The following is a 72,089-nucleotide window of genomic DNA, read 5'->3' on the forward strand; positions in this document are numbered from 1 at the left end:
GTATGCCTCTGGGGATCCAAGCTAAGGTCATCCAGTAGACTGGAGTTGCTTCTAGAACAGCTTTTATCAGTACTAACCTGCCTGCTCTAGAGAGATACTTGTGGTACCAGACATTCAGGCGCTTTTCTACTTTGGATATGAGCCATATCCAGTCTGCTACCTTGTAGCCAAAAGGCTTCAGGCGGTAACCCAGGTATTTTAGTCCTTCCTCAATAGGGTGAGTTGTGAACGGGAACCTTCTTAGAGCATAGAATATTTCATTCTAAGAGCAGCCTGTTGCTGTCATGGTGGATTTAGATTCATTCAGCACCATCCCCGTGGCTTTTTGAAATGTGCCCATGACAAGGTGAAGGGCGGTGAGGTCGCCAAGGCTTCCATTGAGAAAAATGAGGACATCGTCCACAAAGAGCAAGTGTGTCAATATGACTGAATCAGATATTTTGATGCCTTTTATCCTTCCCTGTCTGTGTTCAGCTTTGATGATGCGACTAAGGCCCTCCATAATAAGAAGGAAGAGGAGAGGGGACAGGGGACATCCCTGTCTGAGCCCCCTCTCGGCATGAAAAAAGGGGGATGCCGACCCATTAATGAGAACACTTTAAGGTACATCGATTATGCAACTCATTATCCACTTAATAAAGGGAAAAGGAAAGCCCAAGTGAGTTAATAGGATGCGGAGGTAGAGCCAGTTAACCCTATCAAAGGCTTTCGATAGGTCGATCTTCAGAATCATTCCTTTCAATTTCCTGAGCTACACTGAGTGGAGGAGTTCCTGAGCTGTGCCTATCACCTCATGAATCTGCCTATTGTGCAGAAAGGCAAATTGTTCCCGAGATATGTGGAGGGATAGTATAGGCTTGATGTGATTGGCGATGATTTTGGCAATTATCTTGTATATGCAATTGCATAGGGAGATGGGTCTGAAGTCATCAAAGGATGAGGGCTTGTCGACTTTGGGGATGAGTGCAATGAAGGTAGACTTAAGCCCGCCCGGGATCCTCCCACTGGTTCTGCTCTCCTCAACAAGCCTAAGGAGGTCCTCTCCCAGAATCTCGAAGAAGGCTAAATAAAATTCCACTGACCATCCATCTGGCCCCAGGCTCTTATCTTTCTTTAGCCATTTTAGTGTATCTTCAAGCTCTTGTAGTGACACTTCTCTCAAGAGCTCTTGTTCCGTCTCTTGATCAACGAAACCAGGGAAAAGCTGAGTGACCTGCATGACTTCGGCTAGAGTGGCAGTAGCAGGAGCCTTGTATATGTTTTGAAAATGTGAACATGCCAAAGTAGCCAGTTCTCTAAATGATTGCACTGATCGACCCTGAGAGTCTTGTAGTTCCCATATTGTGTTAATGATTTTCCGGCCATTTGCATATTTGTGGTAGAATTTTGAGTTGTCATCCCCTTCTTTTAACTAGATGGCCCGGCTTCGGAGTCGCCAGCTTTCTTCTCTATTTCTTAGGATTTGGGTTCTCTTCAACAGTGCAGCAGAGTGTTTATCCTTTTGCTCCTGGGTCATCCCACCAACCCCAGACTCTTCCTCAATGGATATGATGTCGGCTTCTGTTGACCTCAGGGTCAGATCCTCCTCTTCCTTCTTCTTCTTGGCCCATGCCTTGGAGAGTTCCTTCAGCTCCTTCATGTTACGAGCGAAATCCAGGCAAAAGTTCCCAGATAAGCCCGGGGGTTTGGCCTTCCAAAACTCAGTCACCAGTTTAATATATTCCATGTCCCGGAGCCAGGTAGCATTGAATTTGAATGGGGCCTTTGGTTTGACATTTATGTCTTGTATCTCAAGATATACAAGTCGATGGTCCGATAGGCCGCCAGAACCCACCCATTGTCTGATTCTAGCTCCCCTGCTGATCATGTCTTCCTTAGTAATGAATCTATCAAGTCTTCTAGCCAAGCTTGCATCCCCAATTCTATTGTTCCTCCATGTGGGTTGCAGCTTGGCTGAGGGGATGTCAATGAACCTATGAGACTCCAGAAGGTTCCCAAAGTAATCAGACAGAGCATCTACTTGGGCTTGGTTCCCCCAAGATTCTGCATATCCCAGGGAGAAGTTGAGGTCACCACCCAGGATGATATTGTCCTGTTGTAAGAGGGCAGAGTTAAACAATGTTCTCCAGTAAGCAGCTCTATCCTGGTAGGGGCCGTAAACATTATAGATTTTGAATTCCAATTCAAGAGTAGGGGAATAGATATCTGCGGCCAAGAAACCCCGACCTCCCCAGACCCTCAGGGTCTTAATTGAGCAATTGTTTATGCCCAGGGTTAGTCCTCCAGATCTCCCAGAGGCATCTAGGGAATGGAATGTCCAGCCTGGGAGCCATGATTCAAGTAGATGAGAAATAGTGCTGGTGGGACCAAGGGTTTCTTGAAGAAAAATGATGTCTATCGGCTCGGATGCAAACAGACGTTTGAGGGCCAATTTCTTCTCTGGGCTATCCATCCCGCGACAATTAAAAGAGGGCAGCTTCATAGAGGGAGGAGGTGAGGGGCTAGCTCTGCTCTAAGGGCCCAATTGATAGTTTTTTGTTTGTCAGTGGCAATTTCCTCCCATGCCTAATGTTTGGCCTTGGATAGGTGGGAGGGGAGTCCCTGGGTCTTAGGAGGGGGAGGAGGGGATACCACCTCAAATCCAATGATGTCGAGGCCCTAGGAGTGCATTCGGGAGTGAAGGGGGTAGCAGGATTTCGGGGGAGGATGGGAAGGGACAGGGGCAGAAGAGCCGTCTGTGAGGGAAGGCTGAGGGAAAGAGTAATTTGGGGGAGGGGGAGCAATAGTACAGTGCTGAATCAGGGACGTCTGATATAGAAGCCAGGGGGGAGCGAGGAGGGAGGAGTAGGGACGATGCCCGAAGATTCCAAGGCCCAGGACTTAATTGATAGGGGTGGCAAAGTAGGAAATATAAAAGATGAAATAGCAGAAGTGAGAGGTGAATTTGACATACCCGTGGAGTGTGCATCCCTAATGGCCACCCTTGCTCTTGTTAATGGTGGGGAGGGAGGCCTGGGAGGAGCTTTCTCCCACTTCTTTCTTGAATCCTTTTGTGGTACCTGATCAGCTTCAACCGGGACTTGTGGAGGCTGCTCTTCCATTTCCACTGTGGGTGATGGATTGTCCCGAGGGCGCTCTTCCTGATCTTTGTTCTCCTCTAGGCTCCCTTTCTTGGTGATCAGGGGGCAATCCTTGTAAACGTGCCCTACCTTGTGGCACCGGCGGCATCTGTATGGTATGCCCTCATAATCCAGTGGTTTTTTCCTCGTGAATGATCTCCACTGTATAGTGATGTACTCCTGAAGCCTGCCCCGGGTATCCATATGCACCAGAAGTCTGGCGAAAGCCATCTTACCTGTGGATAGGTAGGATTTGTCCGATTCCATGTAAGTGCCAATAGAATTCCCGATTCGTCTGAAGATATCTTCAGACCAGAAGTGTAGCGGGAGTCCAGGGAGTCTTGCCCATATCGGCCTGACTCCGAGCTGCTCAGTGTCCGGCTCGAAAAGCGATGACCAGCATTTGAGAAGGACTGGGGCGTGCTCGAAATGCCAATAAGACGAGAGGACCCAATTCGTGTGGTCTGGTCAGGAGAAGCGGAGCGCGAACAAGCCTTTCACAAAAGTATGGACTGTGGGTAAGTCGGCGAGACGGTGTCCCCAGACCTCCATTGTCCATGTTTTGATGCAAGCCGCAATGTATTTTCGTCCTCGTACTCTACCCACCAGCACCTTGTCTGCAAAATCCATAGTATCTCCCAGCCAGATGTCCTCCTCGAGTCTGAGGAAGGTATTGACTGCCTTTGTGCGAAAGCACTTGGTCTTCTTGCTGGCCCTAGCTTCAACCTCAGTGGTACCACCGCAGTCAGGGGATCGCTCCGCTTCATGGGGAAACTCTTGGGGAGGGGGTAAGTCGCCAGGGAGTGCACAGGATACGGGGGGAGTAGTAGTATAGCTGCTAGTAGGGGGAGAGGTTGAAACCGACGTGATTTGGGGAGTTAGAATGGAAGAGTGAGCAGGCGGACCGAAGGGTAAAATGGACGGGGGTGAATGAGGGGCATGATTGGGGGAGGGGGATGGAGGGTTAGGGTTTAGGCAAAACCCTAAGGAATACGGAGAAGGAGGGAGGGAGGAGAGGGACGGCCAGGTAGGGAGGTCATCCGGTAGGATCAAACGATGGTCAGATGGGCCGGAGAAGGGAGGGAGCCCGGAGATAGCTTCTTGCAATTCATTCGCAAACAATTGCGTCCCATACTTATCTAAGTGCAGGGTGGTCTAGATAGAACCCTCCGCTAACGATTCCTCCGAATAATCCTCCAAGTCTAGGTCCATCGCTGTCTAGGGCAAGGTAATGCCAGCTGCCGGAGGTAACCGTCGGGAGGATGAGCAGTATGTCAACCAAACGGTTGGAGCCCTGGGTCAATGCCCTAAACCGTAATGCTGGTAAAAATGCCCGCTGTAAAAGACAAACAGTAAAAAAACCTCTATTATGGAGAAGGAGTATTTTAATCTGGGTGCACCTGTTCCAAGGTGTACGTGTGTGCAGCCAGTACAGCCAGCTGCGTCGACGGGCAGCAGCCATGCAGGGCCTACCCATAGCCTCCTTCCCGTAGCTCCATCAGCCGCTCCTCCATCACACAATCAAAGTGATTTCAGATAATAATCCTATGTAAATATTCTTTGTTTTGAAGTAAACTTTGTTTAATTGTGATTGATGGAAATCCATAGTGAACTTAATTTGAAATAAAGGATGATGATGTAATAAATAAATGCTATGGATAAAAAAAAAAAAAAAACTATGGAAAGAAACACTTGAGTTAAAGAGATCATTTTCAAATTTGGGAATCAATGTGAGAAGATAAAGATAAGATAAACTTCCCTAAAAATACTCCTAAAAATCCCTAGGGGTTGCTAAATGTGATTTACTATGATTGGAGAGAAAAATATATTAAATCACTCGGTGTGGAAATAACACTAAGTGAGGGTGAATAAAGCATCGTGGGAGAAAAAGGTGGGATTTAATTGAAAAAGGGGAAATACTTTTTTCGAGATAAAGGAAAAAATCCTATGCTATGGGGTTGGAAAAACCTAAAAAGCGGTACGTCGCTAAGGAAAATTCTGCTAGGGAACCAAGGCATAAAAATACCTGGACAAGAATCACAAGAGATTATTGATTCAAGGGTATGGAGATCTTAGCTCGGGGGAAACCACTAGAATAAGATTCATGGTTGGGTGGAAAGTGGTTTATCCCAAGAAGATCAAGTTAGTCAATGGTTAGAGATTCTGGCTATTGATTTCTTAATGTATAAGGTTTACATTCTATTATTTAACATGGAAACTTATGTGTGCATAGAATTATGTTCGCTAAATTACTGGATGTCTATGTCTTAATTTATTACTTTTATATGAAAGCAACTCTTGTTTGTTTACAACAGGAAAATGTCGTCGTTTGCAATTTGCATGAAAAGTTATATTTGTGATTCGCATATTTGACCTGAGTTATAATTAGTGCATGACTGAAGATTTTATGCATAAGGGTTTAGACCTATTAGGAGGAGGGCTCGCTAGGATTAAAAATGATTTCCAGGAAATGATCTTATGTTGGATCTATCATTTCGGGTAGTTGTATAGCGTAAACTTATAGTAACATTATGATTCAATCCTAGACAGTAAAAGATTTGTCGTGAACTAGATCAAATGTCTACATGCATCAAAGAGGGAATTTGATATCATAAGTAGATGAAATCCTGTAGATATTAGATATGAGAAGAGGCAAATTTAAGGTATATATTATTACCAGATAAAAAGATAAAAGAGTTTTAATAGTTAGATGTTGAATAAAAATCAAAATTACAATGTTCTTCATTAAGCTGGTACTCACACATTTTACTTTGTATAATCCTTAAATATGTTATTGATGGATCAACAAATCAGAACCATAATAATTCCACGTTATCTTACACCTGGGGGAATTGAACAATAGAATCAAAGAAGAAAGAATAATGTTGCACAATCTAAAAAAATTACTTTCATAAGATTCAATATAGTTATGGAAGAGATCATCTATTAATGTCTATGGAGGAAGAGAAATTATCATACACAACGTCTCTACACTCCTAGCTATTACTTTTGATTTTTATTCAATATCTGAAACCTAAGTCATAATCGCTAGAATCTTATAAATATAAATGATAGAGAAGAAACTAAGGTTCATAAGCAACCCATTATCTCAAATTAAAGAAAAAAATGACTATGTCAAGAGTATAGGTAGCCAGACCGGAATATAGAGTTTTATCTGTAATGACACAAGAAGAAAATATGCCCAAAAAATCTCGGTCGAAGATCAAACTGACCGTAGCAACAGTTTGGGTGTAATTTTTAGTCACCTAGAATCAAAGAATAAAATGAACAACTAAATAAGGGTTTCTGCATAGCGTAAAAGTAAGTAGAAATGGTAAGCACAACATAGGCATAAGTTCTTTTACCCGTGGCAGGTGGAGAAGAGAGTGCGCTGAAGAGGGAGTCACAATAACCACAAATGCGAACCTTGTTGCTACCTGTTCCTCCCCGTTCAAAGTGGCACTATTGAATGACAACACCGAGGACATTAAAGTAATTCCAGGTGAAAACATGGAACCTTTGCACTGAAGTAAGCAGTGTTATACATCCCAGACTTGCAGTTGTTCCATTTTCCCCCAAAGCACCCCACAGAGAACAGGTTCTCTCGTAAATGACGAAGAGAAAGTGACCATGGTGGTTTAGGATTTGTGAGCAATGTAGCAAACCATTGGATCTTCTCCAACCCATCTTCATCATTCACAAAAATTCATGCCTAACCCCCCATGTGACGAGCACATGGAGATCGATGCATTAGCACCTAGGAATAGGCCACTCAACTCCCTAAGTGTACTCCTCCGAGTGTTAATTGATTTAACAAGTATGGGTGCGATTAATTCATGGGAGGTGGAAATTAAATCTTAGGGATACTATAACAGCCCTAGTGAAAATTCCATGTAATATATATATATATACCACGGATGATGGGACACGTATTCCAAGCTGAATGGTGGGCATGACATCCTAGGGGGTGTTCATTTGGTTGTTTATGACTAAGGAAATTGGCAAAGGCATTAAAGAGGAAAAAAGATATTTTGGCACATTTATTTATGAAAATAAGGGAAATTAGGAGAAAAGGAAGGTGAAAGGTCACATTTTGCATGTGAGGAGGAAAATGAAGGAAAATAATGGAAATTAGGAGAAAAAGGAGGTGAAATGTCACAGGGTGCATGTGAGGAGGAAAATGAAGGAAAATAATGGAAAATAAATAAAACAGAGGCCTCATTCATAAAAGGGCTTCTGAGGATCAGTTGGCAAGCTTCTTCCTTTTAGAGTGAAGACTTGGTCAGTTCAGTTTTGGAGCTCTCTCATTATTCTCTCTCTCTCTCTCATACTCTTGGTTACTTAGAGTTTTCTTGGAGCACTCTTGGAGGGTCTCGCATACTTGGATTCTTGGAGCACTCTTGGAGGGTGTGGCATACTTTGATTCTTGGAGCAGGAAGGCAAAGGAAGAGCAAGAAAGCACAAGAAGGCATCGGCATCAGCAGCTACATCAGATTTTCTTGTAGATACCGAGTTGCATGTATGATTTCTTCACTAGTTTTGGCATGCATGGCACATGCATGTTGTTTCTTGGTTATGATCTGTCATTGGCATGGAGGATGGTTGGGATTGACAGTGGATTGCCTAGCCTTGCCATTTCCTGGATAGCCATGGTGATTGTGGGTTTACTTTCATTGCTTTGTTTTGGTTGGTTCTCATTTTTCCATAGCTTGGGTTGAGTTACCAGTCTTGGAAACCCTGGTTGAACAAATGCTCTAGAAGCCCTGTAACAGATTGGGTTGAGTTACTAGTCCTGGAAGCCCTAGTTTGACAAAATCTCTAGAAGCCCTTGGCGGGTTGAGTTACTAGTCCTAGAAGCCTTGGTTGGACAAACACTTTGGAAGCCTTGTATAAGCTATGGGTTGAGTTACTAGTTCTGGAAGCCTTGGTTGGACAAACGCTCTAGAAGCCCTCGAAGGTTTGGATGGAGACCAATCTGATGATGGTTTTTGGTGATGTCCGACCGTGAGGTGGAATCACTGTTTGATGGGTTGAGGTGGGTGGCCTCTGGAAGCCCTAGATGAGTTTTGATTTATGTGTTCTATGAGATCCCACATTCATGCTTGGAATATGGCATGGGGGTGATTGGCTGAAGAGAGACTTGACTCATCCAATCTATGGTCGGGTGGAATGTGGTAGTCCCATCTCCGGTTGGTTCATTGCATTTATTAATGAAAAAATAATCATTCCCTTGATTTTCATGTGCAAATGTACTGATGTATATATGGATTTTGATGGCTGATATGTTTATTGTATTTTTGTTCCTATTATTTTTTTCTATATGCACATTTACCCCGGAGGTTGTTACAGAGTGGTATCAAAGCATGGTTCTAACACTTGGATTGGATGGTCTCTATCATAGGTAAAATGAAGAACAAAGGTTAATTTTTAGACCTTTATGTCATATATGTTATAAATTTTCTTATGTGGAATATTAGAAGTAAAAAATTTGTCCATACTGAAGGTAAATCCCACTAATAATGTGGTGAAAATTTCAGATATTGGTTCACAATACTTTAGGAATTATGAGAAGATGACCTTCCTGAATGCACCTTTAAACAGGTCATGTTGGCATTTCTACAATAACTTTTCTTCTGTAGGCTTTCAGAAGATGAAAAATTGTCCACATTGAGGGGAAATAGCAATTATTATGTGGTAGAAATGTCAGATATTGGGTCGCAATATTTTAGGAGATATGAGCAGAGGGATTCGAGCCTTCTGAATGCTCCTAAAATCAGGTCTCAAATAGGTCACGCTGACATTTTTGTTATAACTTTTATTATGGGCACTCTCAGGAGCTGAAATTTTTTCCACAATGAGAGTAAATCCCACCTATATTGTGATAAACATTTCAGACATTTATTCGCTACAGTTTAGGAGATATGACCAGTGGAAGTCGAGCTTTCTGGACACTCCTAGAATTGTGCACCAAATATGATTGTGTTGGTATTTTTGTTATAACTTTTCATCTATGAAATCCCAAAAGTTGAAACTTGAACCATAGTGAGGGAAAATACCACTGATTATATGGTTCAGTTTTCGTAACTTGTACTACTACATTTTAGGATATATGCATTGAATCATTCTCTATATTAATTTGCATGCAAAGTGTTTGATGAAATGCTTAAATGGTTCAATGATTAATTGCATACAAATTGTTTGATAAAATGCCCCAATGAGTATGTTGTTTGTGGTTGGGGATAGTATTGATGTGTAATAGTATTCTCTTAGTTGATATATGCTTACTTGTATGCAAATAGTTTGCTATATTATTTTGCATGTAAAGTGTTTGAAGAAATGCTTACATGCAAATGTAATAATATAGTAGTTGTTTGAAGAAAATGTAAAAGTATGGTAATTGTTTGAAGAAAATGTTATTTTTAGATGGGGTAATATTGTAGTATGATAATATGGGTGCAGTTGATCTATGCCTATTTTCATGCAAAGAATTTGAAGAGTTGCATGTAGGGAATTTGAAAGGTTGCATGCAAAGAATTTGAAAAGTTACATGTAAGGAAATGGAAAAGTGGAATGTTTTTAGTTATTATGTTACAAGTGGAATAAGTGCAATGTTTTGACTTAATCTCATACAAAATGTATGAGAAATACAAAAAACCAATTTCTTTTCAAGTGTGGTTAAATTTAGTAGAGCTTTGGAGATCCCATTTCCATAATTGGACATTGGAGATTGGGCCATTATAGTAGCTTCCTCCTTCTACCTTAGTGTGGACCATGGATAGTAAGGGGGTATGCTTATAGGTTGTTAGTATTGGTGAATGCTGATTTCAAATTAATAAACACGGTGTCTTCTTTTTTGGAACATGTGACTGACTGTGTATGAATTATATGTCGCTTACATGTTGATTTCATGATACCTACTTACATCCTTATATGTTAGGTTACATTTTTGAATATTTTGATTACATGTATCAGTCTTGTAGGTTGATTACAAGAATTGATCACTTATGTTCGACTACATGTGTTTATGCGTAGGTGTAGTTGATTTGGCATTGCTTATGCATATTTTTGGTTGCATGTGGCAATGTGTACAATGGATTAATGGTTGTTGTCATGCATGAGGTCAAGGTTTGTGTACTTGATATGGTCATGCATTGATAACTGGACTCTAGCTAGAATGATGCGTATATGCTTTTGTACTCATTTGTTATGTGTGTATATGCAGTTCTTATGCATGTATGGTCGTGGCTATGATTATGCATGTATAGTAGTTCAAACATGCCTTGTGAAGTCATTGTATGCAATTAAGTCATCATGATGATATTGGTTGTTATGATGCTAATGTGTTGGCTGAGATAGAGCAGGGATGCAAATCATCATAATGAGGTTGCAACATTGTACTCTGGGTAAGAGCAGATCGTCATACAGGTATTGTATGTTCGACAGGTAGGTATGTAAGTTAAGGATTTTATATGCATTAGGTTTATATACATTAGGTTTATGTACATCCATGATAGATGTTGGTTGATTAGTGTAGTTATATGCACATGTGTCGGATAGTCAATAATGATAGTAACTTGTAGTTATATGCATTGCTATTGTTGTTTTCTATTAGATAACATGATGATTATGCTATAAGTTGTTGATGAGTATGTTATAGGTTAACTTGTTGATTGTTATATGATAGTTAGCTTGATGATTCATTTTTATGTTGTTGATGAGCATGATATATAGCTTATTGTTGTTATATGCTATTAACTTTATGATTAGGGTTATTTCATTGAGACATTGATGTTATAATTTGGATTGGTCATATGCGTGACGGTTATGTTCATTGCCTTGAAGATATTGATGTTATATGTATTGCGTTAACCTGGTTTGACCTATGCAGATGGTTATGGTTGCGATATTCAAGTATGAACTGACATATTTGTGATATGGTGTCATACTAATCTAGATTGATCATACATATGTGATTGTTATGCATGAACGACAAATGATTATGAGCTTATGACATGAACACTTTAGTTAGTTACTGTTAGGGATATCATGATTTATGTTTGAGTTGATATGTTGTGAAGTTGTATCATGCTAATCTAGCTTTATTGTGTAGACAAAATAACCTCCCCTTATATACATTAAGGTATCAGTTGATTTTGTCATATATTTGGTGCTTGACTGTTGATTATGTCATCTAGTTGACTTATTTAACATGGTATGAATGTTTGATGAACTGCATAATATGAGTATGTGTTCAAATGATCTTGTTTTAAGATGATTGTACTAAAATATATGTGTTGAGACAGTTGATATGTACATGAGTATAGTAGGTGATAGTTGTAGTATTATGATTGATGACTATGAGTTGACTATGGATTATGACATGATTATTAGTCTTGGTAACAGTTGATTTCAAATTAACATATATGATTGTCTTGATATTTGGAACATGTGGTTGACATGTGTGAGCAGTTGCAAGGTAACATGCTTGGTATTAGCATGACAAGGTAATAGTTGATGTGTCTATATAACTAACAGTTGGGTGGTGTGACATCATATAGTAAGCCTCGATTCCAACAAGGTAAAAAGGTAAAAGAAAGGAATTGGGAAAGAATTCCTTTGGCTATGTTTGGAAACCCTAATTTCGAACGAATGAGTGCTTTGCACACAAGAAGTCTTCTTAACCTTGATTTTGTTTGACATTATGTGGATATGTGCTATATTCATGAACATGTACTTGACAGGTATATTAGCTAGTCTTTAGCTACAGGTGGATCTGTTAAAGGATTGGAGTCCCTTGAGAGGTGGCGTGGATGTGTTCAGTTGCAAGCAACATGCTTGACACAACAAGATGAGGTAACTGGTGTATTGTTATGTTTATTTATGCACTAACAGTTATGTGTTAATGAAAGCATGATGCAGGGAATTGCATGGAAAGAGAGGTTGCCATGAAATCTTGAAGAAGGCTTGGGTTGAGCTTTCCCTGGGAATGATGGGGATTGAGTCATGGTGTTTGTTGTTAGTCATGTGCTTTTGGTCTTTTATGAATTGTTGAGCTTGATTTGCGGCTTTGCTTATTTCTAGTGTATGGCCATACCACTTTGTTTGCAGAGTCATGTTGTTATTGGTTTTTACGGTCTTATTCTTGTTTGTTTCTTGTCTTTCCTTTTATGTTTTGAGTCTTGGGAATTGGTTGGGAAAGAGGAAAGTTGATGGAGCTCAGGGAGAGCTGTGTGGTACCCAAAAGGTAATGTAAGATTCAAATGAAGATCTGAGTAAGCGCAGCGGAAGGTAAGACTATGATAGTTGATTGGACTAGTTGGGTCCATTGTGGTAAATGGACAGTAGCAGTGCATACACAAGAAAGGTAACCAAAAAAGGTAAAGTAAATGGATCTGAGGCGTCAAATGTCTTGGCTATGTTGGGAATTATTATTCTCAATATCGTGCATGTTGTGCATGAATAAAGGAAGTTCTCTTAACCTTGACCTTGATATCTAGTAATTATTTTATGATCATGATTATGTTGAAGTTTATATATGTATACATGTATGTATGTATGTCATTGTATGACAAGTTCGTGATTATTTTATGCTAACATTTATATATGTATGTATGTATCCATGTATCTATGTTACTGTCTGACAGGGTTGTCAGGGATCATTCTTATGGAGACATGATTGCTTATGCAGGAGAACGACATGAAGAGGTTCATGATCTTGCGAGGAATCAATTGGGAAGAGTAGTCACGACAAATATATGAGGTCAGTATCATGTGGATATCATTTGGTATTATATACTTGTATTATTCCTATGTTTATGTTATGACAGGTAATGTTGAAGGATACATCAGCAAAGTTAAAGCACTATGGTCTGTGGCATGTTAGGATAAGCATGGATGAGATACCGGAAGCAAGGTTTCTTGGTAAGGACAGTGTGGTTTTGGATGTGTGGTACTATTGTTGTGCATACGATGTATATGTTGTACATGTTGCATCTATGATGTGTGCACTTGTGGTGTTGTGTATACATAGCATGTGTACATGTTATTTATGCAATGTTATGTACAAGATGGTACAAATAGGGTTGTGCGAATAATGCATTTGGGGTGTTGTATACATATTGTATTGTCTTCATGATGTATATGTGGTGTGTGTGCATATGATGCTCTGTGCATGTTATATATGCAGTGTTGTGTATGGATGATGCTATGTGAATGTTGGATATGCAGTGCTATGTACACTTGGTGTTGTGTGCATGTTGTACATATGGTGTTGTGTGCATGATTGTACAAGTGGTGTTGTGAGCATGCGGTGTCATTTACATGTTGTACATAGGGTGCTATGAGCATGCGGTGTTGTGTACATGTCGTGCATGTGATGCTATGTACATATGGTGTCGCGTACACATTGTGCGTGTGGTACTGTGTACATGTGGTATTGTGTGCACATTGTATAATGGTGTAGCATACATGTGGCATTGTGTACACGTTGTGTAGGTGGTGTCATGTACATGTGATGTTGTGAACATGTTGTGCAGGTGGTGCAATGTATAGGTGGTACTGTGTACATGTTGTACATATGGTACTGGTGTACGCGTGGTATTGTGTACATGTCATACATGTTGTGTTGAGGGAATGTGGTATTATGTATGTGCATCATGTAGTCATGGTATTGCGGCATGTGTACTCGTTGTGTGGTACTCTGTGTAGGTACATGCATTGGGTGGTATTTCACATCGGGTATAGATGGATGCATTGTATTGTATACACTAGGTGTAGGTGTATGTGTTTTATGTTAGGTGTAGATGCATGCATTGCATGGTATGGTATGTCGTGTGGTTGTATGTGTGTGATGCACACAATGTGTCTATGCACATGGTTGAGGAGAAGGCACTGGGTGTTTGTTGAGTGTAGCAACCAATCCAGAGTGCGTATGGAACAAAGACAAAGGTAGAAGCTAAGGATTGAGGAAAGGATAAGTATCATCATTTTATTTCAATTTTATTATGCATGTGATTTATGACTATGGTATATGATGATTATATGTGATCTATGATTCTGGTTTATGATGGTTACATGTGATTTATGATTTTGATCTATGATGGTTGTGTTTTGAGCTAACCTGATGTGATATTTTTATACATGTTGATTTGGTCAAAGATGCTAGTTTGACTTCTTGTGACAGGAAGCAAACAGATTCCAAGTGTACCTTATTGACGAACTACCAATGAGGTATGATTTGAAGTTATTTCAAATTATTTTGAATCTAATGGTAGTTATGATCTTGGTACAAGAATAATGAACATGCCAAGTTGGGTGGTTGAAATCAACTGCAAGAATTAGTAGCAACAGTGAAAGAAATTAGAAATGCAGCAGTATGTTGGTAGAGCACTTCAGAAGCAGGGCCATTGTGGGATGCTTGTACCCAATTGTGTCCATTGATTTCCATGAACATGCTATGACAGGTATGATGGTTTAAGGCAGGGATATGCCTTGGTTTTTGAATCTTCCGATGCGAGGAAGCCTTTCCAAGCGATGGACTTCCCAGGATGGGGGTGCCAGCGGAACTTGGAAGGTGAGTGACTGCATGGAAGGGGTGATCGGATTCCGAGGGACTGTGTAGCAGAGAAGGGAAGGTCACGGATGGATTTTTTTTTGTCATTAGCATTGCCAAATGGAATCAGATGCACATTGGGAGTGTGCCCTGGAACAATGAGTCGGTAACTGTTCGCTGAGAGGACAAGTGGCGCAAGATTATAGTGCTGGACATTGGATGCATATTTGACTTTGCAGTGGATTCTGGACTTCCTGGGAAGGAGGTGAATCCTAGTATTACTTTGAGGGTGGAGGTGTGAGCCTCTAGATTCCCTTGTTGATTGATATGGGCATTGTATCATTTATTTCTTGGTTAAGAAAACGTGTATATGTGGTTATTGTAAATACCGTAATGAGTTGTGTTATAAAGCTCCAATATGTGGTATGGTTTTTATCTGGTCATGTTGTCATGATGTTTTTCTTTTGAGCGGGTCATTCATTGTAAATACTGCAACGAGTTGTGTTATAAAGCTCCATGGGCAGTATGTTTTGTTTTCAGTAGTCATGTTAGTTATAGGTGTCATTAAACACCGAGGACGATGTTCTACCAAGGGGGAGGGTTCTGTAACAGCCCTAGTGAAAATTCCATGTAAAATATATATATAAATACCACGGATGATCGGACATGTATTCTAAGTTGAATGGTGGGCAGGACATCCTAGGGGGTGTTCATTTGGTTGTTTATGGCTAAGGAAATTGGCAAAGGCATTAGCTAAGGCATTAAAGAGGAAAAAAGGTATTTTGGCACATTTATTTATGAAAATAATGGAAATTAGGAGAAAAGGAAGGTGAAAGGTCACATTTTTCATGTGAGGAGGAAAATGAAGGAAAATAATGGAAATTAGGAGAAAAAGGAGGTGAAGTGTCACAGGGTGCATGTGAGGAGGAAAATGAAGGAAAATGATAGTGGATTGCCTAGCCTTGCCATTTCCTGGATAGCCATGGTGATTGTGGGTTTACTTTCATTGCTTTGTTTTGGTTGGTTCTCATTTTTCCATAGCTTGGGTTGAGTTACTAGTCTTGGAAGCCCTAGTTCAACAAACACTCTGAAAGCCCTGTAACAGCTTGGGTTGAGCTACTAGTCTTGGAAGCCCTGGTTGGACAAATGCTCTGGAAGCCCTTGGCGGGTTTAATTACTAGTCCTGGAAGCCTTGGTTGGACAAACGCTCTGGAAGCCCTGTATAAGTTGTGGGTTGAGTTACTAGTTCTGGAAGCCTTTGTTGGAAAAATGCTCTGGAAGCCCTGGAAGGCTTGGATGGAGACCAATCTGATGATGGTTTTTGGTGATGTCTGACCGTGAGGTGGAATCACTATTTGATGGGTTGAGGTGGGTGGCCTCTGGAAGCCCTGGATGAGTTTTGATTGATGTGTTCTATGAGATCCCACATTCATGCTTGGAATATGGCACGGGGGTGATTGGCTGAAGAGAGACTTGGCTCAGCCAATCTATGGTCGGGTGGAATGTGGTAGTCCCATCTCCGGTTGGTTCATTGCATTTATTAATGAAAAAAAATTCATTCCCTTGATTTTCATGTGCAAATGTATTGATGTATATATGGATTTTGATGGTTGATATGTTTATTGTATTTATGTTCCTATTATGTTTTTCTATATGCACATTTACCCCAAAGGTTGTTACATATACGAATGAAATCATGCACTTACTAGCATAGTTACCAATACCATTGTATTAACATAAAAAATAAGCAACGCAAATGTTGGGTAGTTATGCACTCAACAGAATCATAACCCAGCAATGAAAATACCCTAAGGAAGATTAACAAGCCAAATGGTGAGGGAATAAATCAATATTATGCAAGAAATGGGGTAAGTAAAATAAAGGGTTACCCTTAGACATTTAGTACCAAGTTATGGATATGCATATACCTCATCACATGTGCATAAGTAAAACTTGTTGGTGCTAGAGAGAACGATGGAAATAGTGGTAAAACATAAGGTACAGGTAAATTCCCAACCAAGGTAACTAGGAGTTTGCACGCACATCATAAAATTTGGAGTAGTATGAGGGGAAGGGTTTGGTGATTTTAATTCCTTCGGGATATCAAACAAATAGACAATGGCCATCACCTTCACAATTGTTTAGTACAAGAATGTAATTATTCACAAATAAGTAGTAAACAGTATATGTTGTGGACAATGCAACTTAAGTATAAAAAAAAAAATATCTATATGTGTGTGTGTGTGTGTGTGTGTTGTTGTGTAGAGGTATGTGACATTAAGAAGTTTCATTTGGCGATCAATATCTAAACATAATCGAGAGCATAAAAATTAGAAAATTTCACCAAAATTAATAGTGATTTTAATCCCAACATATCATTATATAGTTCCATGTGAAACAAAAATAAACTATGCAATATCATTATCATGAGCTTAAGATTGCATATCAAAGTTATATTAAAGTATTAGTTATGTATTTTTTCTCATTATTTGTTATATTAGTAGAGATGTGGTGAATTACATACTAATTAGCTGAGAGACCCTATGTGTGAAATTAATAATCATAGTATATATCAAAGCTACAATCATGTTAGTAATTTTAATGGAAAAACACATAGTATTATAATTGCAATAATATAACTATGCATCAATTTGTTCCATACTATTAGAGAGATATAATATTCAAACATGAAAAAAAAACAGATGACTCAGTTTCCTTCGATATCCTTAGTGGCTATTCTTTTCAATACAAAATTGGCATTCAATGTCTCCTTTGCAACCAATCTTACTAATAAGCTCCCATCATCATAAAATTTTACATTAAAAACCTACCACTAATGGTTTTGTTCATTAATATAATCAAGAGCGAAGGTAAAGATAATAAACTAATGGAATTGTAGCAAGTTTTATAAGAAAAAATAACAAAGAAAATGACATTTATGATTATTGTGGAATTACAAAACATGAAGAATATAAACTAAATACAATAGAGTTCCCATATTGACAAGAATGAGCAATGCTCGTATGAAAACATATATGACAAGGTTTATAAGCGTTCATCAAATGAAACATAAAATTGTTCATATAGGAATATAGTGGTAAAATATTTATCTAAATCTTAGTTATATTTATAATGTTATGTGAGAGGAAAAGGTTAAATAAGAACTAATTAAAACATAAACTATTTTTGTTTTTAAATATGAAATTCAGGTATGGTGTGATCAACCAATATTCATTAACAATCCAATGTTAAAACTAAATACATTGATGAAATTATTAGAAATGTAATTTTAAAAGATATTTGTTATAAAGATTTCAATTTTTTTTTAAATTATCCTTATTGTCTCCAGAAGCCCTCTCCAACCTAGTATGGTAGAGATATTGTAATGTGATGTCTAGTTTAACATTTTGACTCACTCTAATTATATATATATATATATATATATATATATAGAGAGAGAGAGAGAGAGAGAGAGAGAGAGAGAGTGAGAGAGGCATAAGCTAACTTATAGACGAAATGGCATCTTTTACGGAACTTTTCTAGTTTAATTTTAACCAAAATCTGGCATCATTTTTTAAAAACTTCAGTTTAGGTTGTTTGATCTATAGATTTCGAGTGCCCCGAGAGTTTTTCAAGGTGTTGAATCCATTTATGCATTCAAATCACATAAAAAATAACATAATAAAACAATAAATTATTAAATTAAATTAATAATTATAATCATAATTATAATTATTGCCTCAAGAGGTGCTCTACAACCCAATGTGTGGTAAATGCCAAGTGTAAATGTTTAACATTTAACAAATTTAATCTAATGTCAATGTCGGCCCTAATTAAAAATACATATAATTATTGTGTATAAACAAAATATAAATTCAACATTAATTTTATGGAAAGCCAAGTGGAATTGGTTTCATCAGACATGGGAAGTGGAATCCGTTTGTGAGAAAAGGTGAAATAATTGAAGTAAGGAACCTGTTTGTGAGAAACGCTGAAATAACTAGTAATTGCACCACGTGTTGCAAAGGAAACGTCGTAAGGTTATAGCATTATATGGAATAATAGAATAGATGAAAAAAATGTGATAAGTTATGTGATCTAGATGTTTTCTAGTTTGGACTTGTTTCCTTTGCAACATAAATTACTTAGTAAGAATAGGTAATAAATGAATTTAAATTTACAACAAGTTTATGCATGCCTCATGAATGGAGACCCCAATTCCATTTAACAATTATTCAGTTTTAATCTCACAACTCTCTTATACATCTTCAAAATTTCTATGGCTACATGTACCCTTGGATATGGCATGAGGATTCGCGCACAAGTAAAGAATCCAACCATAGTCTCACTATAGTAGTCAAACTTACCAGAGTAAAGCAATGTATGGTCGAGAATGGCCCCTCTTGTATGAAGTGGGTGATGGAGCATAATGTTCCATATATCATGAAGAAAATCCCATGATATACATGAGATTGCACTCTAATTGACAATTGAGAATGGATTGACGCTGGTAGGGTGATGGTACAACACAACAACTTTCTATTATTTATGATGTCATTGTGAGGGCATGATCATAAATGGATTTTTGGATGCATATATTATCCTCATTTCCTCCTCAACATCTCCAATATTAAATCAATTCAGCATATAAAGAAAAAAATAATATGGGTCGTATCTTCATTATCAATTTATTAAGTGCCACATAATCAACACCTTAGTAGTTATGTCTTGAAGAACACACTCCACACCTATCTTTGTGTTGAATTTATCCAACAAATTACACAAAATGGAGCATCCTCAAATTTTGTTATTAACAAATCAACACTTAAAAAGCGAAGGTCAATAGCTAAGGTAAATGTAAGTGATTATACAAACACTACCCCTAAATTACATTTATGTTGGACAACTAAGTTTCATATTTCAGATGTCACAAAATATAAAATTTCCAGTTTCTTAAAGATACAAAGACAAGTCAAGCTCCACATCTTTTGTATTAAAAATGGTTTCGTTTCAATCAGTAGCTGGTTGTAGATTGGTGCAATTATCATGACAACAAATCAATCCAAATAAATCTCTTGGCTCAACATGGCCTTCAAACCTCTTGGCTTTTGCATCAAAGTACATAATAAGGTAGTTTCCTACTTGAATTATGAGGTCTGTTACATTACCAATCTTTCATAGTTCCTGGTGATCTAAGGTCATTATGACCTAAGTTCTTACTACAAGGTTATCAACCAGCATGTAGAATTTCCTCTGACATGTAGTTTACATATAACTTTGTCCATGACTCCCAAGATCCATTAGATTACCCTCTAACGCAAATCAAATATTACTTTTCTGTTGGAAAAGAAATCAATCGTAATCAATATCTTGGCTCTCCATGGCCTTCAAAATGCTTAGCGTCTGCATCAAAGTACACAATGAGATAAATATCCTAGACCATTGAAGCATATCCATACCAATCTTCTCGAGCGGTTGCAGAAAGTATTCAATCTTTGAAGGCATTATATAACTGGGAGCCATGCAATCCCCTACAACCCTAGTAGTGCAACCAATGTGAGAGGCCATTCAATGAAGCTCATAAGGTGGCAGAGAATGTATATGTGACATCTGATGAAAAGAGAGCCCATTCCATGTAGAAGTAATTAAGTCTTCTGAGTCCTTGACAATACCCAAGTAGCATAATTTAGTACCGAAACAGGAAAAATATATTCTAAAAAGTTATGGTTCCTAAAGATGTGTTGTACAAAAAGCCTTTTCTATGCGTATGGATATTGGATGAAGGGGAATGATGTTCGGTATAAACAAAGTGTTTGCTTGATGTGGTTGGACAACACTTCCCATTTTTTCCTTGGTGTTAATATTATTGAATATTCCATCTCTGGTGGAATTAAGGCAGAACCTTATTAGGGTTGATTTCTTAGCAAACAATAGTGGCATTTGATTAGTGCAATAATAGGTTTTCTAATGTGTAGATAGGTAAATACTCATTCTCGAGTTTCTAACAAGTAATTAAGTACTTTAAGAAGTTAGTTCACAAACTTCTCCCTTTTGATCATGAGCCACAATGGACATTATTCTTTTAACTCTAATGTGCCCCACAAACATTGTATGTAGGTATTCAGCCACAATTTTCTATGTTGTCATATAGTTCTCCAAAATGTTATTCCTATTGAAACCCTATGAGATTTCCTCGTGTTCCAATGCAGTAGATTCAAGTTTTTTGTCATTGCAGGCTTCAACTCCAAATATCCCAAGGCTCTTGTTAGCACTCCTCAGTGTCCCAAGGCTGAGAAAGGAGACCGACGAAGGTAACCTCAAACTAATCTTTAGATCTGGTAGCTAGCCCTACCAAATCAGAGAGGGATCTCTCAAGGATCTCACACCCAATGAAGTGACTGGAGAAGGAATCATATGTGAGGCTAGATAATAAGCTCAATGGTGTTTGATTTTAGGGTTTGCTGGAGCAGGGACAATAGGTCTAGGAAACTAGGTCAAGGTTTCAAAAGATCAGCTATAGAGATATAATGGGGCAAGGTAGGTATGTTCAGTGGCATTTTTGAGTTGTCATGGTGATGCAGGGTTGAAAAAGTGAAGGATCAAAATGAGCATATGAGTTATGAATTCATTTATCAAAGGAAATTAAACATAAACAAGAAAATCTCATCAAAATATAGCATAAACATATGAATTTTGCTTGAAGACTACATAGATGATCACATGAAAGAATTAAGATGGAATGATACATAACATTCATACTGATGATAAAAAAAAGAAGAAACGGTGTCACAAAATCATACCACAGGAATCCCAAGATAATAGTTCCAAACTGCGTGTATTACTCCTGCAAAAGTGATGGTGTACACTAGCTTCAAATCCTTTGACTCACAAGCATCCAACCCTCTCTATGACTTAGATCAGGCTACATATAGACCAAAAAAAATATTTCCCCCTCTCAGGGGTCGAATCCCTCATGATAGGAATAGTTTACATGATTTTCTCCAACCAAACCTAAAGCTAGGGAAGTTAAGAACAAACTCCCTATTTAGACCAATTGATTCACTTTGACTTAACAAGCTTAACTAAGCATGAATCTACATGAAATTAACATTTACCAGCTCATTTACATTTAATTACATCATAATATTACCCTGGAGGAGTAAATTCATCAACCAACTTTGACTTTGACTGAAGAAATTTGAAATTTTGACATCCTGACAGAAGCGCAAGAAATTCCTTCATAAGCGCAAAGAATTTTATAGAAGCTCAGCAAATTCTTTGAGGGCATTTTTGAGTAACTTTTCCTAATCCAATTTCTAATATGAAGGTAGATTTGGAAATCTGAGGATGTCTAGTTGTCTTTAGAGTCATCAAGAATGCAAAATTACCTCTCCAAGGCTAAGAAAAATGAGTTTTCCCAAGGCTGCTCCAAAAGCGCAGCGAGGGGGTCAAAACAGTGGCAGAAACCCATTTTTTAGCATGTTTTTGGCCTTTTTCTCTGAAACTAGAGGCTAACATGGCTCACAAGTGGCATATATGACATGTGTAAGTGATAATATATCCAACCATATATGATTTTTGTCATTTGGGGGCCTAGGGAAAAAGCGCAGCAAATTTTTGCTGCGCTTCTGGGAGTGTGTCAAAATTTCTGGGTTTTCTACGAAAATAGGCCTCAAAGATGGAGCATTATCTCTCTAGCCATAAAACGTTTTGCAAAATTGAGAAAAGTTTTTGTTCCTAGATATGTTATGAACAAATCCATCCTCCAGTTTTCAAAACTTAATTTTCATTTTCTCGTAATGCATACCACAAAATCACGACTAAATAAAAGAATTAAATTGGAAAATTTTGATTCTCTGCAATAGGCCTCCAAGAACTGTGCACAATTACGCACAACAGATCCCGTCCGAGCAACGTACACAACAAAAGTTTAAATTTCAAGTTTCCGCTCACCGAATTCGAAGGCTCGTGCGTTTATGTTGTGAAACGTCATTTCAAAAGTCAAAGGTTCATTTTTTAAATTCACGAAGCCACGGATTTGTTGTTTTTTCCACGCACTTATTTGTTGTTTTCGGAATATCAAAAAAAAAGTTAACAACAACACAAAGTTTATTCACGAAGTGTTTTATTCATGAAAAGATTTAATTCATGATATAAAAAAGGATATTCGTGATTGTTTAAAAAAAATGATATATTAAAAGGAACTATTAAGAAGAAGAGGAATTGTTATTGCTTTTTTAATTTTTTTTAAATTAAAAAAAAAATGGAAAGAAAAGTGATTTTTTTTTAAAGAAGGCGATACTAGTTATAAAAAAAGAGGGCGTTGAATTTTTTTAAGGCGGTTTTTTTAAAGCAAGACAAAACGCTACATAAATTTCCATTTGAAGAAATGGCTTCCTCCAACACTTTGCCACAAACCCCGACTTTCTTTGGCAAAAATTACGAGTTTTGGTCTTTGAGAATGAAGATATTCCTGCAAGCTCAAGACTGCCTATATAGGGCCGACCCAAGAAGCATTGGCGACCATGTCCAATAATCAGAGGAATGAAGCTACTAAACTCAGAAAGAAAGAACACAAAGCTAAATGTTGGAGACAAAATTCAGTTGATGACTCTATTTGCGATAAGATAACTGCCGCATTCATAGCACAGGAAGCTTGGAAAATATTGAAAGTTGTGTATCAAGGTAATGATAGAATGAAGAAAGTGAAATTACAGACATTAAGATCACAGTTCGAAACCCTAAAGATGACTGACACAGAAAATGTGGATCTGTTTATGACTAGAGTCGTGGGAATAGTCAATCAAATCAAGCTCATCAGTGAAACCATTTCAGATCAGAAAATTGTTCAAAAATTCCTTCGAAGTTTTCCTAAGAAATATGACATGATTGTAACAGCGATTCTGGAATCCAAATATTTTACAACTTTTTCAGTAGAACAGTTGACTAGATCACTTATGTCACATGAAACAAGACTCAACTTGGCAGAAGATTCTATGGAACAAGATTTCAAAATACAACTCTCATTTGACAGAGGCAGAGGCAAAGGATTCAGAGGTGGCAACAAGTGAGGCAGAGGTCGAAGCAGAGGCAGATCAAAACATCATCATGTAACAGAGCAGTGGAGACCTCCACAAAACCAAACTCAAAGAAGCAGACCATGGAGAAAATCTAATGTCCAATGTTATTACTGTAAGAAATTTGGGCATTATGAACATGAATGTAGAAAGAAATAATCAAATCAGCAAAGAGGCAATGTCCATCTCTCCAACAATGAAGGAGAATCCTCTGAAACAATGTTTCTTTCCTGCCATATTTTTGAAGACACTCACAACAAGGATCTTTGGTTGTTGGACAGTGGCTGCAGCAATCATATGATATGTAACAAAAATCTGTGTTCTTATGTTGATTCTTCCATAACATAAAAAATTACTCTTGGATATTGTTCTTGCATTAAAGATAAAGGAAAAGGTATTGTCCCTATTCTTACTAAACAGAATCAACAGAAATACATTCTTGATGTTTATTATGTTCCAAATCTGAAGCATAACCTCATTAGTGTAGGACAACTGATGGAACATGGTTATGATGTAATATTTCAAGGGAACATATATTATATCTATGACAAACCTCCCAATAGAAGACTGATAGCAAAGGTTGAAAAAACCAAGAATAGGATGTTTCCTTTGACTCTTAGAAGTCGAAATCTCTCATAGTCTTTAGTCCACAATGTGTCAAGAATAGATGAATCTCAGCTATGGCATTCTAGATATGGCCATATCCCATTCAAGACTCTAAGTCAACTTCAGAAACAGTGAATCATCATTGGTCTCCCTACTATGACTGAAAAAGGTTGTAATTGTGAAATTTGTGTTATGTCCAAGCAGAAAAGAGATAGATTTCCCACATCTTCCTCTAGAGCAAAAGAGCCTTTAGAGCTTGTTCATACAGATTTATGTGGTCCAATGTAGACACAGTCCATTGGCGGTAGTCTTTATTTTTTGACATTCATTGATGATTATAGCAGGAAGACATGGGTGTATTTTCTCAAAAATAAATCAGATACATTCTCAAGGTTCAAAGAATTCAAAGTAGAAGCAAAAAAGCAAAGTGGAAAGCCTTTGAAAGTACTCAGATCCGATAGAGGAGGAGAGTACAACTCCAATGAATTCAATTTTTTTTGTCAACAACAAGGAATCATAATGCAGAATACAACAAGATATACTCCATAGCAGAATGGAGTAGCGGAAAGGAAAAATCAGTGAATCATGAATATGGTCAGATGTATGCTTCATGAGAAGAAGTTTTCAAATAACTATTGGGCCGAAGCAGTTTCGATAGCAGTGTATGTTCTCAACAGATATCCAACAACCAGTCTCCAAGATACAGTACCCCAAGAAGCATGGGATGGTAAAAAGGTAAATGTATCTCACTTTAGAATTTTTGGATCAGTAGCATTTTCAGATGTTCCTGAGCAACTAAGAAAGAAACTTGATGATAGGAGTGAAAGATGTATTTTCGTAGGCTATAGTGAAAAGTAAAAGGCCTACAAACTTTATAATCCAGTTACCAAGAAAAAAAACTTAAGCAGAGATGTGAAATTTTTTGAAAATAAATCTTGGTCTGATCAAGTTGATGAAGCTTCAAATCATTTTTTTTATCCACCACATCCACCAAGATTGCAGGTTGAAGAAGAGTGATACCATTCTGAAAATGGTACATCTTCAAGTAGTGAATCCATCAATGATTCAACATATTTAGAAGACAATCAAAAAACAAGAAGCATCAGAGAAATATATGTTATGAAACCAGCTCAAGAGAAGATAGAAAAGATAGATCAACGCCTTAGAATTCAGCCTCTTCGAGGGGGCAACCTCCTTTACATTACATAAATGAACAATTCTTGGATGATTCAAATGACAAAACCTCCTTTCTATATATAGGAGTCTAAGGAGTCACAATATAATCCAGCCGACCTAACAATAATAATATAAAGCCACAAAAATAACAATAGAGGGATTCTATGGGGCACAGAAATAACAATATGGGGGTAATAGGGGCACAACAATATAAATAAGGGGTATAACTACAATAGTAATGGGGTAATCACTAGTATTATAGGGACCCAACATGCCCCTCTCCTTCAAAAAAGTGTTGTCCTCAACGCTTGAGTAGTTCTGGATACTTCTGCATAAAATTCTCATCCTCCCATGTGGAATCTTCAGTGGATAAGTTCTTCCACTTGATAAGATACTCTGAAATTGATCGATTTCGTAGCTGTCGAGTTCTTGTTTCTGTGACTGCTTCCGGTTCCAATATAATTTTTCCTTCCTCGTCAAGTTCTGGCAATATTGTTTGAATTGGGAGCTTGTCGCCTATAACCTTCTTTAAACATGAAACATGGAAAACTGGGTGCAATCGAGAAGCTGCAGGAAGCTCCAATTTGTATGCCATAGTACCAATCTTTTGCAACACCTTGTACGGACCATAATACTTTGGTGATAATTTATTATCCTTCTTAGCTTGCTTTAGGGACATTTGCTTATATGGTTGTAGCCGTAGGAATACCCAATCACCTACATCAAAACTTCTTTCACTGCGATGTTGATCTGCCTGTTGTTTCATTCTATTTTGTGCCAACACGAGGTTATCCTTTAAGAGTTGGAGGACTTGTTGTTGATGTTCGATGTGATGTTCCACTGCCTGAACCTTAGAATTTTCTCTTAAATATGATGTGATGGATGGTGGTTGATACCCATAAAGTGCCATAAATGGGGTCATTTTTGTTGCTGTATGGAAGGAAGTGTTATACCACCATTCAGCCAGAGGCAACCATTTGACCCATTGTGTCTGTTTATCAGATACAAAGCAACGAAGATATCCTTCCAAACATTTGTTTACTATCTCAGTTTGCCCATCAGATTGAGGATGATAAGATGAGCTATGAGCTAACTGAGTACCAAGACAAGAAAATAATTCTGTCCAAAAATTTCCAGTGAAAATGGGATCTCTGTCACTTACAATAATCTTTGGGTTTCCATGTAGCTTTTGAACTGTTTCCATAAATGCAGTAGAAACTGTACTGGCTTTAAATGGATGTGATAATGCACAAAAGTGTGCATACTTGGTAAGTCTGTCAACTACCACCATGATGACACTCTTTCCCTCAGACTTGGGTAAACCTGTGATAAAATCCATTGAAACCTCCTCCCAACGTTGGCTTGGAATGGATAAAGGTTGTAATAGACCCAGTGTCTTAATTGTTTCAACTTTATTTTGTTGGCAAACCAAACATTCCGCCACAAACTTTTGAATATCTGATTTAAGGCCATCCCAAAAAAATTCCTTCTTAACCCTGTGGTAAGTTTTTAAAAATCCTGAGTGCCCTCCTAAGGGAGAAGTGTGCAATTCCATAAGAATCTTTTGTTTTAGCTGGGAATTCTTACAGAGGTATAAGCGATCTTTGTACCATAACGAATCATTTTGCCAGCTAAATGTATCAGAAGTACTGGAATCTTGTTGTAGCTTTCGAATAAGTGCCCACACTTCTTCGTCATTCTTCCATTCCTCCCTTGCTTCGTTTATCCAATCTGGTTGGATAATAGAAATGGCACACAACAATGCTTCCACATCCTCATCCTTTCTTGAGAGTGCATCTGCCACCACATTTTGCTTCCCTTTTTTGTAGATGATTTCAAAGTCATAACCCAACATCTTTGTGACCCACTTTTGTTGCTCTTCAGAGGATAATCTTTGTTCTAAAAAGTATTTAAGGCTATCATGATCCGTTTTTACCTTGAAGTGTCTTCCCATTAGGTAGGGTCGCCATTTCTTAAGTGCATGGAGTATTGCCAACATTTCCTTCTCATAAATAGCTTTGCTTAAAAACTTTCCCTTGATTGGACGACTTTCAAAAGCAATGGGTCTTTCATCTTGCATTAGAACAGCACCAATTCCATTTCCTGAAGCATCACATTCCACAATAAAGGTTTTTGTGAAGTCCGGTGTAGCTAAGACCGGTGCTTGGCACATTGCCTCTTTAAGATGTTCAAAGGCCTTTGTTGCTTCCGGAGTCCATGAAAATGAATCTTTCTTCAATAATGTTGTTAGAGGTGCTGCTATTCTCCCATAATTCTTAACAAACTTGCGATAATACCCTGTCAACCCAAGAAATCCTCGCAGATGCTTTATGGATGTGGGGATTTTCCATTCCTTAATGGCTTTAATTTTGCTAGGGTCTACCTTAACTCCTTCATGAGATACAATATGACCCAAATATTCCACCTCCTGGACTCCAAAGAAACATTTGGATCTTTTTGCATATAATTGTTTCTCCTCCAATAGTTGTAGCACCCTGTCAACATGTTCAACATGATCCTTCCAAGACTTGCTGTAGATTAGTATATCATCAAAAAATACTAACACAAATTTTCTAAGGAATGGTTTGAAAATTGAATTCATCAAACCTTGAAATGTTGAAGGTGCATTGGTAAGGCCAAAAGGCATGACCAAAAATTCATAATGACCCTCATGAGTTCTAAATGCCGTTTTCGGAATGTCTTCAATCTTCATTCTGATTTGATGATATCCCGAACGAAGATCCAACTTGGTGAAGTAAATTGATCCATGCAATTCATCCAGTAATTCATCAATGACAGGAATGGGGAACTTATCTTTAATAGTGAGCTTGTTGAGCTCCCTATAATCTGGACACATGCGCCATGATCCATCCTTCTTGTGCACCAATACTACTGGAGCTGAGAAAGAACTTTGACTCGGTTGAATTATACCAGCCTCTAGCATTTCTGCAACCATACGTTCAATTTCACTTTTTTGGACATAGGGATATCTGTACGGCCTGATGTTTGGAGGAACACTTCCTGGAATCAGATGAATAGCATGATCATGATCACGCATAGGTGGGAGACCTTTGGGAGTCTCAAATACCTTGGAATGATTGTCCAGGACTTTTTGGAGATCTGGAGAAATAGATGATTCCAATGTGGAAACATCTAGCGAACATAATTGTGCAATTACACCTCTTTGCTCCTTTTTTAGAAGCTTTGTCATGCCATTAGAGCTGATTATCTTTCCTGGTTTCCCTGCAATACCCCTTAATTCAACTTCCTTTCCTTCCATAGAAAATTTGATGAAAAGTTCTTGAAAATTAAAAGCTATTGTACCCAAGGATTGTAGCCATTGGACTCCTAGTACAACATCAGCACCTCCCATTGGAATGGAAAGCATTGGGCTAGTCAATACATATTCTCCCATGGATAGCTTGATATTATGGCACTTTCCAGAGCAATTTATTGTTCCTCCATTTGCAATCATCACTTGACACTCTGGTGCTGGATATAGGAAGCAATTCAATTCTTTTGCTACCCTACAATGAATAAAATTGTGGGTGCTTCCTGAATCAATCAACACTATTACCTTTTTCTTCTTGATTTGTCCTTCTATCTTGATGGTTTGAGGAGTGGTAATTCCCGCCAATGCATTACAAGATATGGTCGGATTTATTTGTTCTTCATCTAGGCTTTGTTCCTGGATTATATCCTCTTCTTTTGACCTTTCTTGCTCCTTTTCTTCTTCCTCTTCACAATCTATGTAGAATAATTTCTTCTCAGCACACTTATGACCTTTTGTGTATTTGCTATCACAACTGTAACAAAGCCCTTTTGCTCTTTTTTCTTCCAATTGTTGTGGTGTCAACCTTGTAGGTTGTGGAAGACTAGGGGCAACAACACTTCCGTCTTTATAGTTGTGAGTGGTATGCTTCCTAGTTGCCATAATTTTGCTTTCCATTTTTCTTGCTAACCTGAATGCCTTCTCTAATGAATCAGGTTCCCAAAGGCAAACATCATGTTGGATATTATCCTTTAAAGACCCTATGAACACATCAATCCTATGCTCCTCTGGAATATCTTTTACCCTTATGTTCAATTTTTGGAACTCCTCAATGTGCTCCATTATTGAACCCTTTTGTTTGAGACTTATCAATTGGCTAAAAAAAGTGTTGCTTTTTGTATCCTCATAATGTGCTATCAATTCTTCCGTAAAAATTGCCCAAGTGATAAATTGTTTACGAGAACAAAGCCATTGATACCATACAAACTGATTTGGTTCCAAATATACAGTTGCCATACGTACCTTTTGTGCGTTTTGCACATTATTGAGATCGAAGAATTGCTCCATCTGTAATATCCATGTGGCGGGATCCTTGCCATCAAACTTCCTCATATCGATTTTTGGAATATGGTGATTCTTCGATCCAACATTAGCGTCTATGGAATCATGATTAACATTTCTTTTGTTCTCATCATGAGTTTCCTTTACTACCTTTTCACCATTAGTAAGTATTTCTTGTAGAAAATTTGTCAAATCTGTCTTCAAATCTGCCATGCCTGTCTTCAAATTTGTGTTTAAATCTATCTTCAAATTTTCCATCTTAGCTTCCATTCCATTCATCTTAGCTTCCACGCCATTTATCTTAGCTTCTGTTAACTTTTGTGAGCATGACATTTGTTGCACTTGTTCTTGTAATTTTGATATATCATGTAGCATTTCTTCCTCTTCTTCATGAGTCATGCTAGAGCTTTCAGGTTCCTTACTAGGTGTTTGCATTTTCTTTCCTCAGGGCATCAGTTACCGATAATAATGCTCTACTATGCCCTTTGAATTCCTTCAAAATAAATTTTCAAACCAAGCTTAAGCAAAAATTTAAAAAAATCTACACACCTTTTTTCACTTTGTAGGAGCTCGATATTGCCTCTGATGTATCTCTGTACTTTCTAGTCATCTAGTTCTAAATTTGTGACTTGTAGTAGCTCTCTGTGTCCTCTTTCCAATGCCACCAGTCTGATCCAAATTGGATTCTCCAAGGAAGAGTTATGCACAATCTCCCAAGATGACCTGATTATAGACCTTTCCAGAAGAGCGAAGTTGTATGAAGTGCCACGTGTACAATTTTCGATATTTGGTTCTGAAAAGGATATACAAGAAACTACAGTCCGTCCTCTTTCTGTACCTTCTTACGAAATTTCAATCTGATTCCCAGAGAGAAAGTTATGACGATTTTCCCCAGGTCACCTGTTTTGAATGTAATTCAGGAGTCTGCAAAAAGACCAACTTCCTCAGATCATATCTCCGCAAATATCGCGCGAAAAGCTCTGAAATTCGGACCCAAGGTTCAATGCGATTTCTTCTCAAATGGGTTTTTTTTTGCGACTTCTGAAACGTCACAGAAAAAAAGTTATAGCGAAAATGCCACGATGACCTGTTTGGAGCAGCGAAACCCTAGAATCCAAAGCTCTGATACCAAATGTTATGAAACCAGCTCAAGAGAAGATAGAAAAGATAGATCAACGCCTTAGAATTCAGCCTCTTCGAGGGGGCAACCTCCTTTACATTACATAAATGAACAATTCTTGGATGATTCAAATGACAAAACCTCCTTTCTATATATAGGAGTCTAAGGAGTCACAATATAATCCAGCCGACCTAACAATAATAATATAAAGCCACAAAAATAACAATAGAGGGATTCTATGGGGCACAGAAATAACAATATGGGGGTAATAGGGGCACAACAATATAAATAAGGGGTATAACTACAATAGTAATGGGGTAATCACTAGTATTATAGGGACCCAACAATATATGAGCAGGAGCATGAGTTTGACCAACAGAATATGTTTGCATTTCTTTCATCTCAACCAACTCATTTTGAAGAAGCAGTTAAAGAAAAGCATTGGGTAGATGCAATGAACCAAGAAATTGTTGCCATAGAGAAGAATCAAACTTGGGAATTAGCTGATCTCCCAAAAGACAAAACCAGAATTGGTGTAAAATGGGTATATAAGACCAAGCTGAATGAAAAAGGAGAGATTGAGAAACATAAGGCAAGGCTGGTTGCCAAAGGATTCTCACAACAGTTTGGTGTCAATTATGGTGAAACCTTTGCTCCAGTAGAAAGGTTAGATACTGTCATAACCATTTTGTCCACAACATCTCAACACAAATGGAAAGTCTATCAACTTGATGTAAAATATTCCTTTCTAAATGGTATATTGTAGGAAGAAGTTTATGTAGAGCAGCCTCCTGGCTTTGAAGTTTCAAGACAGGAGCATAAGGTATACAGATTGAAAAAATCTTTGTATGGTTTGAAACAAGCTCCTAGAGCTTGGTATAGTCGCATTGACACCTATCTCATCAAAAGTGGTTTTTGCAGAAGCAATCATGAGCCAACTTTGTATACCAAAATGCATGAAGGTAAAATTCTTATTGTATGCCTTTATGTAGATGATCTTCTTTATACAGGAAACATGATGTTAGAAGATTTCAAAGTAGCAATACAAATAGAGTTTGATATGACAGATCTAGGAGTCATGAAATACTTCTTAGGCATTGAAATTCACCAATCTGCTAATGGCATTTTTGTTGGTCAACAAAAATATGCCATTGATATCATCCAAAAATTCAGAATAACCAATTGCAAATCTTCATATACACCAAATGCTCAAAGTACAAAACTGAGCAAAGAAGATGTAGCACCACCAGTTGATTCCACAATGTATAAAAGTCTAGTTGGTAGTTTGTTGTATCTAACTGCAACTAGACCTGACATTATGTTTGCAGTAAGTTTTATCTCCAGGTTTATACAATCACCTAAGATCACTCATTTGAAGGTTGCAAAAAATATCTTAAGTTATATTACAGTTACAATAGACTATGGTTTGTTCTATACACATTCTGAAAATTATTCACTTTCAGGTTATACAAACATTGATTATGCAAGGAGTTTAGATGATCGCAAAAACACTTCAGGGTATGTTTTTCATCTTGGAACCAATCTGATTTCATGGGCATCCAAGAAACAGTCAATCGTTTCAATATCTTCTGCAAAGGCAGAATATGTAGCAAAAAATTCAGCAGCTTGTCAAGTTGTGTGGTTGAGAAGATTATTGAAAGATATTTCAAATATTTAGAAGGAGCCAACTCCAATCTATTGTGATAACAGTTCAACAATTTCTTTATCAAAAAATCATGTTTTCCACAAAAAGAGCAAGCACATTGACACCCGTTTTCATTTCATCCATGAGCTTGTCAATGATGGGGACATAGTACTTTCTTTTTGTGGTTCCAAAGATCAACTAGCAGATATTTTCACAAAGCCATTGGGAAAGAATGTATTTGAATTTCAAAGAGAACAATTAGGCATTATAAGTATCTCTAAATGTAACAGTTGAGATTAGGAGGGGATGTTGAAATATTAATCTCACTGTCAATTAGGTGTCATCTTATTTGATTTTGTTGTTTGCTAGGTGTCATAGACAGTTCAGTTTTACTTCAGTTCTACTCCATAGGTGTCGAGTTCTACTTCAGTCATTTATTGTTGATGTTTACAATGTAATCTATTTAACCATTTTGAATATTGAGAAGAGCAATCTCTGCTCCACGTTTTTTCTCATTCTTTGTCACAGCTGGTTATTGTGTTTTAAAGGAATATCATTTTTCTGACTCATGGATTTACAATTGGTGATTGTGGTGATTATGTTAGAAGGGAATATCATTTTTCTAAGCCATGGATGGACGGCTGCTGTGAAGGCAGCGCGAAGCAATGGAATCGAAACGTTGAAACAATAATTAAACAATCCAAACGATTGTGCAGGTGGAGAGATGTGTGCGTAATTTCATTTTTGTTTCATCTCATTGCCATCTTTCTATCCCGAAACCTCTTCCTTTCATGGGTGGAAACCGTTTACTATTACCCCTGTAATCATTTCATTTCCGAAAATTCAAGATTAATGTGAGTGAAAATACCTGCAAGAATCAAGAATCCGTCAAATTTATCTAATCGAAAAAACCACCATGCAAAAGTCGCATAATGTATAGAATTTAGAGATTTTTTGGAGTCTAAGAAGTTTATTTTGAGGTACAAGAGCTCGCACAAGCAACATTGACAGACGCTTGCTCTTGTCTAAAACTTCGTTGCGTTGGCCCATTAAAAAAACACGTTTATCAAAATTATCAAATTATTTGTATAGTAATGATAAGCATATATTTTAATTTATTAACCTATCTTTTTTAAATGGGAAATGTTTTCCAAAAATATGCACAAATCCTCAAATATTTTGTTTTGAAATGTGAATACCAAAGATGCACAAATCATTTTAAAGATCTTGTTGGTTGTTTGTAAAGGTAATATGATTCATTTCAAAAAGATATTCATCACAAGCCTTTGTAAAACAAGTTTGTTTATAAAAAAAAATAATAGATAAATCAATAATAAAATTGGGTTTCATTTCTTTTTATATGACTTAAATAATTAGAGGCATTTGTGCATTAAATGTAATTGAAGTTTTACCAACCATTTATAACCTTTTTCCCCATAAAATTTTTTCAAGGACACTTACATTTTCAGAAAAATATATAGACACATTATGCTTACATTTTTTAAGAAAAAATATATAGAAACATTATGCATATTTATCCTTTTTTTTCTAAATATTCACTTAAATGCGTAGGTGTTTTTTTGGGAGAAAATGTAAATATTGACGTTATAAACCTAATATTACAAAGTTTAATATTATTTCTATCATAAATCTTATATTTCTACGATACAAATCTATTGGGATATATCAACCATATCTATAACAATCATAAATTATTTTTAATCATTCATATTATATAATGGAGTGGTTTTTAGATCTTCATAGTCGGGATGAATTTAGGTTTTAATTGTAAAAAAATTATGATATTTTGACTTTAAGCATGTATAAATTTTGTGAGAAATATTGTCTCAATGTGAAAATCAATCATGGTCCACCATGGTCAATCATGGTCAATAGCCATGGTCACATTGTGAGAAAGATTGTGTCAATGTCTAATGCCGCATTGTGACAACCATGGTCAACCATGGTCCACTGTCGGATTGTGACAAAGGTTGTCTCAATATGAAAATCAACCATGGGTCAACGTCTCATTGTGAGAAAGATTGTCATCGTATGAAAATCAATCATGGTCAACCATGGTCATCCATGGTCCAATGTCGAATTGTGACAAAGATTGTCTTGATATGAAAATCAATCATGGTAAACCATGTTTATTTTATGGTTTATAATATTTATCTTAGGGTCTAATGTTGCATTGTGAAAGCCATGGTCCACTGTAGCATTGTGACAAAAATTGTCTTAATATGAAAATCAACCATGGTCCAATGTCTCATTGTGACAAAGATTATCTTGATATGAAAATAAATCATGGTCAGCCATGGTCCAACGTCGTGTTATGACAAAGATTGTCTTAATATGAAAATTAACCATGGTCAACCATGTTTATTTTAGGTTTTATAATATTCATCTTAGGTTTTATATACCTTAGGTTTATACCTTGGGGTTTTAGTATTAATCCCTTGGAATTATTCTTCCCTTAGGTTTATAATATCAATCCATTGGCTTTATTATTCCCTTGGGTTTATAATATCAATCATGGTCAACAATGGTCAATCATGGTCAACAATATTCAAGCATGGTTGAATGTTGCATTATGACAATGATTATTTTAATATGAATATAATCCATAGTCAACCATGGTCCAAAGGCACATTGTGACAAAGATTGTCTCAATATGAAACTTAATCATGGTCCAACGTTGCATTGTGGCAAGGATTGTCTCAATATGGAAATCAACCATGGTCAACCATGGTAAACCATGATTATTTTAGGGTTTACAATATTTATCTTAGGGTTTATATACCTTGGGTTTATAATTTTATCCCTTGGATTTATAATATCAATCCCTTGAGTTTATTAATCTATGGGTTTATATTCCTAGGGTTTAATATTATTCCATTAGGTTTATAATCCATTGGGTTTTTAGTGTTAATCCCTATGGTTTATTATTTACTTGGGTTTATAATATCAATCATGGTCAACCATGGTCCAACGTCGCATTGTGACAAATATTGTCTTAATATGAGAATCAACAATGGTCAGCCATGGTCCAATGTCACATTGTGACAAATTTTATCTCAATTTGAAAATCAATCATGGTTAAGCATGGTCAACCATGGTTTAACGTCACATTGTGAAAAGGATTGTCTCAATATGAAAATCAACCATGGTCAATCATGTTTATTTTAGTGCTTATAATATTTATCTTAGGGTTTACGTACCTTGGATTTATAATATTAGCTCTTGGATTTAATATTATTCAACCATGGTCAACCATTTTTTATAAAATCAATCATGGTCAACCATGGTCCAACGTCACATTGTGAAAAAAATTGTCTCAATATGAAAATCAATCATCGTCTTAACCATAGTCCAACGTCGCATTATGACAAATATTGTCTCAAAATGATAACCACGATCAACCATCATCAACCAAGGTCAATCATGGTCAACCATGGTCGACCATGTTTTATTAAATCAAACGTGGTCATCCATAGTCAATCAAGGTCATCCATGGTCAATCATGGACAACCATGGTCTAACATCACATTGTGAAAAGGATTGTCTCAATATGAAAATCAACCATGGTAAACCATGTTTATTTTATTGTTTATAATATTTATATTAGGGTTTATATACCTTGGGTTTATAATATTAGTCCCTTGTGTTTAATATTATTCAACCATGGTCCAACGTCACATTGTGACAAAAATTATCTCAATATATTGTCTCCACCATGGTCCAATGTCGCATTATGACGAAGATTGTCTCAAAATAATAACCATGGTCACCCATCATCAACCAAGGTCAATCATTGTCAACCTTGGTCAACCATGGTCAACCATGTTTTATAAAATCAAACATGGTTATCCATGGTCAATCATTGTCAACCATGGTTTAATGTCACATTGTCACAAATATTATATGGTCCAACCATGGTTAAGCATCATCAACCATGGTCCAATGTCGCATTGTGCCAAGGATTATCTCAATATGAAAATCAACCATGGTCAGCCATGTTTATTTTAGTTTTTATAATATTTATCTTAGGGTTTATAATATTAGTCCCTTGGGTTTAATATTATTCCCTTGGATTCATAATCCCTTGGAGTTTGAGTATTAATCCTTTGGGTTTATAATATCAATCACTTGGGTTTATTATTCCTTGGGTTTATATTATTAGTCATGATCAACCATGGTTAATCATAGCCAATATTGGACAACCATGGTCCAATGTTGCATTGTGACAATGATTGTCTCAATATAAAAATCAACTATGGTCAACAATGGTCCAATGTCACATTATGACAAAGATTGTCTTGATATGAAAATCAATCATTGTCTCAACCATGTTTCAACGTCACATTATGACAAATATTGTCTCAATATGATAATTATGGTCAACCATGGTCAATCATGGGCAATCATGGTCAATCATGGTCAACCTTAGTCAACTATGGTCAACCATGTTTTATAAAATCAAACATGGTCATCCATGGTCAATCATGGTCAACTGTCGCATTGTCACAAATATTATGTTGACATGAAAATCAATTGTGGCTAAGCATGCTCAACCATGGTCCAACGTCGCATTGTGACAAGGATTATCTCAATATGAAAATCAACCATGGTCAACCATGTTTATAATATTTAATCCCTTGGGTTTAATAATATTAATTCCTTGGGTTTATTTTTTCCCTTTGTGTTTATTATATCAATCCGTTTGGTTTATTATTCCCTTGGGTTTATAATATCAATCCCTTGGGTTTATAATATCAGTCCCTCAGGTTTATTATTCCCTTGGGTTTATAATATCAATCATGCTCAACCATGGTCAATCATAGTCATCCATGGCCAACCATGGTTATGCATGGTCAAATGTCGCATTGTGACAATGATTGTGTCAATATGAAAATCAATCCCTTGGGTTTATAATATTAATTCCTTGGGTTTAATATTATTCCCTTGGGTTCATAATCCCTTGGGGTTTTGGTATTAATCCATTGGGTTTATTTTTTCCCTTGGGTTTATTATATCAATCCCTTTGGTTTATTATTCCCTTGGGTTTATAATATTAATCATGGTCAAGCATGGTCGAATGTCACATCGTGACAATGATTGTCTCAATATAAAAGTCAACCATGGTCAATCATGGTACAATGTCGCATTGTGACAAAGATTGTCTTGAAATGAAACTCAATCATGGTTAACCATGGTCAACGATGGTCTAATGTCGCATTGTTATAAGGATTATCTAAATATGGAAATCAACCATGGTCAACCATGGTCAACCATGTTTATTTTAAGGTTTATAATATTTATCTTAGGGTTTATAATACAAATACCTTGGATTTATTAATCTAAGCGTTCATATTTCTAGGGTTTAATATTATTCCCTTAGGTTTATAATCCCTTGGGTTTTTAGTATTAATCCTTAGGGTTTCTTATTCCCTTGGGTTTATAATATCAATCATGGCCAACCATGTTTTATAAATTCAATCATGGTCAACCATGATCCAATGTCGTATTATGATGAATATTGTCTCAATATGAGAAGCAAACGTGTCCAACCATGGTCCAATATCGCATTGTGACAGATATTCTCTCGATTTGAAAATTAACCATGGTCCAATGTGCTCAACCATGGTCCAACATCACATTGTGACAAGGATTGACTCAATATGGAAACCAACCATGGTCAACCATGTTTACTTTAGTGTTTATAATATTTATCTTAGTGTTTATATATCTTGAGTTTATAATATTAGTCCCTTTGGTTTAAAATTATTCCCTTGGGTTCATAATCCCTTGGGGTTTTATTATTAATCCCTTGGGTTTATTATTCCCTTGCATTTATATTATCAATCATGGTTAACCATGGTCAATCATAGCCAGTCTTGGTCAACCATGGTGGAATGTCGCATTGTGACAATGATTGTCTCAATATGAAAATCATCCATGGTCAATAATGGTCCAACGTCGCATTATGACAATGATTGTCTTGATACAAAAATCAATCATTGTCTCAACCATGGTTCAATGTCGCATTATGACAAAGATTGTCTCAATATAATAATCATGGTCAACCATGGCCAATCATGGTCAACCATGTCCAATCATGGTCAAACTTTGTCAACCCATGTGGTCAACCTTGGTCAACCATGGTCAACCTTAGTCAACCATGGTCAACCATGTTTTATAAAATCAAACATTTTCATCCATGGTCAATCATGGTCAATCATGGTCGAACATTGCCTTGTCACAAAGATTTTGTTGATATGGAAATAAACCATGGTTAAGCATGCTCAATAATGGTCCAATGTTGCATTGAGACAAGGATTGTCTCAATATGAAAATCAACCATGGTCAACCATGTTTATTTTAGTGTTTATAATATTTATCTTAGGGTTTATATACCTTGGGTTTCTAATATTAATCCCTTGGGTTTAATATTATTCTCTTAGGTTCATAATCCCTTGGGGTTTTGGTATTAATCCCTTGGGTTTATTATATCAATCCCTTAGGTTTATTATTCCCTTGGGTTTATAATATCAATCATTATCAACCATGGTTAATCATAGCCATTCATGGCCAACCATGATCAACCATAGTCGAATGTTGCATTGTGGCAATGATTGTCTTAATACGAAAATCAACTATGGTCAATCATGGTCCAATGTCGCATTGTGACAAAGATTGTCTTGATATGGAACTCAATCATGATCAAGCATGGTCAGCCATGGTCCAACATCTCATTGTGACAATGATTGTCTCAATATGGAAGTCAACCATGGTCAACCATGTTTATTTTATGGTTTATAATATTTATCTTAGGGTTTGTATACCTTGGGTTTATTAATCCCTTGAATTTATAATATTAACCCCTTGGGTTTATTAATCTAAGGGTTCATATTTCTAGGGTTTAATATTATTCCCTTAGGTTTATAATCCCTTGGGTTTTTAGTATTAATGTGTAGGGTTTATTATTCCCTTGGTTTTATAATATCAATCATGGTCAACCATGAGCCAACGTCGCATTATGATGAACATGGTCTCAAAATTAGAATCAATCGTGTCCAACCATGGGTATATCAATTATCAATTCAAAAGAATGTCAATTATCAATTCAAAAGAGGTAGGTGGATGAGAACGATTTCGTTCGCAAATAGTTGGTCGTCTTATTCATTCCAGAATAAAGTTAATTCATTGAACTAATCAAACAATAAATTTTGCTGTAGCGGAATGATATGATGTTACGTACATCTTCTATTTGGATCGAAAAAGTAAGAAATAATTAGATGGAAAAGGCTTGGAAGAATAAATATTATTCTATTTTTCTGGACGAGATATTATCGGTATAGATCAGGGACTTAGTAAGTGCCAGGAAATAAACATATATATATATAACAAAGAAATGATTGAACAAGATTTTTTTTAATTTTTTTTAGTAAGAAAAAAGCAAATTATATTTCCAGATATGTCCAGTTACATATAGTGTAATTATTGATGAAAAATATAGCCATCCTATATCTTTTGATGCATGAATCTCGCATCTTTCCCAGTATAAAGGCATAAAATATATACATCGATATACCAGTATATAACAATATATCCAGTGGAATAACCACATATAAACAGTGGATCATGTATCCAATTTGTAAAAAAATACAGCATCCAGGCATCATGACAAGATATACAATACTATCCACATGCCCCAATATAGGTATATAACATAATCACAAAAAATATATAAACCAGAAAAACATTAAAGAAAGAAACAATGTGTGTACTCCAAAAGAAACTATAGTTATCCAGGAAATGGAAGCACCCCTACGTCGAAAATGGTATCTCCTAGCTTGATATCTATGTGCATGCCATCCAGATGGTCCTGTAGCCCCCTCTTCGACAAACGATCTGCAATTTGGTTGTACTCCCTTCCAATATGCATAATCGAAGAATATCTTAAGGAGGCCCAGAGATTGTCGATTTTCCTGAGGCATCCATGGAGCATTTGTTGGCTAATTTTTCACATCCCTTAACATGGTCAATGATAATCTTTGAATCCCCATAAATGTGAATAGAAGGGATGTTAAGGAAACGAGTGAACCATAGAAGGCCCCAAAGATTCATCATTTCAGCCCTTGTGTTCGTGCCACTACTAGCACCCCAGTGAACCTAAAATTCCTGCTCCTATGTAATAGCAATATAGAAACCGCATCCGCATTTGTTTTTTTGTGTCACCCCATCAAAAAAACCAGTCGGGTACTCCATCTGAGGGCCTGACAATTTGTGTCAGTCCTTCTTAGGCCCAGTGCCTAGTGTTTTTCCAATAAAGTACCAACTAATGGTGCGATAAAAAACCTACATAAAATTATCCCTGGAATTTTCAAAAATGATTTTTTTGCGCCATCTCCAAATCTCCCAAAAGAGTATAGGGGCTATAATCCCCCATGAAGATTTTTGTCAACTCCACCAATGCAAACATGTAGTAATTCTATCAAACTGGTTATGGGGAAGCCAATAGTAACAACCAGTTTATTCCATACCTGTGCAGTAATAGGGCAATTTAAAAACATGTGACTGTTGTTCTCCTCCGCATTCCTGCATAGCACACAAATCCCCGGCCCATGCCAATATCTCTTTTGGAGATTTTCCCAAGTAAGGTTTTTGTTCTTCCATACCAACCAAAGAAAAAGTATGATCTTGATGGGGATTTTTTTTTTCCAGAAATTATAGAAATCACATATCACTGAGTGTTGGACCTCCTAGCGACAGAGAGTGGAACATATCAGGGACCATAACATTTCCCACCTTCATCTTGCTTTTCCATGCAATCTAGTCCCTATCCCCCTCCTGGAAGATGCCTAATGTTTCATGACAGTAATGATCTATTCCCACTCTCGCGCCATCTGCCCATTCACGCCCACCTCCACAGCACATTTCCAAATAGGGCAAGGACCCCGCTATGCAAATATGACTTGGTGCCAAAAAAATATCCCACGATTGTTTATATAGCAGATAAAAACATCATATATGCTTCAGTCCTCCCCAGTACCCATGATCTGATCAGATCCAATAATAATCCTGTGGCCCGAACCCAATTTCCATGCAAGATTTTGCAAGAAGAGTTTACCAACTTTTGTAAAGTTGAGCCATATGGTCAAGCCCAATGTGATCCCAATACACCCTCTGCGCGTTTAGACAGGAAAATTGTGATCCCTTTGATACTTATATCTAATGATCAAACCCTAAATACCATTTCCAAATAACCCCCTCCGAAGTGATTTCAGCAAAAGTGCCCAGCCGAAATGCCTCAGGTTCAATATCCCCTAGCCACCCATACGCTTTGGAAGAGAGATTTGGGTCAGTTTGGCTAAGTGGAATTTATATTTTTTCTATACTACCAGACTAGATGAATTTGGCCATAATCCAATTAAGATGCTTAATAATAGTAAGAGGAAGGTGATATATATGGTCCCAGTATACACCCAGCTACATGATCACCACTTGGGTCAGTATGATACACCCCTCCAAAGATAATCATTTGAACTCCCACCCAGAATATTTTTTTATAGAAACGATCCACAAGCCACATCCAATCATTTACCTTATAACTACATGGTTTAATATGGTATCCAAGATATTTCATGCCCCCCATCATAAATTCTGAAGCCACCCCAAATAGCCTATGAATATATGCAATAATCCCCATATCACATACACCATGGAAGACAATAGAATTCTGAAGATTCATATACAGCCCTGTAGCATTTGCAAGTTTTGCAAAAATATGAAAAAGTGTCAACCATGCAAAGCGGTTGAGCATCCCCATGATAAGAACATCATCAACAAATAAGCTATGAGAGATTTTAATGTCATGACCCAGGTGCAGTGCATGAAACTGACCATCTGCCACTGCATTGTTTATTTGCAAACTCATCCCATCCATAGCCAGAATAAATAAAAGTGGCGAAAGTGAACATCCTTGTCTAAGGCCCCTCTTGACCTTGAAGAAATTCGAAGGATAACCATTAATATAACAACATAATTTACATTTGTAACACAGGCCATAATCCACTCCGCACATCTGGACTGTATACCAATTTTATGAAGAACCAACCTGAGGTATCCCCAGTCAAGGTAGTCATATGCCTTCTGTAAATCAACCTTCATAATAGCAGCATTTAATTTTTTTTAATGGATTGAACGCATGCACTCCTGAAATTTCCACAGCATCATGAATTTTTCTATTCTGAAGAAAGTCGAACTGTTCAGGCGATATGAACTTCAACAGAGTACCCTTCATCATGTTTGCAATTTTTTTAGAGATAACCTTATATATAAGGTTACAAAGTGAAATGGGCCTAAAATTCGAGAAGGAGGCAAAGGGGATCCTTTTTGGAATGAAAGAAATATATGTAGAATTTATGTGCAGGTGTATATATCCCTTGGTCCGCGACTCCTCCACCATGCCAAGAAGATCTTGTCTAAATATGTCAAAAAAGTGAGTAAAGAGTTCCACCGACCACCCATCTCGATCTAGACTCTTGTCCCCTTTGAAATATTTTAGCACCCCCAGGGGTTCTTGCTCTGAAACCACTTTGAATAAATCCAAGTTTGCTTCAGCATCGAACATGGTGGGATATAGGTCCACGCCCCATATTTTGTCCTTAGCACAGACCTTTTCCCTCTGACTATAGGCCTTCTGAAAGTGTAGAACGACGGCTCTACAAATATCATGTTGCGTCTAAGCCCGATTTCCATCAGCATTAGTAATATCCCAAATGGAATTGATTTTTCTTCTGTGATTGGAAAATTTGTGAAAAAAAATTGTATTTTTGTCCCCTTCCCGAATCCAAATGGGCCTATTCTTTAGGGGCCAAGTAGATTCATTAATAAGGAGAAAATGCTTCTTCTTTAGTTCCAGCTCATGTATACGATTTCAGATAGCATCTGGGAGACAGTGTGTCATCATGTGAGGGCGGAGAGCATCCAGTTCCTACAAAATATCAAGAAATTCTTTATTCATTTGACATCGCTTTTTCTTCTCCCATGCTTTAACCTCCACCCGAAGGGCCCCCAACATATCCAGGATATGCTTCATGGGAGAAATGTCTCGGACCCCAACTCGGTTCTAGACTTCACGCACAAGAATGTTAAAATTCGGGTCTTCCAACCACACCCAATTGAATTTAAATGGAAAACCACATCTATATTCCCCCCTCTCCAATGTAAGATAATGGGCCTATGGTCAGAGATATAATTGTTTACCACCTCAGATTGGACATTCCCGAGCCTCTCCATAACCTGCTCATGCAAGAGGAAACGATCCAACCTCTTCGCAACATATCCCTCCCCCGATCTTCTATTTTCCCATGTTGAAACAACCTTATAAGGGCATATATCAACAAAATTATGGTCCATAATAGCATCTCTAATCAAATCCGCCATAGTGTCAATCTTTCTGGTGCATGGTTTCCTGTAAAAGGATGATATATGGGTCGAAAGAAAGAAAACGTTCCTTGAGGGCCAGATATTTCGAAGCAGCCCCCAGACCCCAAATATTAAGAGAAAGAATGAAAGTCATGATAAACCATGGTCGAGCATCTGTGCTCCAAGGACCCGAGTAGAGGGAGTAGCAGTGATAGGAACATCAACGAGTGCATTGGCATAAGATGGACTGAAGCTCACACATAGTGTCCTATTATACAGAAAGTAAGCAATAGATTCAGTAAACGTAACAACCTCTGATAAAGATTCTTACTGGCCTACAACCCATTCACATTAGAAAACAACAAATTTTATAATATCACCTTGAAATTACAGAACATTCATTTTTTTTATTATCTCTAAACTTCTCTTTAATGGAGAAATGAATTATTTACTATACCTAATTTATTTGTACATAATACAAATTTATCTTTTCCTCAACAAGACCTCTACCACATTATCATTGTACTACAATAGATCAAATAATGGTTTAAAACAAAAAATAAATAAACTATAAAATTGTTTATAAGTTTTAAGATAGTATAATATTTTACAGTTTATTTATTAGAATTTTTTTATTTTAATATAGAATTTTCGAGCCTTGGACTTTCTCAAGCATTCTTTTAAGTTTTAAATTATATATATTATTAATTAATTAATAAAATAATTACCATAGAATCTTATATATATATATATATATATAATATGATTCAATGGCCCTTTATCATGTAGATTGTTAAGTTTTAAATAGGATTTGTTACAATAGCATGGCTTACTAATACCACATCCCCAAAAAAGATATCTCCAAAAAACCATAACTCCATGTTCATATCACACATTTTGATACGACATTTTTTTAATTAATCAATTTAATTGAAATGGTGGAAAGGGCGTAATTACTTTTAAAATAAATCTAACCTTTGATTTATGGCTACTACAAAGAATGTTTTATAATATTCAATGTAGATTACATCCTTACCATCCATCTAATAATCATTAAGCACAAGTCGATAGGCATGTCTATTTGGAACCAGGGCTTCCAAAATTTTAGTTTAATTATCAATCATTATTAGGAGGATGGTGGGGGTTTAACCTCCGTAGAATATTCTAGAATATTCATAGTAGTATACATAAATCAATAGTTGAGATTTATCTCCAAAGTAGTTATGCCATTTTTAGCTTTTCAATTAAATTGATTAATTAAAAAAAATTATGAATATGAAGTCAATTATGGTTTTTTGGGCATGTGGTTTTCATAATGCATGATATTTCTCCATGGTATTGTAAATGACCTACTTATAGATTAATAATATCCATGATAAAGTAAGAGTCCATCTCCTTAAGAAGCCTACTTATAGATTAATAATATCCATGATAAAGTGAGAGTCAATCTCCTTAAGAATGTTGTTCCATGTTTTTTTAAATCTATATATGTTTAAATTATTTATTAATTTTTTTTATAATTAATAATAACTTAAAATAAAGTTATAATTCAATTAGTTTTTATGATTCATTTTTAATTTTAGAAATTTGAAATGTAATATTCACTGTTTTTATGTTTATTATGGATTGATGTTTATAGACTTTTATCAACCCTTTAATTTATATGATTGTGTCAGTTGATAATTAAATTAAAATTCTAGAAATCTTATCTCAAAATAATCTAATTAATTAAAAAATTTCTATAAACCATTGAATTCATTTAAACTTCAACTCAAATATATATATAATTGAAAATATATATTTATTCAGTACAATATTTGTATTCTAATATAGTTTAATTAATGAGAATAAACTATGTATATATTTTTAAAAAGAAATTAAATAAAATTCTATCATTCTAATTATTTAAAAGGTTAAATTTCAAATAATAATTAAATACATAAGTTAAAAGTCCTTAGAAAAAAATTAAGCATGGCGATTTCAAATACAATTTGTTAATAAATTGTATATATATATGTAACAATAATGCATAATCATTGATTTACATTTTTTATAAAATAATTATAAAAGGTTAAGATTTTTTAATGAATTATATATACAGATAATAATAATTCATAATTAAAAATGAATAATACGAATCTTTGAACGAATCAAAAGTTTGTTTTTGTTTTTGTTTTTTGTTTTTATTTTGTAAAATTTCATATAAGAGGGTATTTGACTAATGTATCTTGTCCCAATTATGTTTAACCATGGGAATCATGTTTATTCTAGATTTAATTAGAAAGAAAAAATTGCTCTATGAATGCGCGCCATATGAATCATTTTAATTAGACGAGAAGAAATTATAGCAGATTGAGGTCTTTATTGAAGGGTGATAACTCTGTCAAAATACTATAAATGAATTCACTATAAACCTCTTGTAACAATCATCCATTGCTTATTAGTTAAGTTAAAATGCTTATAATTTGCAACTTTCAAAGGTTCATAGAAACATGAAAATGTAGGAATTTACTCGTTGAAACCACCAAATACGTTATTTTTATAAAGGATATTGACAATTTACTTTATCTCTCAAACTATGTGAAAATGCATGGAAGAGTGTGATGTTAGAGCATAATCCATAATACATAAGTTTGATGATAATGAAAATTATATTACTTCTTAATTTGACCCATCTTCAAACTAGACTTGGATGGGGAAAATAAAAAGAGTCCTATAAGTCATTCTCAAAATATTCATAAAGAATTACCACATTGTTGTCATTATTGCTAGAAACAAAAAAGAAATGAAAAAATGTAATAAATAAAGAAGAATGGAATGGAAACAAGGGAAATGATATTTGTGTGAAGTGAAAATTTGATAATGCTATAAATTAAATGAACAAAATAAAAAATTGCATTGGTGTAATTCCAATTTTAGGTTTTTTTGGTGATACCCCTTTACTTCTATGTAAATATTCTTTGTTTTCTAGTAAACTTTGTTTAATTGTGATGGATAGAAAGTCATAGTGAACTCAATTTGAAATAAAGAATGATTATGTAATAAATAAGTGTTATGGAAAAAAAATTGGAAATTACTTGGGAAAGAAACACTTGATTTAAAGAGATCATTGCCAAATCCAGGAATCAATATGAGTGGATAAATATTAAGATAAACTTCCCTAGAAACACTCCTAAAAATCCATAGCAGTTGCTAAATGTGATTTAATATGATTAGAGAGAAAAATCTATTCAATCACTCGATGTGAAAAGAACACTAAGTAAGGGTGAATAAAGCACCACAGGAGAAAAAGGTGGGCTTTAATTGAAAAAGGGAAAATACCTTTTCTCAGATAAAGGAAAAAATCCTAGGCTATGGGGTTGGCAGACCCTAAAAAGCGAGACATCGCTAAGGAAAATTTTGTTAGGGAAGCAAGGCATAAAAATACCTAGATGGTGTGCTCCAGTGTTGTAGCAATAATGCTACAACTCCTGGAGCTTCCTGTCTCTTAATTTTATCAACCCGGTAGTTCGTACAAACTTGGAAGCGACGGTGCTGTATGCACAAGTACTAGCTCTTGTCGCAGTTGTCACTTGGTCAGCTGGCACAAGTCCGCTAGGGCTCAAGCCAACTTCTATAGGCTCACAGAAGAAGCTTTATCAATGATGGACGAAAGCTAACTCAAAGGAGACTAGTCTAATTGCAGAAGGAAACTGAAAACCAATAAAGCATGGAAACCCTAATTTGACTAGCTAAACCCTAACTATGCAAAACTGTGAATGAAACAACTACCAATAATGCCATTACTTGCAGTGAACTGAAATACATGCATCTAAGCTACTTGCATCTGAAAAATCATGTTTTTGTACTTTTTCATTAAGTGGTTGGACTTATTGTGATGATGCTTTTAATTAGGGTTTGGTTGGGCAGGGGCGGTTGGAATGGAAGGAAAGCATGGGCAAGGTCAGAATGGCTATGGGAGGTCCCAGAGGGTCTCCAGCGTCAATCCCCAGAAGTCTACCACGTTCGGATGCTCAGCAACCGAGTTTGCAGACTTCTACAGGAAGTCTGCAAGGGATCCTACAGGAAACTCAGGGGTTTCTACAGGAAGCCTGTGCAATTCTACAGGATGATTGGCCGTGGAAATTTTGGAAGATGGTGAAGGGTTGGAGTGGTGTGGAAGGATAGGTGAGATGGAGATGGAGCTGGTAATGGCTCAGGAGCAGAGGAATCAGATGGAAGAAGAGTGTATGCAGTGGTTTGATGATTGGAAGGATGGGAACTATGAAAGTTGAAGGAGATGGAGCTATGTGGAAAATGAGAGAGTTGGAGGGTAAATGAGTAAGACAGAGGTTAAATAGGACTTGAGGATAGATCAAGAAGAAGAAGAAGAAAGTGGATTGAGAAGGAGCAGCGTAAATGAAACAAATGACTTATGCATCAAAACGAGAAATTTATTAACCTATGATAACTGTGCCATGAAACCTATGAACAGAAATGGAAAACAAGAAATGAAACCTATGCGTGGAAGTGAAATGTGAAAGTATGGTTCGATGTCAAAAATGCATGGATGGATCTTCAATGAAAACGTTTATGTTGCAGCTTGCATGGAAATGAGAAGAACTGCTTTTCTTTTTGGTGGTTGGTCATGGACTGCACCCCAATCCCTAACAGAGAGATGGCAGTGAGCCTTTACAACCTTTTTGCTGGAGCTCCAAGAGATTATATCTATCCTCCTATCAAACTTAAGCAACTGAAAGCAAATCACCATAAACTAGTCCTATCTATGCTCATGAAAACGACTAAGTTAACAAACTGTAAATTCGAATTGCATGTGAAAGTAAACAAACTCAAAGTGCTGGAACGAAATGCAAACACATTACAACACTGAGGAGATCTATTGCTCTCATATTGGGCCCTATTGAGAGCTATAGCTCCTTGAGAAAACTCAGAACTAGATCAAAATCTGCCTTCTTTATTCATAATCTGATGTCATGCCAAATTGGCTTACAAAAAGGAACAAAAACCGAGCTCTAGCTCGTACTTCCAAATTACAAGAGTAATGCCAAGGTTCAAAAATCTCCTATCCAAGGCTACGGCCTCAGTATTTATGCAAAAACGATCATCCAACAAGTGTCCTTGATTTTAGGAGCTCGGCTGTCCAACTAAAGTTTAACTGCTGATCCTGTAGGACAGTCATAACTACTGTTCCTATAGAACAATTATAACTATTGTTCCTGTAGAACAGCTGGCTGCTTCTAAGCTCGGTGGGGAGATGGATTGGAGCTCGGAGTTCTTGGTGGGAATCACGAGGAAGGTCCCCAAGACCGTGGACATCCTCTCCTAAAAACCAGCAGTGCCACCTCATTGTCTCCTTGTCTCCTTTTTCGTTGTCTTTTTCTCCCTTTTAATGCCAAAAACCTGAAAGCATCATGCATTAGTCACGTAGATAAAATGTCTACCCTTCTTCCTACAAACAACACGAATAAACCAAGAAATGCATGCATAAGCAATAAAAAATGAATGGTTTGAGCAGAGAAAATAGGCCAAATGAGCCCAAATTGTACCAAAAATTGGGGCTCATCATCACCCCCCAGCTAAACTATTTGCTCATCCTTGAGCAACTTTGCCCTGGCTCCTCGTCTTTGGCCCAGAACTAGAGCCCGGAGCACGCCTTTCCTCCCTTGTTTTTGGTGGTTCTGCCTTTTCTGCCGAGGGTGGCGCTTCTTCCTTTCCCATTTTTGGCGGCCCTGCCTTTGCTGCCCCTGGTGGTGACGAAGGTGATGCTTCCTCCCCCTTTCCTATTTCCTTGAGCCGGGCTTCGGAAGGCGACTGGCCTATTTTTCGTGTCCAGGAAGTTATTTTTGGGCTCCCCTTTTCGGGGGTGGCTGATGTTTTAGAGGGGGTTCTTGCACTGGGTGAAGTAGGGACATCCCCTGAAGTGGTTTGGCTGCTGGGTGGAGGCTGTGGCTTGCCCGTGGTCATCCTCTTGCTTCTCCTGGCTTCAGATGGTAGAGGGGTCTCCCTCTCCCTTTTCTCCTTCGGTTTTGGAGGTGTACTGAGGGCAGCCAGTGCCGCTGCTGCCTCCTTTTCGAGAATGCCAGCCTTCTCTTTCTTGCGTTTTTCTCTCTCAGAGCTCCTTGTAGAGGGCCCCTCCTTTTCAGATTTCGAGCTTCCTATGGAAGACCCTGCTTTGCCCGCTTTCGGGCCTCCTGTCGAAGATTCTTTCTTCCCCGCTGTTGGGCTCCCTAAAGAAGGCCCTTTCTCTGCCTTCAGACTCTCTGTAGGAGGCTGTTTCTCAATGACTTTCGGGCCTCTTGTAGAAGCCCCTTTTTCCAATTTCGAGCGTCCTGCAGAAGCCCTTGTCTCTGTCTTCGGGCTTCCTATAGAAGCCTGTGTTTGCACTTTCGGGCTTCCTGTAGAAGCCTTTGTCTCCGTTTTTGGGCTTCCTGTAGAAGCCTGCTTCTTACTGATCTTCGGGCTTCCTGTAGGAGCCTTTGTTTTTGTTTTCGGGCTTCCTGTAGAAGCCTGTTTTTCAATGATTTTTGGGCTTCCTGTAGAAGCCTGAGTTTGTGTTTTCGGGCTTCCTGTAGGAGCCTGTTTTTGCTTTCCTATAGACACAGGTGTCTCCACTTCCGCTTGCTTGCCTGCTTGAGTTTTGCTTTTTGCTTTGGGTGCAGGTGCTGTTGAAATACTTGGGCTGACGTGGACCACCTCTGCTTTGTCCATTCTGCTCTTCATCCTCTTTTCCCTTGCTGACAGGAGAGGTGTGCCACCCTTTTCTTTGTCCTCCTTTCCCTCATGCTTCTTCCTCTGTTCTCCCTTTTGTACGGTTGCTGGGGTTTCTTGGCCTTCTTCTCTCTGTTCCTCGGCCACAGCTTCGTGTTCCTCACTGCTGGAGGAACCCGTTTCTTCGATCAACATTTTAATATCCCCATCTTTTGTTAAATTCCGGAAGGATTCCCATGAGAGGGGGACCTTATATGAGTGCAATGCATCCTCCACAAGAAGCTTTATTAACCCATGGTGGGCTATCTGATCAGGTATGCCCTCTCTTAGCTTTGTAGCACACTCCATTAGGGACTGCAGGAGGTAATAAGGGATGCTCAGTTTTTGCTCTACAGGAAGGTCAATTCGGTGCCTCAACTCAGTGAGTAGCCGAAAGTGATATGCATACACGATGCTGAACCGGCCTTCACAAGTAATATATTTCATGATTTGCAAACTGACTTCATTCCAAGGTGGTGACAGGCTCGTTCTTCGCACCCCGTTTTTGTCCTCCGAGAATTCTTCCTCAGGTGGGAAGAATTCCTTCTTTGCTTGCTGGCTCAGCTTTCTCTCCTCTTTATCCCACGGCAGACCCATAGGGAGTTCTGTGATCCGACTGATATGTTCTGGGGTGAGCTTGAGGCTCAGACCTCTGAAGTTCACTGTGGCCAGTGTCTGGGATTTAGGCTTCAAAGCCTGCAAGAATTCCTCGGCTACTTCATCATCGTAGCCCTGCAGCTTATCACAAAAAGGCATCCATTGTGCTCTGGTGAAGAGCTCTACCACTGCCGGGTTTTCCCTTAATTTAGCGGACTCAGTGGGTTCTCGTCTTATAAAACCACCCGGCATGATGAACACGGTCGTTTTAATTGAAGGTGGCAGATGCAAAAGAGATTTGGTCTATGAAGACAGAGCATGCACATACAAAATTTCAACACAGACTACTTATACCAACATCCTATAGAACGGTAGCAAAGGCACAGCGAACAACAATTCCACCAATATCTTTATAACTCGACTGTGGACGATGGTCTTGCCACTTCTAATAACCAGTTGCATGCAAAGTTCAGGGTTACCTCTTTAATTGGCCACCTTTTTGAGTGAGGCACCCGCTTCCCTGTAGATGACTGTGTTCCTGTAGAATGCGTTCCTGTAGAACTGCGCTCCTGTAGGACTGCGTTCCTGTAGAAACAGTGCGCAATTCTCGGGGAGGACTGTAGTTGGCCCGCGCTCACGGTGTGCTTGACCAGCGTTCTGGTAGCCAACAACTCGGCGTATCAAAGTGCAGAGGAGATCAGAATAGCTATCCGAGTTGAAGTGTTGGATGATAAATGCATACGCATGATCTAGCCGATTGGATTTTGAATCGGCGCAATCCGTGGCGCGGGGGATGAGCTATCCCCGCCGGACCGTTGGGCGACGTCATCCATCCTCCGCCTGCGTATTCACTTGCTGCCGCATTCATTCCCACAGATTTGTCGTCGCCTTTCCTGTTAAACTCATGCTTCTGACGAGAGTGTTCTCACGTGCATGCCGTTCATTCTCTTTGTCGTGGCCGCCACCCAAACATCCAAATACACTTTAACTAGCCGATGTGGCTAGTCGACTGGCCATACGGCCGCTCAACCATTCAATTTTATGCTTTGCAAACAATTTCGAAGTTAGATTCATGCGATTTGATGGAAGGAAGGGTTGAGACACTTACCTGCGCGGCTGCACACGATTTTTCCAGTTCTCGGACGATGGTGAGCGGATCTACCTGCTGCGTGCGACTTACACAGACCCGAAAGCTCGTGGTTACAGGCTGCCAACGCTGGAGTGGATGTTTTGCTTGCATGCGCCTGCGTTTCATTTCAGATGGCGGTGCTGTGAATGGTCTCCACTCGAGTAGGTTGAACTGTTACAGGATCCCCGCGAGGGGTCTCGTAACAGTCCTTTCTCCTTGGGTGCATGCTGCACGATGGCGGTTCTGGCTTCTCGATCACGATCCCGGAGCTCTTGATGCATGTGATATGAGATCCCATCATTTGTTTAACTTTCGAAATGGCTTTCCCGCGAGAACTCATCGATTTTCTTTGTTTGTGCAGGGACTTGGCCGCATGTCGACACGGGTGGTGGAGCATGGTAACAACAACGTGCAAAGATGCCAACAGAGGCTTGCATGCATCCAAACCAATCCATGGTTGCGAAATCTCTTTTTAAGATGAATTCTGGTCGTCCAAAACACCTACAGGCAGTTTCCTGTAGAACACAGAGCTTCCTGTAGAAAGTTCGGCCTTCCTGTAGAAAGTCTGCACTTTCCTGTAGAAAATCCGCGCCTTCCTGTAGAAAGACTGCGCCTTCCTGTAGAAAGACTGCAGCTTCCTATAGAAGATTCAAACCATGATAAAATTGCACATACCTTGAAAAAACATGGGTGCTCTTGGAGGAGGTACTGATGAGGTTCCTTGACAGCATGATAAGGACCCTTGGCTGTGAGTTGAAGGGCTTCCTCTTCTCCATAGAGCATCTGCAACCTGCAATTTTTACCATATTTTGCTTATTGTGTTTTCTTCTTTTTTTTTTCTTCTTTTTTTGAAAGATAACAGGGGCGCCTCAAGGAGGTTTTCACTCGTGCCATCTGCCCTGAGCGCCTCAGAGAGGTTTTCACTCAAGGATCTTTTTCAACCTTTTCTCTTTTTTTTTTGAAAAGCAATAGGGGCGCCTCAATGAGGTTTTCACCCCTACTACCTGCCTTGGGCGCCTCAGAGAGGTTTTCACCCAAGGATCTTTATTTATTTTTATTTATTTTTTTTCTTTTTTTTTTTTTTCTTTTTTTTTTTTCAGATATTTTTTCAGGGTGTGCCAGAGGCAGAGGCAGAACCCTTCTCTATGACCAATACAAATTTCTCCATAGTTTTGATAAACTCTTGTCTTGAGAGAGGTCTCTTGTAGATCTTCAATCGATGCCCATTGACAAGCATGGGAATGGCTTCCTCATCAATGGTTCGAATGAGGACAGATCCATTGTCATGGCATTTCTCCACTGTATATGGTCCTAGCCATCTGGTTCTCAGCTTCCCCTTGAAATCTTTGTATCTGGAATCATACAACAAAGCCCAATCTCCCGGCTGAAATTGCTTGTCATGGAGATGTTGGTCATGCCACACCTTTCTCTGAAGTTGAACCACTTCTGAGTGAAGGAGGGCCTGCATTCGGTGCTCATCCAGGCCATTCAACTGTAGTAGCCTTTCTTGTTGTGCATGGCTGAGATCTAGGTCCAGCTGAGCTGCCATCCTCAAGGTGTTGTATTCAAACTCAATGGACAGCAAAGCTTTCTTCCCATAGACCAGCTCATATGGTGTGAAACCGGTGGTGGTCTTCCAAGTGGTGTTGTAGGCCCATGTGGCTTCAGCCAGGCGATCTGCCCAGTCCTTCCTGCTGCTGCTCACCACTTTAGTCAAGATTCCTTCTAATGCTCTATTGGTGACTTCCACCTGCCCATTTGCTTAAGGGTGATAAGGGGTGGAAGTCCTGTGCTTGATCTTGTGATGAGCTAGGAGATCTTCAACCAGGTTGGAGGTGAACTGGCTCCCTTGATCGGTGACCAGCTCTCTTGGATAGCCAAACTTATAGAAGATGTTCTCTCTTAGGAACTCGGCCACCTTTTCTTCTGTTGCTGCTTTGATTGCTTTGGTCTCTGCCCACTTTGTCAGATAGTCAGTACACACAATGATGTAAGTCCTTTGCCTCAAAGAGGGGTTGATTGGGCCCACAAAGTCCATGCCCCACTTCTCAAATGGCTCAAATGTCACTTGAGGTTGGAGAGGCATCTCATCCCTTTGGGTCGGTTTCCCCATTCTTTGGCATTGGTCACACTGACTGACATATCTTCTGACATCTTGATGAAGTGTGGGCCAATAGTAGCCCGCCTGCAGGATCTTGAAGGCAATTCTCTTTGCTGCAAAATTCCCTCCACAAGGCCCATCATGACAAGTGAGGAGGATATCAAAGACTTCCTCCTCCCTTACACAACGCCTTAAGATCTAATCGGGGCCAAGCTTGAACAGATTGCCCCCGATCCAAGTGAACGAGGCACTTTTTCTGATGATTCTGCTCTTCTCTCTGGAAGATAGGTGTGGAGGGAACTGTGCTGAAACAAGATAGTTTGCTATATCAGCAAACCATGGAGAGAGTACTGAAATAGAAAACAGATGTTCATCAGGCATCTGATCGTCCACTGTCCCATCCTCATCTGCAGACAAATCCAATCTAGATAAAAAGTCAGCAACAACATTTTCTCTACCTGGTTTATCAACAATGGTTAGATCAAACTGCTGCAATAAAAGTAACCATCTAATAATATGAGCATTCACATCTGGTTTATTCATTAAATATCTAATAGCAGCATGGTCAGTATGTACAAAGGTTTGGTAACCAGTAATATAATGTCGGAACTTGTTCAGTGCATGGATTACAGCCAAGAATTCTTTCTCGGTTACAGTGTAATTCAGCTCAGCTTTGGACAAGTTTTTGCTAACAAAGTAAATGGCATATGGAAGTTTCTGCTCAACTTGTCCTAAAGTTGCACCTATGGCTTTGTTCGAGGCATCAGTGTGGATGTGGAAAGGTAGGGCCCAGATTGGACCTCTTAGGATTGGGGCTGACACCAACTTGTCCTTCAATTCATTTAAAGCCCTCTGACAATCATCAGTCCATTTAAACTCCACATCTTTTGCCAACAAGCCAAACAATGGCGAGGCTAGCTTGCTGAAATCTTTAATGAATCTCCGGTAGTATCCTGCTAATCCCAAGAAACTCCGGACATCCCTGACCTTTTGAGGAGGTGGAACCCTCTTGATGAGAGCAATTTTGTTAGGATCCACCTGCAATCCTTGGCAAGAAATGGTATGGCCAAGCACGGTCCCTTCAATCATTAGGAATTCACATTTTTCAGGACTAAGGGACAAGTTCATCTCGGTGCATTTGGTTAGGACTTTCCCCAGGGTGGACAATGCTTCCTGGAAGTTGGCCCCATAAGGAGTAAAGTCATCCATGTATATTTCTACTGCATCATGGACCAGCTCCGAGAAGATGCTCAAGACAGCTCTCTGAAAGGTAGCAGGAGCATTGCATAGCCCAAAGGGAAGGACTCGATAGGCAAAGGTACCCCAAGGACAAGTGAAGGTGGTCTTATCCTAGTCTTCCGGGCTGATTTGGATTTGATTGTACCCGCTAAACCCATCCAGGAAAGAGAAGAACTTCTTTCCTGCCAGTCCATCCAACACTTGATCTATGAAAGGTAGAGGGAAATGGTCCTTCTTGGTAGCTTTGTTCAGTTCTCGGTAGTCCACACAGATTCTCCATTTCCCATTTTTCTTGGGAACCAACACTAGAGGGGACACCCATTCACTATCTGAGATGGGGTAGATGAATCCGGCATCCAACAGTTTCTGCAACTCTTCCTTAACAATGTCCTTAAGGGCTGGATTCATTCTCCTCTGAGGTTGCCTAACCGGTTTACAGTCCTCTTTGACGTATATATGATGGGTACAGACCAAAGGATGGACTCCTTTCATTTCCTTATAGCTCCAAGCAAAAGCATCTAGGTGGTTGGCCAACAGACTACACAGCTCCTTTTCCTGGGAAGGAGATAGGGAGGAGCTGATCTTCAATGCTTTCTCAGGGCCGAACTCCACATTCTTGACTCTGGGAGTAACAGGGTTGGTTGTACAAAGATCCACTAAGGTGCTAGCTTGGGCATCCTCCACCAATTCCTCTAAGGGTAGTGCATTGGAAGGTGGATTCTGGATCAAGGTCTCGATCGAGTCATCCTCGGTTGGGGGGTCTTTTCTAGTGGTATCTAAGGTGCACAGAGGTGCTGAGTACACCTCATCTTCCTCTCCTTCTTCCAACCAGAGTGGTAAGTCATGCTCCAAGGAGGGTTGGGCAGGAGGGTATAGGACTAGCTGCTTGGACATGGGACCATTTTTGATGGTCATGTTTCCTGCCCGACAACTTATGTAAGCATCTGCAGTAGCTAACCAAGGCCTTCCCAAAATGAGAGGATATCCAGTAAGCTTGGCCTTTGGTTGCAGAACCAGGAAGTCTGCAGGGTATTCCCAAGAATCAATGGAGACCATAACATCCTCCACAATCCCTTCGGGAGTCACGGTGGAGCGATCTGCTAATTGCAGTACTGTCGAGGTCTTCCTCAAGGAACCCTGAAGATTGAGTTTAAGCATGGTATCCCTGGTCATCACATTGATGGCGGCCCCCAGATCAATCAAGGTGTGAGGTATAATAGTGCCATTGATGTGAACATCTACTACAGGACTTCCAGGATCTAGGTACTTTGGGCAGATGACTTGTCGTAGCATAAGGTCAGACAGTTGTCCTATAACATTGATAGTTGAGGCATCTTTCTTCCGTCTGCCTGGGTGTTTGAAACACTTCTCCTTAACCAGCTTGTTATATATTGGCACATCCTTGATGGCTTGGAGAAGTGGGATTTTTACACACAACTGCTTGAGCTCACCCAAAAGCTCATCTTCCTCTGGGTTAGGTTGTGTGGTGGCTGTTAGTCTCTCAGGAAAGGGTGGAATAGCCTTTGGTTCACTTTCCTGTTTATCTTCCTCATCCTCTGGGGGAGGAGGTTGGCGTTCTGGTAGAGTCTTTCCAGATCGAAGGTTGATCTCCTGGATCTCCACAGCATAGGTAGGGCATGAGGTTTCCCCAGTGTATACCTGCTAGGCCTGTCTATTGTTGGGATTCGGGTTCGGTTGAGCAGGCATTTGAGGCTGCCTTGGAGGAGCAAGAGGTAGTGGTTGAGGTTGAACTGGTGGTGGAGGCAAAATGGCAGGAGGAGTGTTGTATTGGGGCCTCCACCCTGACTGAGGTGCATTCCATTGAGGCTGTGGCTGGGTATGTTAGTGAGATGGATGAGAAGTAGGTTGAGTGGGGTACTGAGGTGGATAAGACCATGGAGGAGGCATGGACCATGAAGGATGAGCAGGGGGACCCCAGGAAGGCATAGGAGTCGATTGGTTGGGGCTGTAATAAGCTTGAGATGCCCCTTGCATCCCCTGCTGATAAAGTCTAAATCCCTGTGGCCTCCTTTGGTTGAGGTAATAGAGAGGCTCTGTGGGAGCTTCTGTCCCTTGGTACATGGCTTTAAACCCAGGTAAGGTTGGACACTGATTTGTGGGATGGTCCTCCTCACAAACGAAACACACTTCAACCGAATGCAATGGACATTCGTTCTTAGGGTGCCTCCTTGTGCACCTAGGACAGAAGACAGCCAAGGCTCTCTCAGCCTCTTCTTTCTTTTGCTGAATCCTGAATGTGTCAAGCTGCATGGCAATGGTTTGTCTCACCTCACTCTTAAGATCTTCTAATTGGTTTGCAAGCTCATGTTTGGAGAAAGGGACACTAATTGAGAGGTGGTTTCCTCTACCTCGTTTCCGAGCTACCCTGGAGTGGTTTCTAAACACGGTCTTGATGTCCTCATAAGGCAGTTGGTAAATGTCCCCCCCAGCTAACATGTGAAGGGTATCTAAGAGGTCTTTAGGGACTCCTCGGAGTAGGACCAACTTGAGGGATTCAGGGTCAAGTGTGCACCTGGCCCGCTTATAGCTTAGTTGGAACCTCTCCTCATAATCCTCTAAGGACTCATCATTTCCCATGGACATCCGAAAGATTTCCCCTTTGTTTCCTTGGACCTACAGTAATCCCGGTACTTGGTGTTGAAAGCTTGCTGCATTTGAGCCCAAGTAGTGATACTATTCCCAGGTAAACCCATGAACCAGCGTAATGCTGCATCCTTGAGAGTGGAAGGGAAAAGTTTCAACTTTTGCTCATCTTCAGTATAGTCATAGGTTCTGCAAAGGACAGCAAACTCAAATAGGAAGGTATCTGGATCTTCAGTGGTTAGCCCATGGAAGTGAGGTAGGGCGGAGGGGCTAATGTTTTTCATTTTCATCTCTCCATTGGTCTCTCGGATGGGGAAGGCACCTTCTATTCTCTCATCTTCTCTTTTATTATCAGCCATAGCTTCAAATGGAGTAGTCTCTAACTCTTCTTCTACTATAGGATCTTTGGATATCTCAGGATGTTCACCTATAGGTTCTTCTGGGTCACTGTCACCAAAGAAGAGAGAAGGGTGACTCAGTGATGTGGTGGGGGTGTTTGGTAGGAATTTTCCTGATCTATCTCGGTTCCTACGAGGCATGAAATGGAAAAGACTTTCTTTTTCTCTTTGATTGCTTTTGCTTTGCTTTTCTTTTGGTACCTGCAAAACTGAGACAGATTGATCTGCAACTATCTATGAAAGATGCAAAATTAACTGAAAGCAGGAAAGGACTAATCTACTTTGCTCAAATGAAATTGCAGAAAGGAAATGCTAATCTATGAAAGCAGGAAATGCTATGCTACTTTTGCAGAATGGAAATGAAGTAAACTACTCAGCAGAAGGTAAGAGTAAGAAAGTAGAAGAAAAGCAACAATTACTAATACTCTGACGCTTCCCCGGCAACGGCGCCAAAAAGATGGTGGGCTCCAGTATTGTAGCAATAATGCTACAACTCCTGGAGCTTCCTGTCTCTTAATTTTATCAACCCGGTAGTTCGTACAAACTTGGAAGCGACGGTGCTGTATGCACAAGTACTAGCTCTTGTCGCAGCTGTCACTTGGTCAGCTGGCACAAGTCCGCTAGGGCTCAAGCCAACTTCTATAGGCTCACAGAAGAAGCTTTATCAATGATGGACGAAAGCTAACTCAAAGGAGACTAGTCTAATTGCAGAAGGAAACTGAAAACCAATAAAGCATGGAAACCCTAGGAAACCCTAATTTTACTAGCTAGACCCTAACTATGCAAAACTGTGAATGAAACAACTACCAATAATGCCATTACTTGCAGTGAACTGAAATACATGCATCTAAGCTACTTGCATCTGAAAAATCATGTTTTTGTACTTTTTCATTAAGTGGTTGGACTTATTGTGATGATGCTTTTAATTAGGGTTTGGTTGTGCAGGGGCGGTTGGAATGGAAGGAAAGCATGGGCAAGGTCAGAATGGCTATGGGAGGTCCCAGAGGGTCTCCAGCGTCAATCCCCAGAAGTCTACCACGTTCGGATGCTCAGCAACCGAGTTTGCAGACTTCTACAGGAAGTCTGCAGGGGATCCTACAGGAAACTCAGGGGTTTCTACAGGAAGCCTGTGCAATTCTACAGGATGATTGGCCGTGGAAGTTTTGGAAGATGGTGAAGGGTTGGAGTGGTGTGGAAGGATAGGTGAGATGGAGATGGAGCTGGTAATGGCTCAGGAGCAGAGGAATCAGATGGAAGAAGAGTGTATGCAGTGGTTTGATGATTGGAAGGATGGGAACTATGAAAGTTGAAGGAGATGGAGCTATGTGGAAAATGAGAGAGTTGGAGGGTAAATGAGTAAGACAGAGGTTAAATAGGACTTGAGGATAGATCAAGAAGAAGAAGAAGAAAGTGGATTGAGAAGGAGCAGCGTAAATGAAACAAATGACTTATGCATCAAAACGAGAAATTTATTAACCTATAATAATTGTGCCATGAAACCTATGAACAGAAATGGAAAACAAGAAATGAAACCTATGCGTGGAAGTGAAATGTGAAAGTATGGTTCGATGTCAAAAATGCATGGATGGATCTTCAATGAAAACGTTTATGTTGCAGCTTGCATGGAAATGAGAAGAACTGCTTTTCTTTTTGGTGGTTGGTCAAGGACTGCACCCCAATCCCTAACAGAGAGATGGCAGTGAGCCTTTACAACCTTTTTGCTGGAGCTCCAAGAGATTATATCTATCCTCCTATCAAACTTAAGCAACTGAAAGCAAATCACCATAAACTAGTCCTATCTATGCTCATGAAAACGACTAAGTTAACAAACTGTAAATTCGAATTGCATGTGAAAGTAAACAAACTCAAAGTGCTGGAACGAAATGCAAACACATTACAACACTGAGGAGATCTATTGCTCTCAGGTTGGGCCCTAACCTGAGAGCTATAGCTCCTTGAGAAAACTCAGAACTAGATCAAAATCTGCCTTCTTTATTCATAATCTGATGTCATGCCAAATTGGCTTACAAAAAGGAACAAAAACCGAGCTCTAGCTCGTACTTTCAAATTACAAGAGTAATGCCAAGGTTCAAAAAGCTCCTATCCAAGGCTACGGCCTCAGTATTTATGCAAAAACGATCATCCAACAAGTGTCCTTGATTTTAGGAGCTCGGCTGTCCAACTAAAGTTTAACTGCTGATCCTGTAGGACAGTCATAACTACTGTTCCTGTAGAACAGTTATAACTGTTGTTCCTGTAGAACAGCTGGCTGCTTCTAAGCTCGGTGGGGAGATGGATTGGAGCTCGGAGTTCTTGGTGGGAATCACGAGGAAGGTCCCCAAGACCGTGAACATCCTCTCCTAAAAACCAGCAGTGCCACCTCATTGTCTCCTTGTCTCCTTTTTCGTTGTCTTTTTCTCCCTTTTAATGCCAAAAACCTGAAAGCATCATGCATTAGTCACGTACATAAAATGTCTACCCTTCTTCCTACAAACAACACGAATAAACCAAGAAATGCATGCATAAGCAATAAAAAATGAATGGTTTGAGCAGAGCAAGTAGGCCAAATGAGCCCAAATTGTACCAAAAATTGGGGCTCATCACTAGACAAGAATCACAAGAGGTTGTTGATTCAAGGGTATGGATATCTCGAACCAGTGGAATAATGTTCATGATTGGGTGGAAAGTGGTTTATCCCAAGAAGATCTAGTTGGTCAACGGTTAGAGATTTTGGCTATTTATTTCTTAATATATAAGGTTTCCATTCTGTTATTTAACATTGAAAATTATTTGTGCATAGAATTTTGTTGGTTGAATAACTGGATGTCTATGTATTAATTTATTAATTCTATACAAAAGGCAATCTTGTTTGTTTACAACAAAAAAATGTCGTTGTTTGCAATTTGCATGAAAAGTTATATTTTTTATTCGTATATTTTAGAGGAGTTATAATTAGTGCATTCCTGAAGATTTTTATGCATAAGGGTTTAGACCTATTAGGAGGGCTCGCTACGATTAAAAATGATTTCCAGGAAACAATCTTATATTGGATCTATCATTTTGGGTAGTGGTATAGCGTCAATTTATAGTAACAGTATGATCCAAGTCAAACAAGAATAGATTTGTCGTGCACTAGATCCAATGTTTACATTGATAAATAGGGTATTTGATATCATAGGCAGATGAAATCCTGTAGATATTAGATATGAGAAGAGGAAAATTTAAGGTATATATTATTACCAGATAAAAAGATTAAAGAGCTTTAATTGTCAGATGTTGAATAAAAATCGAAACTACAATGTTATTTGTTAAGCTGGTACTCACACATTTTACTTTGTATAATCCTTAAATCTGTTATTGATGGATCAACAAATCAGAACCGTAATAGTTCCACGTTATCTTACACCTTGGGGAATCGAACAATAGAACCAAAGAGGAAAGAATATTGTTACACTATCTCAACAAATTACTTTCATAAGATTCAATAGACTTATGGAAGATATCATTTATTAATGTCTATGGAGGAAGAGAAATTTTCATGCGTAGCATCTCTACGTTGTAGCTATTACTTTTGATTTTTATTCAACATCTGAAACCTGAGTCATAATCGCCATAATCGCTAACATCTTCAAATTCAAAGGATAGAGAAGAAACGAAGGTTGATAAGCTACACATTATCTCAAATTAAAGAAACAAATGACTCTGTCAAGATTATAGGCAGTCAGAACGGAATATAGAGTTTTACCTGTAATGACACAAGAAGAAAATATGCCCAAAAATTATCGGTTGAAGATCAAACTGAAAATAGCAATAGTTTGGGTGTAATTTTCAGTCACCTAGAATTAAATAAGAAAATGAAAAACTAAATAAGGGTTTCTGCGCAGCGTAAAAGTAAGTAGAAATGGTAAACACAACAGAGGTATAAGTTCTTTTACCCGTGGCAAGCAGATAAGAGAGTGCGCTGAAGAGGGAGCCACAGCGATCGGAAGTGCGAACCCTGTTGCTACCTATTCCTCCCTGTTCAAAGTGGCACTACTAAATTGCAACACCGAGGACATTAAAGCAATTCCAGGTGCAAACATGGAACCTCTGCACGAATTAAACGGTGTTATGCATCCCATACTTGCAGTTGTTCTAATTTTCCCCAAAGCACCCCACAAAGAACGGTTTCCCTTGCAAATGACGTTGCAAATGACGAGGAGAGAGTGATAATGGCATTTTAGGGTTTGTGAGGAACGTAGTGAACCATTGGATCTTCTCCAACCCATCTTCGTCGTTCACAGAAATCCATGCCTGACCCTCCCATGTGAAGAGCACATGGAGATCTGTGCATTGGCACCTGGGAATTGGCCACTCGACTCCCTCAGTGTACTCCGAGTGTCAATTGATTTAACAAGCATGGTTGTGATTAATTCATGGGGGGTGGATATTAAACCTTAGGGATAAAGATGAAATCATGCACTTACTAGCATAGCTACCAATACCATTGTATTAACATAACAAATAATCAGCGCAAATGTTGGGTAGTAATGCGCTCAATAGAATCATAACCCAACAGCGATGTGGTGTAGGTAAATTCTTAGTGCGAACACAAACTATTCCTCTAGCCCGAGAGAGTGGGTCTAGTCACAAATAAACAATTTATGGAAAACTTCCTTAAGCTAGAATCAAATAAGAGGGCCTACCTCTTAGAACGTTATTCTGCTTGGTGATGATCTTGCTTCTTTACTCCAGCTATCTTTCGTTTCCTTCCTTCGAATACCTGAAACAAGCAAACAAACAACAAACAACAAACGTGATAGCATACAAAGTGCATTCAGCCTACTTAATAGGTCAAGGAACATTAAGCCATAAAGATGTAAGATAACACTTCATATAAGAAATCAATCATTAGTTGTATTCATATAAGTTCACAAAGAGATTACAACCATTTCTTTGACGTTTCTGGTCTCCTCCGACGTATCCGGGTTCCCACACTTCTGCTAGAATCTCATGGATAGCCCCAACAATGGAAGTTTTAAGGCCTCTTCCCTTTAGTCTCAAACCAAACCAAACACACTATTCTTCCTCAAACATACACTAGAAATCTACAAGATATAGATGTCTTGTTGATCATTCAAACTCACTCCAAAACTAGTTTAGCTTGGGAAAAGAGAGGTTTATATAGCTTGGATGGAGGGGAGAAGGTTCCTCTCATCATGGGAGAAGGTCTTATATCTTGGGTTTGTTCCATCCTAATTGGGGGAAAGGAACCCAAACTGACTTCCTCGACTCCATCCAGCCCAACCATTTATCGGACTTCCGTTACGAAGCTTCCAGACCTAGAAGCTTTGACACCATATTTAAAATAATTGCCAAAACAGGGTCGGCGCGACTGAAAGAAGGCTCAGTGGGGCTGATCAACACTAGTCCTAGTGTTAAACTCTGCAGGTCGGCACGGGGGATGAACTGGTCATTAGCGTCGGTCTTGTAAACTAGGGTAAAAGGAAGATTATCGGGAAATGATGCAAAAGAGAAATGTTTTGCTCATGAAGAGGGACATAATGGGAGTCTCTTCATGATGGGAAATCATGTAGGTTTCACTGTAGAGGTCCTTCGGGATCGTGGAACTAGGAGTACAGGGACAGTGACAAATTACAGTGTAGCAAGCGAAAATACCCTAAGGAAGATTAACAAGCCAAATGGCAAGGAAATAAATCAATATTATGCAAGAAATGGGGTAAGCAAAGTAAAGGGTTACCCCTAGACATTTAGTACCAAGTTAGGGATATACATATACCTCAGCACATGCGCATAAGTAAAACTTCTTGGTGCTAGAGAGAAAGATGGAAACAGTGGTAAAATATGAGGTACAAGTAAATTCCCAACCAAGGTAACTAGGAGTTTGTAGGCACATCATAAAATTTGGAGTAATATGAGGGGAAGGGTTTGGTGATTTTAATTTCTCCAAGATATCAAACAAATAGGAAATGGCAATCACCTTCACAATTATTAAGTACAAGATTGTAAGTATTCGCAAATAAGTAGTAAATAGTATACATTGTGGACAATGCAACTTATATATATATATATAATTTTGTTGTTGCGCAGAGATATGTGACATTAACAAGTTTCATTTGGTGATCCATATCTAAACTTAATCGAGAGCATAAATATTAGAAAATTTCACCAAGCTTAATGGTGATTTTAATCCCAACGTAATAATTAAATAGTTCCATGTGAAACAAAAAAAAACTATGCAATATCCTTATCATGAACTTAAGATTACATATCAAAGTTATATTAAAGTATTAATTATATATTTTTTCTCATTATTTATTATATTAGTAGAGATGTGGTGAATTACATACTAAGTAGTTGAGAGGCCCTATGTGTGAAATTAATAATCATAGTAGATATCAAAACTATAATCATGTTAGTAATTTTAATGGAAAAACACATAGTATTATAATTGCAATAATATAACTATGCATCAATATGTTCCATACTATTAATGAGATAGAATATTCAAACATTATAAAAAAATATGTTCCATACTATTAATGAGAGAATATTCAAACATGATAAAAAAAAATAGACTTAGTTTCTTTAGATTTTCTTAATGGCTAATGTTTTCAATACAAAATTGACATTCAAAGGCTCTTTTGCCATCAATCTTACTAATAAACTCCCATCATCATAACAATTTATATTAACAACCTACCACTAATTATTTTGTTCATGAGTGAAGTAATAAACTAATGGCCCTGTACAAAAAAATAACATTTATGATGATTTTGGAATTCAAAAACAGGAAGAATATAAACTAAATACAATATCGTTCCCATATTGACACGAATGAACAATGCTCATATGAAAACGTGTATGACAAGATTTATAAGCTTTCATCAAATAAAACATGAAATTGTTCATATACTAATATAGAGGTAAAATAATTATCTAAATCTTAGCTATATTTATAATGTTATGGGAGAGAAAAAGAATAAACCAAAACTAGTTAAAATATAAATTATTTTTGTTTTTAAATATTAAATTCGGGTATGGTGTGATCAACCAATATTTATTAATAATCCAATGTTAAAACTAAATATATTGATGATATTATTGAAATGTAATTTTAAAAGATTTTTATTATAAAGAATTTTTTTTTAAATTATCCTGGTTGTGTTGAGAAGTCTTTTCCAACTTAGTGTGATAGAGATATTGTATATGATGTCCGGTTTAATATTTTGATTCATTTTTGGAGCTTCAAAGGGTACTTTGGAGCTTTTCGGGACCTTCACTACAACAAAATTTTGACGTTTTGGGTACCTATTTTGAGAAGAGAATGTACCATTTGTTTATTTTCTAAGTGATATATAACAGGTCAAGGGGATGGAATACATGGCCTCTGTAAAGCAACAAAGACGTGGAGATGTAGCAAAGGTTTCAACAAAATATAGACAGTCATTAGGGTATACTTTGGAGCTTTTCAGGACCTTCAATACAACAAAATTTTGATGTTTCGGGTACCTGTTTTGAGAAGAGAATGTACCATTTGTTTATTTTCTAAGTGATATATAACAGGTCAAGGGGATGGAATACATGGCCTCTGTAAAGCGACAAAGACGTGGAGATGTAGCAAAGGTTTCAACAAAATATAGACAGTTTCCAGTCATTCTTTGGCAACGTTCTTTGGTAGCGTATGTTGCAAATCTTGAAGTTCATAACTTGCAAATGAGTCTACTTTCTTAAAGTCTATCTTGAAGCTTTAATGATAAGATTCAACAAATTATAGTGATGGTTAGAAAGAGTAGCATGTTAGTCAGTTTCATTTTATAAATTTCCAAACATGAATTTCGAAATTGAATATAATGTAGCGTTGCATGAAATCACATAATAATTAAGCAATAATAGCCTTTTTTCGGTTTGGGAGTTCAGCGTGTTGGCAATGAATTTCATTGGCAAATTGTTGATGGATTAATATTTTGATTTTTTTTAGTACTTCAAAGTTCAATCTCTTACCGATTTCATTGCAAAATGGAATTTAATTGGTTAGTTTTGGATAGAAATAAATTATTTATTTTATTTTTATTTTTAATATATATTATATTATTGTCACTCTCAACTTCATGTAAATTTGGGCAATGCTTCTAATCATATCTAATACTTGTTCTCCCTTACTTGAAATAAAATTTGAGCAAAACTTCTAACCTTATCAAATACTTGTTCTCCCGTACCCGAAATAACCGTGTACCAAAATTCGTGCAACATAAAATTTGAAGTGAACACTCAAAAATTTGAAACAAGGTTTAATATTATTACTATATTGTTCAGTTTATCTATCCACATAAAACCACTCGAAAACTGTAGAAACGAATCATTGTTTTTTTTCTTTTTATTAATATTTTAATGAAAATTTGTGAGAGTTATAGTATTTGGGGACTTCTCTTATATTCATTGATCTTAACTAATATTTAACTAATTTTATTTTTATTAACATACTCTCATTTTAATATATTTAAATTAATAATACAGATATGACATTACAGTCCAGGATGTTCCTTCCCATTTATTCCTCCCTGGTGCTTCGTATCTCCATCACTTGAAACTAGTGTATCTTTGGAGAATAAATATTTTTCAATCAAGAAAACATGTCTTCAAACAAAAAGTAAATTATCACTTCAAAAGACGTAGGTGGATCATAACGATATCAATCGCAAATAGCTGGTATATTCACTTCAAATGAATAAGATGGACCATCAGTATATCGTTCTCAAGTAGCTGTCAACTGGTTTCCTCGGACAGTGAAAGTGACAGTCATGTTATTCATTCCAAAAGAAAACCAATTCATTAAACCAAGACATCAAAACAAGTCATGTTATTCATTCCAAAAGAAAACCAATTCATTAAACCAAGACATCAGTTTTGTTGTAGCAATAGAATGATATGAGGTTATTTGCATTTTTTTGTTGTAGCCTAGGATTATAGCGCTAGACATTGGATGCATATTTGACTTTGGTAGTGGATTTTGGACTTCCTGGGAAGGAGGTGAATCCTAATATTACTTTGAGGGTGGAGATGTGAGCCTCTGGATTCCCTTATTGCAAATGCAAGCATCATATCCTTTTATTTGTTGGTGAAGCGAATTTTTATGTGTGTATATGTGCATTTTATTGTAAACACTGTAATGAGTTGTGTTATAATGCTCCAGTAAATGGTATGTTTGTCATGTTTTAGGATATGGTCATTGTAAATACTGCAATGAGTTGTGTTATAAATCTCTATGGGCAATATGTCTTGTTTTCAGCAATCTTGTTGGTTATAGGTGTCATTGAACACCGAAAACAGTGTTCCCTCAAGAGGGAGAGTTCTATAACAACCTTGGTTAAAATATCATGTAAAAATATATATGACCACGGTTCATGGGACACGTATATCAAGCTGAATGGTGGGTAAAACATCCTAGTGGGTGTTCATTCAATTTATTATGGCTAAAGGAAATTGGCAAAGGCAATGGCTAAGGCTTTGGAAAAGAAAAATGACATTTTTGGCACATTTATTTATGAAACTAATGGAAATTAGGAGAAAATGAAGGTGAAGGGTTAGAGGTTGCATGTGAGTCAGAAATTGAAGGAAAATAAAGGAAAATGAAGAAAATAGAGTCATAATTGATAAAAAGGATTCTGGGGATTAGTGGGCAAGCTTGGTCAGTTCAGTTTTGAATCTCCTTCATTATCTCTCTCTCTCTCTCACTCCCACTCTTCGACACTTAGATTTTTCTTGGAGCACTTTGGCATTGGATCAAAAAAGGAAAAGAAGGAAAGAAGAAGGAAGGGTCAAGCAAGGAAGAGCAAGATCACGCAGCTACAGTAGCATTCTTTACAGGTATCGATTTGCATGTGTGATTTCATTACCATATTTGGCATGCATTGATCCAGGTGGCTCCAGACACATGCAGAAATCCCAGAGGACTCACAAATGAGTAAAATTAAAAGTGGTTAGATTGCTCCCAAACTAGAACCAGATCGAAGTGCTCGTCACCCTGATTCAAACGGTGTGAACAACACTCAAATCTGAGCTCGTATGAGGGAGAAAGAGCCAGTGAAAGTTGGGCAGTGGACCAAGTTTATGTGTCCTACAATTTGACTGACCCCAGGGCATGAAACCTAGCTCCCGGGAGCGGGAAAATTTGTTGGATACTTAATGTTTCTAATAACCCATATATTAGACAAATTCAAAAAAATGTGGTTATTGTTATAAAAAACAAAAAAAATATTATGAAACAGGGGGCGAGCCATGACCCCCGCCACCCCCACTGGAACCGCATACATTATGAAACAAAATTATTATTAAAAAAATGGCCGACAAGCCATGACCCCCATCGGCCCCCCCAACCAACCACCATATTACATTAACCAAAATCAAAAAATGGAACGGGGTCGCCAGGCCACCTCCAGTGGACCCGGCCCACACCCAGACGATTATGTATCACATTAAACATACGGATCTGGCGGGGATTGAATCTGCCTGGCCCATGTGGGTCGGCCCCCACCAAGCGACCCCATGTACTAACACTCCGCCATTTAATGCACCCTGCCAACACCACATGCCACCATTACCAAACGGCGCTCCAAACTTAATGCGCCTTTCCAAAAAAAATGTAACCGTTGTAAAATGCGCCAAATGTTATCACACTATTTTGGAGGGGCAAGGGTTTGAAACTGCAACCTCTTCCCTCCTAAACTCCTCCACCACCGTTGGACCACATGGCTCAACTTTGATAGCTCCGCCCAAATTTAATACATAAACCCTCAATTCATTTGCACGGGAGAGGCAGATTTGAGAACGGAGGTGTGGAATGGAGAACGGAACCATGACGTAGTTCCAGGAGGTAGAATGCGGCATAGAAATCAAGACAGCATTCTTTAATTAATTTTTGCAGGTGGAACCATGATCCTGGAAAAGAGCAGGCAGAACCCTGATTGAGCCAAATTTTCAGGAGGGCGAAATTTTGCCAATGTCCAAATTGGACAAACTTTATGTCTATCCTACACCTCTCAGTGACACAAACCTGATGGCGTAGTCAGAATTTTGATCTGAGCAGCAGATCTTCAGATGATCCGGAGGAGAGAATCCTTGAGGAATCTAGGGGGAATCTAAAATATTCCTATAGCCCCAGATTTTCACTTTGTCAGAATTCAGAAATTTGACAATTGATTTTACACTATTCGACGCCACGAATCTGATGGTGCAATTAGATTTTCCATTTGATCATTCCATTTTTTGGCCACTTTTCAAAGTGGAGTGCAGGTGTCAGCATTCAATGTGTGAGCAGTCATTTCCATGAAATTTGATGCCGCGAGATTGATGGTGCAGCCTGTTGAAAATAGCAACAAGAAATGCTAAATATAGAAATGCTAAAAATAGCATTGCTATAAATAGCATTTCAGGATACATTCCAATTTTAATTAGTCCCTAAATTAAAATTGAGAATTAAATTTCAAATTTGATCTCAACAGTTGTTTGTAAAATAATTAATTAATTCATCTTGAATTAATTAGTTGGAGAAAATCAAACATGAAGTCTATGTGAAGACATGCAACAGTTATCCCTTTGATTGAGGAAGTTATCGCTTAATTAAGGAGATCAGGATGAGTTGTACTTTGAGTTGTAATTAGTTAGCTCAGTTAACTGAGTTAAGTCCAGTTAGATTAGTTCCAACAGTTTGTGGAACTGATTGTGAGTTCAGTTAGTCAATGCATGCATGCATGCAACTAGTGTACTTCATATAACTAAATATTCTCTCATAAATAACTCATGCATGTTAGTTCAGACAGAGACCCAGTTGAGATCAAAGGATGGGACAGTGTACTATCAGTTGCAGGGATATTCCCATGAGGATATCTCTTGCATGGAGAAGGAATTATTTCCTTGAGGATTGCGCAGTTACTTTAGAGGTTAGTGAGCAGTGTGAGGTAATTACACACAGGTGGTAGCTTGAGGACCCAGGAGAAACTGCACAAGGAAATAGGAGGTTTGGAGGACTGAAGGAAGGCATATGTGTTGTCTATTCTGTCTATGAGCAGCAGTGAGGGATTGTACTAAGAGCTGAATAGCTTGTGAGCTAAAGCTTTGTGTGATCCTGAGATATTTCCACTTGTATGATAATACAGAGATCGGGGTTTTTAGCTGAGGCTTTCCCCAGATTATTCTTCTATGTTCATGTGTGATTGATTTCTTCTTCATCTATTATATGTGTTCTACTTGATCTTGCTCAAATCGATTAAGCTTCCGCAAGTTTGTTTGTAGAAGTAGATCAAATATTTTGATTTAGTTACATTGCATTATCAGGTGATCTATAGTGAGAATTTCTACATGGTATTAGAGAAAAGGTGATCAAAGCGGAGAACATTATACAAATAAGGGAGAAGTTCGAAGTTTTGAAGTTCTTGATTGTAGGTACAGAATCGATTTCTTATCACATCTCAAAATTCACCAATGGTGTTCAATGGCTTGAGACTCGAGTATGCCCTAGATGGCAGCTCGAATTACATAACCTGGAAGGATCACATGGAAGCGGTATTAGAGGACAACGGGTTGAATGACTTCATTGATCAAGAAGTCCCTAAGCCAGCCGCAGCTAATGCCCAAGAATTGGTGGAATGGAAGAAATGTGTGGCAAGAGCGAGGAGGATTCTTTTGGAGGCAGTTCGAGACCATATTGTCTCGAGTCTCCATGGGAAGGAGACATCGTTTTCAATGTGGAAGACATTGAAGGATATATATCAGAACAGCAGCGATCAGAGGAAGTTGGTGCTGAAAGACAAGCTTAAGAAAATCAAGTGTGAAAAGGGCGACACGATCTCTACATATCTGAACAAGCTCACCACCTGCAGAGATAAGCTTGGAAGTGTGGGAATCACGACAGCTGATGATGACATAGTGAGTCTTGTTCTCCTCGGTCTTCCTAAGAGCTGGCATAGCTACCAAGACTCAGTGAATGGAAGAGAGAAATTGCCATATTGGGAATGACTGTGGTCAGATCTGATGCAGGAGGAGATCAGGAGAAGCACCAGAGATGGTTCTTCATCAAAGCATGATGATGAAGAAAATCTAGCCTTAGCAAGTAAGGCGAGGAAAGGGAAAGGGAAGGCTTCCCATTCCAAATCAAGTTCTTCCCATGGTGGGAAGAAGATTGACAAATCTAAAGTGCGATGCTTTAATTGTCATGA

Source organism: Pinus tabuliformis, chromosome 2_2 (assembly GCF_031772625.1).
Source record: "Pinus tabuliformis cultivar Carrire ecotype Pingquan chromosome 2_2, CPIR1, whole genome shotgun sequence".
Classification (NCBI taxonomy): domain Eukaryota; kingdom Viridiplantae; phylum Streptophyta; class Pinopsida; order Pinales; family Pinaceae; genus Pinus; species Pinus tabuliformis.